The following is a 72,089-nucleotide window of genomic DNA, read 5'->3' as shown; positions in this document are numbered from 1 at the left end:
GATTTTCGGTAGTCACAAAACACTTTCATAAGATACCACACAATATATTTAAAATAAAGAAATGACAGAATATTAAAATGAAAAGTACAAACAGATTTATATAAGGGGATATCTTTTCTCTTATAACAGAAAAAAAAATTATCTCCAGGAGAGACAATTTTTAGCTGCGATCCATGGCTTAAAAAAAAATGAACACTGTTATCAATAGGTGTGCACGAGAATTGTTCTCTTCCTGTCATTGAAGACTAACATTTCTCTTTTTTTTTTTCTTTTTTTTTGTATAACAATATAAAGATCAACTTACACTAGTGTAAGAATAATAAATCTTACATTAAATCTTAACCGTTGATTTCCGTGCATCCAATGGTTGAGATTTATTGGGAATTAAAAATTAATTAATTAATGAGACCTAATAAATCTTAACCGTTAGATGTAGAAAATCAATGATTAAGATTTGATGTAAGATTTATTATTCTTACACCAGTGTAAGATGATCCTGCCACTTATATAATATACTAATGGAACATGCTAGCGTCTACAAACATTTGTTTTTGAAGTTTTAGTATATGCTTTAGTAACAAAAATAATCTGTAACGATAACTCCAATAAAGAACCAATACAAAAAAGCATAAAAATATAGAAAAATTGGAGGAAGACCCACTTTTTTTTTTTGGATAGAAGACCCACTTTTGTGAACCCAATACCTTTGATTCTTCTCATCAAATACAATAATCATAAAAGCAAAATCACATGGATACATTCAAACCCAACATTTGAATAACAACAGTACCTGTCGACGTGGGTACACTAAAAAGGAGACAAATGCACTCCAAACTTAATACTTTAAGTGTCAATTATATCATGTCTTTAGGGTAAAAAGTATGCTAAATAATGTTAAATATAGTCAAAGACATGGTAAATATTGTTAGATGCAAAAGACTTTTCTAATTTTCATGCTTGGTAAGATACTGACTGAAAAAAGGATATGTTTCATATTAAAATTGCTATATCAGCACATTGAAGGATCAAGGAAGCCAGAGGAAGACAAGATTCAAACCAAACGAAAGCCAAAGAAATCCTATTTCACGTTACATCTCGCTAAGTTGATCGCTATAACGAGCAAACTCAACGAGAAAACATAAAAGAAATGTAAACTTTAAAGCCTCCTTGCTGGCTTGCTCGCTACAGCGAGCAAGTCAGCAAGCATTGATATGTTTCCTTGCTAAGAGTGCTCGAAACTGCGAGCATATAAGCAAGCAGTATGTAAATTTCAGTTCTATTCTCGCTGATGCAACGAGTAGCTCGTAAAGAAGGCCCATGGATCTTTTTGTTTAAAGAGGAATGAAATGGGTCAAAGATATTCAGTTTTTCTGCGATCTTGGTAGAAAGAAATGACGATTCTTGGAGGAAAAGCTGAGGAAGGGTCAAAGTTTCACCTTGGAGACCGATTACCAAGTTCTTTTTGTGGATTTTTGTTTCCTTTCATCTTTTGTTTAAGTTTCTTTCACTACGTTAGGACAGGTTTCTTTGTAGTTAGGGTTAAAGGGAACCAATGGATTCTTGATGTTATTTACTCTTTTCTTTTAATTTAATTTTCAATTTTTAGTATTATGCAATTAATCTGTTCTTCAATCTTAGTTTAATTTATGATTTGGCCAATCTTAGATGAACATGTGAGTTTTGCATGACAATAGGGATGTTGGTATTAAACTCCGACTTGATTAATTGTTGGGTTTTGTTTAATCTAGGGATAGACTTATGGAACTTATAACTTTCTTAATTCTTCGTTCTTAATGTTTTCTCTAAGCGAGATCACTAAGGAATTATGATTTTTAATAAGGGAAAGAATTGAAACACTAAGGGATTGATTGAAGGAAAAGGTAGATTCCTTAGGATGAAATTGGGGGAAATCGAAATCCTAATTACGCTTTTGCATTATTAGTTTCATTCCAAATTTTATTGCTAGTTCTTGATAGTTATATGGTAGTTGTAGTTTTCATTTTTATATTTCAATCGTATTCACAAAAACTCTTTACAATCGATCTACTTTTGATTGCGTAGTGAAATTAGTACTTGGTAGTTCAATCCTCATGGGAACGATATCCTACTCTACACTTTATTACTTGTACGATCGATATAATTGCCATTTTCACAACACTTTGCTCCACAAAGAGCACGAACAAAGGAAATCTTTAATGTAGTTGGCAATGGTTTACGTTTTGGTAGAGATGGTCGCTAGCTTCCTCTCCTCTTCTTTGCATGTCCTTTTTGTTTTTGTTTTTTTGTTTTTGATGATTTTCTCCTCTCTTTTTGCTATCTCATTGTTAGATGTTCTCACTCTCTTTCACTGATATCTCTGAATCCTCCCATCTCACTTCAGATGCTTCCCTCTCTCTTCTGATGCTCTCCCATGGTTGGTATTGTTAGATCCCTTTTAATCCTTTGGGTCATTCCTCTTTCTTTCCAGCGAAGCATGCCTCCTTTTGCCCCTTTCCACCGTCCTTCCCAACGTGCTTGAGTATATAGGGTATTTGTCTTCTTGCCCTTTACACATGTAGAGATGGTGTGTTTTGTTATGTAGCTACTTGTCTTCAATGATTTCCATATGTTGTGTACCTCTTTATATATAGAGGGGATATTTGTTTCCTTCTTCCACTTAAAGGCTCTACTTTTGCAGGGTATAGGTCTCAATGTTCCATTATCTTGAGCAAATTATATTTTTTAAATAAAAAACTAACTATTTTTCATTATATTTTTTTATAATAATAAAGTTATTTTTTATTTAACCCGACCAAAAATATGGTGTTCACATATACATTATAAGTGTAAGAACTCACACCGTTAAAAAAATAATTTATGAAAATATTAGTAATTATCGAATTTCAGTCATTTTCGATGAAAAAATGCTGATACTGCGGGTACCGCAATAGAAACAGTGGGTATAGAAAAATACCTGAAACTAAAAATAAATTATAGATTTATGTGTCGTAAATTTATATGACACGATGATCCAAAATGATTAGAGATTTAAGTGAGTGATGTTTTTTGGAATAGTACCGATTAAGTTAGTGAGTCTACCCAAAAATAGGAAATGCTACTTATAAGATCCTGCACCGTTATATTAGGAATTTAATAAGTTTAATATGATTTTAATAAATAATTCCATAATTGATATAGGATAATTATGAGAAAATTATAATAATTAAGATTAAGTCCTTTTTCGGGAAAAAAAAGGGTGCAAATATCGAATATTTCACAGTATAAAATGCGTAATGGTGAAGTGTCTCAAAAAATTATAATAAAAATATGATAATTCCTGAAAAAATGTCTAGGTTAAGAATATAAAGTTTGGTAGAAAAATAATAAGTAGAACTATTATAACTAATATCGGTGATTAGTGAGTGCACTATTATAAATAAAAATGGGCAGTAAACCTTAAGTCATTTTACACACTCCCACATTGATCTTCCAAGATCCTTCATGGCTGCCACTTGCTTCTACCATAGCCTCCATAGCCTTCTTTTCAAGAAAAACACCAAATACTCCATTTATTTCTCTTGTTTCTTCCTCTCCAACCTTGTGAATACATGAGAGCAAGCTTTGTGAGGAAAAAAACTACTCATTGTGAGGTTGTGGTTTCTGTTTGAGTGAGTTGTGGGGCTATCTTCCTTGGTTAAGGGTGTGGGAGCCATTGTTGCACTCTTGTGAGCTTCAAGAACTAACCTTTATGGAGAAAGAACCTAGCTTTAGGAGTTGATTTCCGTGCACCTTCTTTTGTGTGGTTTGGGTGTGGTCAAAAGTCATCCAAGGATCCCTCTTTCTCTGATTTTAGAAGCCCTAAGGTAAACTCATATCATTCCTCTTGCATTTCATTGAAAATAGCTTGTTGTGGGTCATTAAAAAGAGGAACTTTGATGATTTATGTTGGGAGTTGTTAATCTAAGTGTAATAAAGTTAATTGAACTTCTGTAAGTGGGTAAGTCGAAGTTAGAACCCTTGGGAAGCCATGGAAATAGGGTCTATGCAGAAAAAACTTGATGTTTTCTGCATTCTATTGCTGGGGAATCAATTCTCGATTAGAAAAAAATGACAATAACGCACTAATTTAGTAAAATTGCGATATCTCGAGCTGCAGAGCTCCAAATTGAGTGAGGTTTGGACATATCTAAGGCTAACACATAGAGCTACATCCCTGCGAAATTTTTGATCCATTGGATAAGTTAACTGATCGCAGTCTGATTTTGAATATTTTGCCTTGCTGTGGAAAATTCAGTTTGTCACAGTCACTTTACGAAAAACATAACCGGAATTATGCAACTCCAATTGAGACATAAAATATGTCATTAGAAATCTTGTGATGTCTAGTTTAACATAGTAAAATATTATAATTTTTAGTAAAGAGTTGCAATTGCAGTTTTAAAAATGGTAAAGACGGTTTGTGCTTGGGGGCTTTAGGGGAAGCCTACAACAACAAAACGAAAAAGAAAACGCAGTCCACATGTCATGAAATTGTAGAATCTTATTATTAATCATATGTTTGACATAAAACATATTGTACTTGTCAGATTGTGTGACTGAGGGTGACCATATTGATACTGAGTTTATGTTGGAGGACTATACCGATACAATTAAGCTTTTGATCCTCGGTATTATCTATTGCTTGTTCCACCAAACCCCATGGAGGATTGATTTATGTGCATGGTATGTTTTCTGGAAATTATATCTGTTTATGTTATAAGTATTGGATATGTTGTTGAACTGGATTATGAAATTATATCTGTTTATGTTATAAGTATTGAGATGTTGTTGAGTTGTTTTGTGAGGGAAAATTCCATATGTTATGTATATGGGGTGCTCCACCGTAGATGGTAATCCCTGAGTATGTGGGCCACATACAAGATGGTAACTTCGAGGGTGAGGTACAGGAGAGGAGTCTTGTACTTTGGGTTGCAGACGTGAGTAATCCCTACCTTTTATTCTCTAGCCAGTACGATGCATACACACATGACATGGATATATGCGACATTGCACACTTATTTGATACATTGCATGGCAAACTCATTTTATATATTGCAATGTTTACGGCTATAAATGGCTCGGTATAGCCATTCCCTTTATCTTGTTATTAATCTGCTTCTTTATATACTACATGCACTGTTTTAGAACTTATATTATACCTGTAAGTGAGCTTGGGATGGAGGACCCCTTGTCTTACTGAGATTTCTGTTAGAAATCTCACCCTTTCTGGGGGCACATTTTTCAGGAGATGGCGCTCGTGAGACGAACACTAATAGAGGCAAGAGGCCGGCATAGAGATTTCATTATTGTTTTGAGCCATGCATATTATGATTATTTATTTTGCCATGATGAGACTTTATTGTGACTAGACTTGATGGATTATGTTGTTATTTGTGGTGAGCATAGAGGTTGTCTATGCCATTATTAAATAATCTGTTTATTTGTTGACTTGAGTAATTGTATTGTAGCACCAAGAGTTATTGATGCTTTGCAATTGTTTTTATGAGTACGAGGTATTTCAGGTTTTATTTTAGCACTACAATTACATAAGGATTGTTATTAAAAGGAAAAGTTAATCCACCATGAGGATTAGCCCTGTTTATTTATTTAGAAACAATATATTGCTTCCGCGATTAATTATTGCAAGCTGCACTTTAAATACCATTTGTATGTTGATACACTGGCTGCAGACGGGGTGTTATAATAAGTTTATTTGATAAATACCACAATCACTTTAAACACAAGAATAAATTATGATTCCTTCGAATCATGGTGGAACACAACTAGGGAAAAGCCATCAAAATTCTTAAGAATTACCTGGCATGTGAATTCCCTTAACACAAGACTCAAATGAAAATTATCATATCCAATCAATCTAAGAAATATATTGGCATATCCTTTGCTATTGGACCAAAGCTTGGAGAAGGCTAAAACCATGGCTTTGTTGCTTCAATATATAATACTCTAATGTTGCAATTACGCCAATTATACCCATCGTACAAGTAATAAAGTGAAAAAGTAAAGTATCATTCACACGAGAATTGACGTATTAAGTATTAAATTCACTATGCTATCAAAGTTGGATCAGTATGAGTGGTTTTTGAGAACGAAAATTAGATTATTAAAAATAGAAATTAAAAGCAAATTTTTTTTTTGGATTTTATTATCAAGACTAAGAACCAAATCAATAACGCTAACAAGAACAAGAACATAATATCAAACGGATTAAATTCAAATATACAAAGGCGTAGCTAGGGTTTGTATTTCCCCAATTTCTTCCTAATGATTTTGCCCTTTCCTATAACTGATACTTAATTCATGTTATTGACAATTCCTTAGTAATTTAACCCTATACTTAATTAAAAACCCTGATCCCTTAGTGATTTCTCCTAAATCAAGTATTAAGAATGAGAATTAACAAGCCATAGATTTGTAAGGCTATCCCTATATCATACAAAATCTAGAAATTAATCAATCAAAATCCTACTCCAACATCCCTATAATCATACAAGATTCTATTGTCCATTCACAATTGGCCATATCATAACAAATCATGAGTAAAAAATGGATTAATTGCATAACATAGAATCAAACATCAATTACAGAAAATGAATATAAAGCATTAAAAATCCATTGGTTCCATCTACCCTAACTACATAAAATAAACTAGCCTAGCATTGTCATAGAAATAATAGCATTACATGAAAAGTCATAGAGAAAACTTGGTGATCAAAGTGACTGATGAAATTTTGAGTCTTTCTTTCTTCTCCTCCTCCAAGAAAGTTGCTCCTCTGCCTCTCCAAGATGTCTCAGCCGCCCAAGAATGAATGGAACTGGCCTAATATGTGCCCTTTTAGTGAAAATATCTAGAGGCCTCCAATTGGGTCACTACTCTTTAAGTTGCTCGCTGAAGTGAGTAGCTTCGCCAGCTAACACGATTTGCTTGCTAGACCTTCTCACTGAAGCAAGAAGGTTAGCGAGGTACTGAAGTTACGCAAGCTCGCTGGACTTGCTCACTTAAGCGAGCAAGCCAACGAGCATAAAATAATGTTATCTTGTCTTCATTTGACTTGAACTTTGTCTCTTCTAACTTCCTTGATTCATCAATGTTGTGATTTAGTATTTTAAACTCGAAACCAATATAATTTGAAGTTAGAGTCATGTCCAAACATTAAAACCCTAAAGTCTTTTGCATTTGATCATATAAACTGTTCTTCACCAGTTTTAACAATATTTAACATATTTTCAGTCCTAGAAACATATTGCAGTAACAATGAATTCTTTGCCATGATTAACACCCACAAGCCAAAATGTACGACAATATATATTTATTTTGGCTGCAATTACTCCAATATTCAATCTCCTATGTTTCCTCATAATACTTCAAGAGTTAATCAATCCTTGTCTTGCTTCACCAAAGGTAGAAGCAAAATTCTATGATTGGAAAAAAGTAGGAGTGCACAAGAGAGGCGGCTATGGGAGGAGACAGAGGAAGAAGAAAAGTGATAAAGTTTTCCGATCTTTTTCCTTTTTTTCCTTTTCCTTTTGAAACACTAACTCTAAGAATGACAACATAGCCACAGATGATCTCATATCTCTTAATTTTTCTAATAAATCCATTTCTTTGATCATTCAATGTGACATATGAAGTGATTTCCTGCTTAAACATCAGCTACCACCTTTTTCCTTTCTTGGATGGTATTAAGTTCAAAATCATAATCTTTCAAAATTACTTGCTTTCTTTCTTTCGATTTCGTATCTGTTTCCCTTCCTCTTTTCTCTCGAGTTTTCTTTTTTCTCACTACACTTTCCTGAGTTTCTTTCTGTAAAAACCCACACCGTTAATTAAGGAAGTTAATTAATTAATTATGAGAATTAGGAAATAATTCCATAATTTACCATAATAAGTATGAGAAAGCTTAAATAATTATGGTAAGTGGTTTATAATGTTAAAAGTCGCTTTTCTGACGAAAAGTGCAGATATCGGTTCTGCTCCCCGGTATAGATGCGTACCGGTGAAGTATCCCGAAAAATTATAATCAGTGCATGAATATTCTTAAAATAATATGTAGGACTGTGATTTCAAGTTTCAAGTTAAAATAATGAGAACTGGAGTCAGAACTGATACTGGCTATGTAAAGCGCGTACCGAAAAGGTGCTGCAAAAAATAAAACAAAAATATGACAAATCCTAGAAAAATGAGTACGTCCAGATTCCAAAGTTTGGGATTTAAATGCTAAGCTTAGCTATTTTGTTAATACAGTGTGTTTAAGACTTAAATGTGCCTATAAATAGGCTTGGCTCTAAACCCTAGGCCATATTTTTGTATGCTACGTGAGTGTCTTTAGCAGCTGACCAGCCTTCCTCTGTTCTTTGGCTCCCTCCCTTGTAAACTCACCAAAGAAATCATCTTTCCTTCTTTTCTCTCTACCAAAACACTATAGCTTGTGAGAGTTGGTCTTGTGAGAGTGTGGAGTGTCTCATTTATGAGATTGTGGCCTCTGTGGTGAGGTGGAGTTGCTGTCTTGGAGCTGTTTACTTGGGGTTTGAGGTGGTGTGAGCCTTGTTCATACCATTGGAGGCTCCAAGAAGTCATTTTGTTGGTGAAAGGTCTAAGTTTTTGGTGTTAATTCGAGGCTCGGCAAAGTCAGTGTTGTTGTGCTGTGTAGAGGACCCCTAGTGTGCCTCATTTTTGGAGTTTTGGAGCCTTGGAGATTGTGATTATGCTGTTTGTGGGCTTTGAGCTAGTGTGGACTCTTGGCTTGGATAGTTATCTTGCAAGGTAAGCTTTCGTGTTCTCGGTTTAGCCATTGTGTGGTTCCACCATACCCCATGGGGGAATGATTTATATGCATGATGTGTTTACATGCTTTGATAATTGAAAATGTTGTTGAGATTTATGTGCAATTGCTTTTAATATGTATGTGTTGTTCCACTTAGACGGTAAGCCTGAGTATGTGGCGTCATACAAGACGGTGACACTGTGGGTGGGTGCAAGTGGCGTCTTGCACTAGTGTGGGTAATAGACATATTCCTACATTTCTCTGGCCAGTAGATTAGTTATAACACACATGACATGATTATCTGCTGCATTGCACTGTTTTATAACTTATACTGTTTAACTACTTTTGGAACTTATATTGCACATGTAAGTGAGCTTGGGGTGGAAGATCCTTGAGGACCCCTTGTCTTACTGAGATTTCTGTTTAGAGATCTCACCCCACTTTTGGGGCGCTTATTTCAGGTTCAGGTAACCCAGGGGTTGAGACCTCTAGCGGCAGGAGGCCAGAGCTTAGTTGATTGATGTTTATCTGCTTATGTTGACTGTGCTTGGATGCTGGTTTATGTCTGTTGATATCATGCTTATAGCTTCATTTGATGTTATTGTTGAGACTCTGTTGGCTGTGTCGTTTATTTGGTGAGCATGGGGATTGTCCATGCCACATTGACTTGACTTTCTGATTTTAGTTTTGTGTTGTATTAATGTATCAGGATATTATCCGGACTACGTGTTGTAGATCTGTGACTTAGATACTCACTCATTTATCTATTGAGGTATTTCAGTTAGCTGTCTTTTGCAATTTACATACAGGCAATGTTTTTATGAAATTGATTAAGTAATCAACTTGGCTAAGTTTAATGACGTCATAATTGAAAAGAAAAAGATTTTCCGCATATTTAATTAAGCGTGGCTTAATACGATGACATGTTAACAAATCGGGTATACACGGGGTGTTACACTTTCTTCTTTTCCTTTTACTCTTCACTTCTATTTCTTTTCTTTCGTTTTGTTTTTCGTCAAGTATATGTGTGTGTGTGTGTGTGTTTGTTACGTAACTCAAATTATGTAATCGTTACTTTTTCGAATAAAAATCTAACTAATTATTGATTACTTAGCCAAAAATCTTGTACATTTACAAGGTATCACCATGTGGCTATTGTTATACCATCTATATTATTAATTAATTATCTATATATATATATTATATAGTTATTTATTATATTATTATAATATTTTAATATTTATTATTATATTATAATATATACTTATTTATTTATATTTCACTGTGCTATATTGACGCTTCTATTTTTTTAATATTACACAATTGGGGTCTTAAGCACTTTTTTATAGACCAATTATAAATCAATTCGAAATTCTAAAAATAAAGAATATTTCCAAACATAAATATAATAATAGGTACCTCCTAAAAGTAAAGAAAATTTCTGAAAATAAAGATGATTAACTACAATTAAATCATTCAAAACAAATCTTAAAACTTAAAATCTTCCTTTGGGCCGATCATTATTCGCATGAATAACAATTATATGCATTTTTATATTTCACATTAAATTAATATCCGCAACAGATGTTCCTTTGGCAACATTATTGCTTTAATTAATCGATTATAAAATACAAGACAATTAATCATAGTTGTAAAACTCGGCCGGGTCGACCCGGAACCCGGTGAACCGGTCATCAGACCAGTTTGGGTCAATTTTTGGACCGGTCATGCATCGACCCAGTCAAAACCCGGTTAAACCCGGTCAAAATCAGTGACCCGGTGACCCAGCGACCCGGTCGGGTCATACATTTATAAAAAAAAATTAAAAAACCAAAATTGTTTTATCTTGTCAAAAAAATATGTATAACTCATTTTAAAAACTTTTTCTAATTTTATTTGCTAGTATACTCTTCTACATTGACCTCAAATTTCAGCTTCCAATACTGAAGCAATTTGAAGAATAATAAATTAAGAGAATGTGACATGTCATTTTTAATGTAGTTGAATTTGAAAAATATGAGTTCAATGTCATTGAGAGGTATGTTTATGGAGATTCTGAGTTGCAATTTAAATGTGACTCAGGGTCTCATCCTGAACACTAGGTGGAGGCGGCGGTGGTGGCGGTGGAGGTGGTGGCGGTGAGAACTGACCAACAGCTGGACCAGCTCTCATCTCCTCCAACATGGCCCTCATCAAGGTCATGTTCGTCAACCAATTTGCCTCAAGAGCATCCTCCGTGGCCTTCTGGTTCGCTTCTCTAGCAGCGTCCATCATTGCCACGTTGGCCAATCTAGTGGCCTCCTGCATCTCAGCCAATGCAGTCAGGATTGGATCGAGTTGAACCTCAGCAGTCTCACGTGTTCTCCTGGATCCTACCATGACTCTGCACAAGTTACACAAATTATGAGTTGATCAGGCCCACACAATGTGATCACATATGCATCATCATAATAACAACCAACAGAGCAAACACACAAGACAAACACAACCACACATCTTAATCATTGCAATACATACTGGCTTTTTCCTTGAACCGTTGCTCTGATACCATAAAATGTAACACCCCGTGTATGCCCGGTAATGTCATCATACTATCGTATTAAGCTACGCTTAATTAAAAATGCGGAAAATCTTTTTCTTTTCAATTATGACGTCATTATACTTAGCCAAGTTGATTACTTAATCAGTTTCATAAAATATCGCTTGTATGTAAATTGCAATAGGACATCTAACTGAAATACCTCAATATATAAATATAAAGTGAGTATCTAAGTACGGCATTACATCACGTAATCCGAACAATATCCTGATACATTAATACAACTTTAAATAAAACAAGACATAACCCAGTCTAAGTGGCATGGACAATCCCCATGCTCACCAAATCAATAGCATAAACAACCAAGTCTCAACATAATAATCCAAAATCATAAAGAAGCTAAAAGCATAAAAGCAGCATGCATAAACAGCATCCAACAAGTCAGCATATAATCACAACAATATCTACCTCAGCTCCGGCCTCCTGCCGCCTGAGGTCTCAACCCCAACATTACCTGAACCTGAAATAAGCATTCTCTAAACGTGGGGTGAGATCTCTAAACCAGAAATCTCAGTAAGTCAAGGGGTCCTCGAGGATCTTCCACCCCAAGCTCACTTACATGTGCAATATAAGTTCTAAAAGCATCTATATCAATATAAGTTCCAAAACTATGCAGTGCAACAGATATTCATGACATGTGTGTTTAAACTATTCTACTGGCCAGAGAAATGCAGGAATACGTCTATACCTACATGTAGTACAAGGAACACCGCTTGCACCTCACCCACAGCCTCACCATATTGTATGTACTACATACTCAGGCTTACCGTATAGGTGGAACACCACATGCATATCATAAAGGCACTAGCATATAACAACTCAATAGCATTTCCAAAACATCAAAAGCATGTAACACAGCATACATATAACCATACCCCCATGGGACATGGTGGAACCACAACATGGCTAAACCGAGGACACGAAAGCTTACCTTGCAAGCTAGCTATCCCAGCCAAGAGTCCACAATCTCAAAGCCCAAACACAGCAGTATCACAATCTGTTATGGACTAATAATACATTATTAATCAAACTCTACAAGCATACACTTAAAGACAACGTATTTCCTTTACGTTTTACGTCTTAAGGCTTCTAACAAAGCCACAAGCCCTTAATCACATGATTCCGACTTAGTTCATTAATTACAGAAGTTCAACTTCATCAATCTAGGGTCCATAAACCCCCAATAGCCTACTGTACACACAGCACAGCTAATATTCTACGAAATCCCAGAATATCCGGATATTCCTCGGGACATATCCGGATATCCAATATCCGGATATCTCACTGTACATATCCGGATATCAATATACGGATATCCAGATCCCCATATCCGGATATCAATATTCGGATATCCAGATCCCCATATCCGGATATCAATATCCGGATATTTCACGATCAGATATCTGGATATTTTACGACAGAATGCAGTTTCTGCATTTTGTGAAGATATCCTTCCAAGGTTGGGTTTTTACCGATTAAAGACACTAAAACATGCATTTCTAGGTGTGTTAGACATTACCCAACATTAGGTTATCATCTTTTAACCATTACATGCATCAAGGTTCCATTTTTAAGTATAAAAACTCAAGTTCAAGGGTGATGATCATACCACAAGCTCAAAACAGAGGATGAAGGTGCTCTTGGAGCTCACAAGCAGATGCAAAGGTGCTGCCTCTCAAGGTGCACGAAAATGAGATGAAAGGTTAATCCTTTGAACAACAAAATGGTTCCTTGAAGCTCAAAGTGCCAACCCAAAAGCTCCCACAACCAAACCAACCAAGTCAGCCCCAAAAACCCCTCACCAACAGTGGCTAAACACTCCCCCAAGCCCACTCTCCACACTCACAAGACACCACTCAAGTGTATACAAGAAGAAAGTGTGAAGAATCTAAGGTAGCAACTTGGTCTCAAAATGAAGAAAAGAACTCAAGGAGAGAGCACCAGCTGACCAGCCTCCAATGCCCTCACGTAGGAATCAGTTTTCTAGGGTTGTGTGCCCTTAATAGGAGTATATAAATGCCACATAAGCATTAAACACACAGTATTAACTTTAATTTCTACGCTTAGTATTTTAATCCCAAACTTTGGATTCTTAACCTACTCAATTTGACAAGAATTATCATATTTTTATTATATTTTTTGGAGCACATTTTCGGTACGCGCTTTTCATAGTCAGTATCAGTTTCTGGCATCAGTTCTCATTATTTTGACTTGAAACTCGTTTTACAAGTCCTATAAATTATTCTAGGAATTATCATGCACTTATTATAATTTTCCGGGATACTTTTTTGGTACGCATTTATACCGACTAGCAGAACCGGTATCTGCAATTTTCTTCCGAAAAGCGACTTTCAGCATTCTTAATCACTTATCATAATTATTAAAGCCTCTTAATAATTATTAGGGTCAATTATGGAATTATTTCCTATTTTCACATATATAATTAATTAATTCCTTAATTAACGGTGCAGGTTCTTACACCTAGAGATAGAAGGGTAAGTGTTGGAGGTTATGAGTTTGAGAGAGAAGGGTTTCGGGACAGTGTTGGTGCTTAAAGTATTACACCTAGAGATATCAAGTTTGGAATGCTCAACAATGTTACCTCTAGCTTAGGAAATCCTAGAGATAATGCAAATTATTGGGCTTCAGCCCATATGGACCCAAATAATCATGATTTCATCTATTGAGCTTGTATGTGAACATACTATTGGACTATATTATTAATATATCCAATATTGAATTATATTATTAATATATCCAATAGTAAGTATAACCCCTCTCATTAATAAAACAAAACATGAACCAAAGTTTTACATTATTTAATTAAACACCTAAGTTCCTTAATTTATTTCTCTCAAATTCTTAATGGGATCATAATAAAATTACTCAAACTTTATCCAAATGGATTGAATGTCATTCCAGAAAACAAACTATATTGCAAACAATGAAATTTCAACAGATACGAAAAATTTCAAAATTCCAAAGCCATTGAATTTCGCAAAAATTTAAATTATTTACAAATATATCCAAACATATATGAGACAGTTTGGACCCACATATAGTATCCTTACAAAAAAAAACATAGTATAATTCAATCTATTATCATTCTGAAAAAAAAAATTGACTAGACTTTTCCAAAACAAAAAAATCCAACAATATACAATATATACACATTTTGTCCTTTGTTCGAAAAAAATCCAAAAACAACACTAAATATATACAAGATTTCCATTGTCAAATATGTATATAAAATAAAAACAAAAACCTTTTCGAAGTGAAAAGTAAGCATTCACTAATAGAAAAACCAGTACACTACCAATTTTTAAATTTCCTAACAGTTCACCAAAAAAAAAAATTTCCTAACAAAACGTCCTATGAATAATGTATCAGAACTTTTATCTTAATAGATCACAAGATCTTAACTTGATAAAATCATAGATAAAATTATCTTTTCTACCTGCTTGATATAAAACAAACGTGAAAAGCTAACCAAATTCTTTATATTTATCCAAAAGTTTTTACTATTCTTCTACCTTCTCAATTAGTAATAGAAGGAAATAGAGATATATCACTTCTGATGCAAATCTTAAATAAAAATTAGTGCAAAAAAATTGAAGGAAGCAATCAATGTAGTAATTCAAGAAATCGACTCTCAAAAAATCTATGGCCCATTAATTAGCACGAACCATATTTTAGGGAAAAAATCAATTTAAAATTTAGTAAATTCCAACTGAAATCCAATTTAAATGGAGCAACAAATTTGATTGTAATTTATATGGGAAAAAAGTGGAAAACAATAAATTTGACTTATTTTAAGTATTAGAATTTGAAAAGTATTTTAGGCTTAGAATTGTCGAATAGTATTTCTTTTTAAATGTCATCAATTATCTTCATTCTTAGATACTTTTATTTTTAAAACTTAGGTTTATTCTTAAGAATTTTACTTATTTATAGAATTTTAAAATTTAAATTATTTTAGAATTGACCTATAAAAAGGCATTCAAAAGTTTATTATAAGAGTTGATTTTTTATTATTTTAATAATAATAGTCAGGAACAGAGAGTAATTATTTTATTATATCGCAGTTCTTGTATTTAGCTACTTTTGCTATGTTTCTTTAGTAGTAGAGAGTCATTGTTATAACCATTCATGGTTAGATCAACGATAATATATAATATAAGAACAGGGATGATAAAATCAACATCATTGATCTCACCATGAATAATTATGATCTTCTTACATGACATGATCATGTTAAATAACAGGATCACTCCCACTATTTATGTTTACATAACATACATTAACTCCTAGAATCCATGTACCTTCCTTGTAGTAGATTTTTTAACAAATTTATACCAGGGCAGCTGATTTCTACTTTGTAAACTTGCAATCTGTGCATTCAAATTAATATGAACAGACTTTTAGGAGTCAAGTTTAGTAATACTCTACTGAAAATAATGGGGCTTAATTCTTTTCTAAATGCTTATTCCTCTGAACCCTTGGGAGGGGAGGACCTTCTATAACTTGCATTTCCAGGTATGCTTTATATTCTTTTCTTTTCTTTTGTTGTTGTAGTTGGTTTTTTTTTGGGTAAAGGATCTCTCCAGTCAAAGGAGATAAGTTATCTCCAATGAGCCCAAAACGACGTTGTTTTGGGGCGAAAATCAAGATATTTTTATAATTCTAATATATTGCAGGGTTATATTAGTCTTTATCATTATAATTTTTTAATCTTATAACTCAAAACGATATCGTTTTGAACTCACTGAAGATAACTTTATATATATCCAGTGACTCGAGAAATACTTTCCCTTTTTTTTATGTCAATTCAGATAGAGAGACGGAGTGGTATCTTAAACTTTAGAAAACTAATTTTTTTTTTTTGGTAATCACTTTAGAAAACTAATTAATAGTGCCTACTGGTGGAAAAAAAACTCCTAGATTATAATCTGGGATTTCTAACTAATGTTTTGTCAATATATAAGAAGAAGCAAAGTGGCTCCAATTATTCCGTGATACAGACTTTAAAGTGTTAAGTTTAATATCAGAAAATCATTTGATGTTCATAATTAGAACAAATATTAATTTGATTAGAAAATCCTTGCTATTTCTTATATGGATTTTCAACTTCTACTGTTACCGTAGAAATTGCAAATGTGCAGCGGAGAGAAAAAATGTGAGGTCCACACCGTATATTTTTTAAAAAAAGAAAGAAAATTAAACAAAACATTTTTTTGTTGAGTCAGCTGCATGCAAAGGGAAAATTTATATATTGACAAAGCTCAGAATCTCATAATCTAATCTATGAGTTGTCTTTTTCACGTGCAGAAGCACCACTAGATACTATTAATTAGTCCTCACACTTTAACAAATACCACACTGTCTTTCAAATGGCGAAAAAAAACAACAACAACAAAACAAAACAAAAACAAATGTTATAGTTAAAGCATACCCGGAAATGCAAGTTAGTATTCTCAAATTATTTTGACTAATAAACATCCATTCTTAATTTCTTGAAGTTGTTGCTTACAAAAGATTTTACTACCAATTTAGAGAAGGATTTTTCTTGTATGAGCACAAAGTTGCTTTTTAAAGAGAAGAGGAAGGGAAGAGAGGACTTAAAGTACCGTTTGATCTTGAACTAGAAGAAGTGAACGAAGTGAAGAAATCAAGCAATTGATTTTCTTGCGACCATCATGTTCACTAGCCTTGTGGATAAGCTTCTTGATCATGGTAGGGTACGGGGATGGTGTAGACCTTTCAACCACAGCAAGTGGCAGTGGTGAAGAGAAATGATGGGGAAATGAGTGCACAATGGTTGAGAAGTAGTTCTTCTGGTTATGGCTTAAGGGCTCCTCCTCTAACAGCCATCCCATGGTTGAGAATACAGGAGCAGTGGACAATGTAATCATGCTATGGATTTGTTAAGAGTCAATAAAAAAGTTTCTTAGAAATGAGATGATCATGACTTGTATACATATATAATCATAGTCCTTTATGTAAGCACTCATGTTTATAAATTGACTAAAGTATTTTTTTTATTTTTTTTTCCATTATATTTTCTCAAAAATAAATTCTTCTTTCGGGTCAGACATTAAATAATTCAACAAGTTATTTTCGCAATAGAAAATTAGCTAGGCGCGCATGCAAGCGCACGTCTGCAATGTGGAAACTATGTATTTGTCTATGTTTAAAGGTCAACCTTATTTATTTGGGTTTTGTTTAGTTTCTAGAGAAATGAGAAGCTAGGTCCGCATCATGATTTTAAATTGCTAATTAAACAGCTTACAGTCAATAAACTATGTTTGTATTGTTAACTACTTAACTATATTTATATTCTTAACTACTTAATATCTACGTATTTATAATGATTTTAAATTGCATTCTATTTTGACTGTAATATTCAAATATTGATGATTCTCGTAACAGCAATTATGATTACATCACTTATATTCATAATTTTAGTGATCTCAACATGATTATAACTGTAATTTAAAATAATGTTATATATAAATATTTAAAGGTCAAATATGCATCAATTTAAATGAGAATTTCTTTTGGCCCTACCGAGTAAGTTTATAAATGTATCAATGCTTGTAAAACCTAATTGTAGCCATTGAATGATGCGTGGCACTCGACGACTGTAATATTGCCAAAAAAATTTAATTTAATAGTTTGTTAAAAAATATTGAATTACTGCTATTTTTTATCTCCATTCTATTTACTAATTACTCACATGTCTTCGTTCATTGGTTTCATTGTCCTAACTAGCTAAGGGCAACCATCTTCGTGATTGCGACATTTCATTACCAACTTAGTCATCATATTAATTCTCAATTGCTACTTCTTTGTGATGGACCTTCATGAAATAATGTTTGATTGCCATCTACATGGCTTTCTTGGACTCAAATTCTTGATTAACAAACAATTCATCTCTTCTTTTCCACGGACCCTACAACTTCCCCTCAATATACCTTTCTCATCATTGTGGTGATCCCAATCGATATACATATATAGTCTGGAATACTTATCCAAAATAGAGTAATAGTACTCCCTACATATACACATTCATATAAGTTACAGAAATGAAGTACGCATAAAAAATGCAATAAATTAACTTGGCGTTCATGAACTAACCTCTCACTTCATGTTCATAAACTTAAAGCTAACTGCGAACATAGGGTGTCATCTCTTGTGGAATTTAATTACCACCCAAATCATGTTCCCAAACATATCGATAAATGCATCAATTACCATATCCTGATCCTTAGAAACCCGCAAGCCAATGTATTCATGAGTTTGAGAGCAAGCTCCTATTGTCAACTAAGAGATAGATTGGTTATCTTAGAAACCCAATTTATGGTGACATTTCTACTATTATAGTAGATAACCACACAAAGTGATTATGAATTTAAACTCATTTTAATAGGAACGCAAAAAAAATTATTGCTTTTAGAAAATTGGAAGATAGAATAAGAGGTAAGGGGAAACTGGTTATTTACTCAGAGTATAAGGAATGAGGGGTTATATAAGGAAGGGGAATGGGTAGTTGGGATGAACGACCATGATTACTCCATGTAGCATCAACCAATTAGTTGCTCATGTATTGTTAGAGAAAAATAAAAATTATTAAAAAGACATTCACTTAATGTAACAGCCCCAAACCCTGTAGCAGGATATTGTCCGCTTTGCCCCGCGCACAAGCACCGTCGAGCTCACGGTTTTACGTTTCGGGTTACCCCCAAAAGGCCTCCTACAAGGAAAGGTATCCGCACCCTTATTTAAGGCATGCTTCGTTCCCCTCTCCAACCGATGTGGGACATTACATCCTCCCCACTGGGAATACAGCGTCCCCGTTGTACACACCGGTCCAGGGCCAGGCTCTGATACCAAATGTAACAGCCCCAAACCCTGTAGCAGGATATTGTCCGCTTTGCCCCGCGCACAAGCACCGTCGAGCTCACGGTTTTACGTTTCGGGTTACCCCAAAAAGCCTCCTACAAGGAAAGGTATCCACACCCTTATTTAAGGCATGCTTCGTTCCCCTCTCCAACCGATGTGGGACATTACACTTAACAACTTGAATTTTTAGGTGGGATGATTGTTTATCATGGTATCAGAATCTCTGTGATCACGATTTTGATCCTCATCGGCCCCCATTCAATTAATAAATAATTAATATTATGGAGTTCTTAAGCATAGGTACGGGCTTAATGTATTATCTACCCTCCAAGCTTAATGGGCTCTTGTGTAAGGGAAAGTGTTAGACAAATATAAAAGTTACTGAAAAGGCTTTCACTTAACAGCTTGAGCTTTTAGGTGAGATAGTTATTTATCATGTATTTTGTGCGCAACTAGTTAGTAGGTCTATGATGGTGTCACATGGCAAAATCTAGTTGGTTGCCCACATACTTGGTGTACAACTAGTAGGACATAGAGTACATACTACTAGAAAAATCCTGTATAGCAAGGGAATTGCTATGAAAATTCTGTCGCTAATTTCATCCTCGCTACTACTTTCCCTCGCAAATCGTCTGCGAGGGAATTTGTGAGGGAATTTGCGAGGGAAAGTAGTAGCGAGGATGAAATTAGCGACGAAAATTTCATAGCAATTTCCTCGCTATACAGGATTTTTCTAGTATATGCGCAACTCACGTGAGCTTGCCACGTTGCAATTGGCACGAAATTTGTGTGCAACTGACTATATTAATTAAGTAAAATATTTGAAAATAACATTAATTTGGTATATTTTTAAAATACAATTAAATGTTTTTTTCCTGATAATGCTAAATAGAGGTTAATCCCACGTCAACAAATGGGATGTCTTCGTCGTCTCTACTTCTTTTTATTTGAAGTTCAACCATGCATGTGATGACACTCTAAGTATATGATGATCAACAAAAATTTGTTATCTTAATTTAATTTAATTTAAACCTTGAGAAAAAACAAAAGATAGTAGGATGATGGAAAATCTAGTATGCACTTGACCAAGAGGCTAGTATCAATTCATTGTAAATACAATATTTACACCAATTTGGAGCTTTAATACGTATGACATATATGATCTAATGAAGAGAGAGAGTGCAAAATGAACATCGAAAATCAAGATAACATAATACGTGTTATTCAACCCATGTTGGGAATTGTAGTTTCACATTTATATTTATCTATTTCATTTAGGTTGATTGATGCTTTTACTCCTTTTTTATTTTATTTTTTCATTTTGTCCATCTTCCCAAATTAATATCAATTTTGTTTTTTATGTATGGGAATACGAATCTATCTTCCTTTTTCTACGTAATAAATCATCTCATTTACGATTAAAATCTTTTAGCGATAGGGCAAGGAGAGCCCATAGCGGGGGACGATCATAAATGAGCTAAGCTACACAAACCACATTAAGTAGATCTGACATCATGTCTCAACCTAAAACCTTAATGTAAGGGGCCATCACTAATGGGCTAAGTTAAACTAAACCACATCAAGTAGATCTGACATCACATCTCAACCCAAAACCTTAAGCCATTAGATGCATGGGTCATTCGACTTATGTAGTGCTCAGTTAGCCCATTACCAACCAATATAAAACTTCTCACACCTGAACATCACAATTCCTAACAATCCCCCCTTAACTGTGAAACTCAATATTAGTATGCTCGCCCTCAACCGAGTACCTTAGGCTCAAGTCCTCAACTCCGCTCTAACCAAACATCTAGTTAACTCGAGCCTAACCTGACTCTAATACCAATGTCAAGCGGGCCAGGGGAGCCCATGGTGGTGGACTACCACCAATGAGCTAAGCTATACCAACCACACTAATTGGATTTGATACCGTATTTCAACCAAAAACTTTAAGGCATTGGGTTCATTGGTCAACCTTTCCCTTATAACATCTTCACTTAATCCATTACCAACCAATATGTGACTCCATCAAATTTGAAAATTCCAACAAATATGTCTCTTTTCGTATTTTTCTTCAATATATCCTTGTTTGACCAAATCTAAATCCTTGATAAGTCATTTACTCTAGAGTAAATATCAACAAATTTTGGTTAAATAAGGGTATATTAATATGTAATTCAAAAACATGGGCAAATTAATATATAATTTGAGAAGAGCAATAAAATTATAAAATTTTTAAAACAAGAGCAAAATGGTAATCAATCGTTTTATTTAACTATTATAGTATGAAAATGGATCATCTCATGTGAAAAAAAAAATGAGATGGTCATATGATGAAAGGATCACAACTGTACAAATGTGAATCAATGGTTATGATTTTATAACTAACTATTTCAATATTTTTTTTCTCTCTCTTCCTTTATTATCAATGATCCACTTTTATATGGTTATGATTTTTCACATAATCATATTATATATTTTTTAACATAAGAGGATCCAGATCAATTATTGTATACATTAGCCGAGCTAAAATATTTGATGAAGAAATTCAAAAAGTAAACAATTAGTTGGTCAAAAGAAAAGGATAAATAGTATTTCAAATATTTTTAAACATATTAAATTTCAGGAAGGACGACAATTACCTGGTAAAAACAAAAAAAAAGGCAAAGCATATTATATATTTTTAAACATCTCAAATTTTAAAAAGCAATTATCCTCCCTATCCCCTTTATTTTTCCGCCACATGGTACAAACTATTTTCTGTGTAATATTGGATCCAATCAGACTCTTAACCAATTACCCCAAATAAGTCTCTTATCTTCCTTCCAACCAAATCTCTGATCAAACATCAAAGTAAAGAAACCCTTACCCCAACACCCATACAGTTTAATATAGTCTCCGGCGCTTTTCTAATTGGGCTACAATTCCAGAAATTAAAAATACCAAAATAGAAATAAAGTTTGATATTATTAAAAATATCCAAAAAAATATCATACTCATAAAGCAAAAACATAATCATACTCCTATAAAGATAATATATCAGATTGGGGTTGGGTAGAAAATATACTCCATCAACATATTGGCCAATGTGCAAAACTCCAACCCCACTTTTTAGGTTTTGAAGTGCAAATTCTGTATTGAACCCAATGATGACCTGAGTACTGATCACCAAATCATCGCAGACACCTTGCTGATTGCACAACCAATGGTCCACTCACTCGTCACCCATTAACATAACAGCTCTTCAAAGCCTTGTCATGGCCCAGTTGTAATTCTTGAAGATTTGGGCTTAGCTTGTTTAGAAGAATTGGCTCTTTTCGGTTTGGACTTTGGAGAAACGCTTATTGGACATTGGACCCCTGCATGTTGCTTCTACCTTGGGTACCTAATCCGCTTAGATTCATAAACTCTTAATTTTTTGGTTTGAATTATAAATTTTAGCTTATTAGTTAGATTTATTAAAAAAAAATGCAGTTGTTATAATTATAGTTATCTAGATAAATTGATGGACCAATATGATATTAATTGCAAACTTTTAATAGTATATGTCAGTATGGGTAAATTCTTTAAAAAAATAATTTTTTTTATTCAATTAAAGCAATAAAGAATTGACGTTCTACTTGGTCTACGTACTAAAATGTCATTGCTTCATCCAAATAATAGAGAAAACAAGTATTTGTGTATTGTACGGGTGCTTTTCAATTTAGATAAATTAAAACATATGTATAAATTAGAAAAGTTAAGAGAAAAATGTTTAAATTAAACATTTTTTAATCTCATTACAATGTCTGCAAAATTATTCTAATGAAACAAAAAAATTCATCCCTATCCCTTTTATTATCATTTTTCTTCGTCAAAATAAATAATATATTTTTCAGTCGATAAATAAATAATATACCAGGTTATGTAAGATTATTCCCACAACTACAACTAATATTTTCCATTTATACATGAACTTGCTTTCTCCTTTTAAAGGAGAAAAATTTTCTCATATTAGTAACTCATAGTATAAGTGGGTTCTATTTTAAAAAAAAAATTTCTCTCCACTATTTTATAGACCCCACTTATACTATGAGTCATTAATAGAAGAAAAAATTTCTCCGGAAAAATATTTTTCCATTTAACATTCTCTCCACAAACTTTTATTTATAATAATAATAATGAAAATGTTCAACAACCTTCTTATAATTTTTCTTTAAATCATTTATCTCCCTATATTTTTTAATCACTTATGACCCTATGATTTTTCAATCCAAACTCATCCTTAACACCATATAAACATAACTAATCTGTCTGTTTTACTTTTCTTAGAAAAAGTAAATAAACTAAGGACAAAAAAAAAGGAAAAAATAAGATCAAATATGTTGAAAACTTACAATATTTATCGAAAAAATAAAAATAAAAATAGAAGAAAAAATATATTAATTATGTTGCTGGAAACTTACAATGTAACATAAAAGACTAAAAAAAAAAACTACTGTAGAAAAAAAAGAAATATATAGAACCAAAAATAAAAACAAATATGTCTAAATAAGAAAAATAAAAATAAACCGAGAACAAAAAAATAGAAGAAAAAATATGATTAAATATATATATGTTGAAAATTTACAAAACTGATTTCATTTTGTCTTTTTCTTTTCTTTTCTTTTAATAGGGATAGAAAAGACTACAAGTGAAAAAATGAAAATAGAAGGAAAAAATCAAATATATTTAAATCAAAAAAAAAATAGACTAAGGATAAAACAAAAAAACAAAAACTTAAGATCAAATATATTGAAAACTTACAACATTGATTTTTTTTTCTTTTATTTCTTTTTTGGTCTTCAGCATATTTCTTTCCTTTTGATTAAAACTATTTTTACTTTTTTTTGTTTAGTCTTTTCTGTCAAAGTTGTAAGTTTTCAATATATTTGGTCTTGTTTTTTTTGTCATCGATCTATATTTGTTCTTCTAAAAAAGGTAAAATAAGAGGATTAGTTAAGTTTATAACGATATTAAGAATGAATTTGGGTGAAAATATCCATAAGAAAATAAGTGATTAAAAAAAGCGTAAACAAATAAGTGATTTCAAGCAAAGTCATATGAAAATTTGTGAACATTTCCGAGTAATAACAATAAAAATAAGGGTAATACTTCTCTTATGTTGCATAAGAGAAGTATTATCTCATGCTCAAACAATAGTTAGGAGAGAGAAAAAAGTTGAAGTGAGAGAAAAAAAAATTGTGGGACCCATTTGAAAAATGTGAGTGTAGGAGATAATAATTTTTTTATGTAACATAAGAAAAATAATTCCCTAAAAATAAAGAGCCTTTATAAAAAGGGAAATGTTTTCCTTATATTACTGGAAATGAGTTATCTCATGTTGCTAAAATAAAATTATAAGTGGGATCCACAAATAATTGGACAGAGAAAAAACATAGATGGGACCCAACTATGTTATGTGTCTATAGGAATTTGATTTATCTCATGTAGAATAAAAGAAGTATAACCCTTATAAAAATCATAATGTCCAGCATGTTGAAGCCATTATAGGTCCTACCTACATCGATCTCAATTTTCACGTGTCGAGAAAAATGGTTTTTTAACCCTTGTAGAAAAAAAAAAAGGAAACATACCACTATTTTAGTTTTTTTGGCCAACTAATGCAAATAAAGGCTGATAGGGTATGTGCGTGTTTAAGTCACGCATTATCCCTATGCACGACTTGTGTAAAACCCAAAAAGTGTCTGTTATGTGCCACACTCTCTAAAACGCGCATCAAGGATGTGTGTGGCTTGAATGCGCATGAACAGAATGTGTGTTTTGCACTGCTTAAGACATGCATCAAGGGCGTACATGACTTGAATGCACATGTGCAGTGGCGAACCCACTTGCGGGCAAATGCCCGCAAGTGCGATCATAAAAAATTTTATTTCAAATTTTTTTTTGGTTTCTGGTCCTTATTTTTCTCTTAGTTCAATATATATATTAGAAGTAAATATCCTTTTAAGTCCCTAGAAAAAACATGATCCCCATTTTAATCCCTTACAAAAAAAATTAGTTTCGAAGTCCCTACAAAATTTAAAGTAAATCAATTTAGTTAAAATCGTGGTCCCTCACAAATTCAAAAAGACCTACATTAGTTCCTCAAAAAGACCAAAATTGATCCACTTTGAATTTCATAGGGACCAGGTGACTAATTTTTTTTTATAATGGACTAAAGTGGGGAGCGAATTTTTTGTTAGGGACGAAAAAAGATATTTATTCTTATATTAGTTAGCAACGTACGGAGATGATTAAAATAATGTAGCAGCGCAAATTGATTAGAGAGAAAACTTATTCCTCCTCCCCTGTCACGTACCCATTCTCACGCTCTCTTCATCCTTTGTTTGTTTTTTCATTTTTATAAAAAGAGAGGATTGATTGCAGGTCTGACATTCTCAAATAAGTTAATATCAAGAGATGAGGCCTTCACTGTGATTTTGCTTGCCTTATGTACTAGTAGTGTTGACTTTTTTATTCACCACTATAAAATAGAATGATGATGTATGGTCTAACACCTCGTGTATACCCGGTTTGTTAACATGTCATCGTATTAAGCCATGCTTAATTAAAAATGCAGAATATCTTTTTCTTCTCAATTATGACGTCATTATACTTAACCAAGTTGATTACTTAATCATTTTCATAAAACATCGCCAATATGTAAATTGCAAAAGACAGCTAACTGAAATACCTCATAAATAAATAAGTGAGTATCCAAGTCACGGATCTACATATTGTAGATCCGTGACTTAGATCCTGATACAATTATACAACTCGAAACAACTAGAACAAAGTCAAACAATGTGGCATGGATAATCCTCATGCTCAGCAAATAAGGCAACAAAGCCCAATATTGTCTCAACAGCAGCAACAATAATCATAACAAGCTAAAAACATAAAGGAGCAGGCATAATCCAGCACTCAGACATATCATCATATAAACAGCAATATCAGCTAAGCTCCGACTTCCTGCCACTAGAGGTCTCAGCCCCTGGGTTACCTGAACCTGAAATAAGCGCCCCAAACATGGGGTGAGATCTCTAAACAGAAATCTCAGTAAGGCAAGGGGTCCTCAAGGATTTTTCACCCCAAGCTCACTTACATAAGCAATATAAGTTCAAAAACAGTTTAATAATATAAGTTCCAAAATCAGTGCACTGCAGCATATAATCATGTCATGTGTGTTGTAACTATTCTACTGGCCAGAGAAATGTAAGAATACGTTTATTACCCACATTAGTACACGCTCATGCCGTACCTGCCCACATGATCATATTCTCGTCTAGGCGACACACCACATACATATCATAAGGCATTTACACTTAACGGCGATCAATAGCATTTCAATAAATCAACACATGAAAACACATCATGCATATAAATCATTCCCCCATGGGGTATGGTGGAACCAACAATGGCTAAACCGAGGACACAAAAGCTTACCTCGCAAGCTAAACCCTCCCTCACGACTCGGTGTCCAAAGGGTCACAAGTAATAACCGTGTCCAGCAAGGTCAAAGATCTGTTTTCATAACATTCATACTATCAATAAATATATCATAGCTTTTCTGATTTAAAACAAACATTATTTCTTTTTCGTTTCGCTTACTACGGGCTCTTTCCAAAGCCACAAACACTACACTATCTTTACCATTTTCAAGACTTCAATTTCATCTCTTTATGAAATATTCTAAAATTTTACTATGTTAAACTAGACATCTTAAGGTTTACAACGATATATTTCATGTTCCAATCGGAGTTGTATAACTCCAGTTATATTTTTCGCAAAGTGACTACAACAAACTGAATTTTCAGCAATCAAGTCGCAATTTCAAACCAACATTATGACAAAACCAATTATCGAATGGCTATGAAATTTTACAGAATTGTATCCCTATGTGTTAGCTTTACATAGGTCCAAACCGCACACAATTTGGAGCTTTGTAGCTTGAGATATCGCAATTTTACTAAACTAGGTCGTTGTTATCACAGGTAGGAATCGATTCCCAAACATGGGGAATCCATTCCTGCACTTGGAAATCGATTCCCAACAGAAAGGAATCGACTCCCACGCATGCAAACCAGAATTCTGCAGCAGATTTTTGCATAATCCGAGGTGGGAAAGGTCCATATTGATCCAAGGTCCGGTTTTTCACAAAAACAGAAGTTCCAAAGCATTAAACATGCATAAATTAACCACTTTTAACTTGATTAATCAAAGTTCCCTCATTTAGTGACTTAAACAAGCTAAAATCATGGATTTCAAGAGGAATGATCAAGGTATACCTATGGAGGTCTTAAAACAGTAGAAAGGTATGCTCTTGGAGCTCTCCACAAGGCTCAAATGTTCTGACTTTGCAAGAGTACGAAAATGTACTACAAGGTTGGACCTTTCTCCATCAAAATGGCATGGAGATGGCTCCCACACCTCACAACCTCAAAGTCAGTAGCTCTCTCACCCACCACAACACCCACAACTCAGAAATGACTGGACTTTTACCCACCCATGGCTAGAGCACACTCATATAAGCAACTTTGGTGAAGGAACTAAGTGGAAAGGTGCTCTCTTGGAGCTTCAACGGAGGAGAGAAAATGGGAGAAGGGTGGCTGCCTCAAGAACCTCAAAAAACCCACGCAAGTTTATGATTTTTCTGACCTAGGATCATGCACCCCTTGTATTTATAGGCGCGTTTAAGTTTAATCGCGCAGTATTAGTGTTAATAGTTACGCTTATCATTTTAATCTCAAACTTCATATTCTGAACCTATGCATTTTTCTAAGATTTTTCATATTTTAATTTTAATTTTTCGCAACACTTTTTCGGTACGCGTTTTCATGTTGACAATATTAGTTCTGACACCAGTTCTCATTATTTTGACTCCAAACTTGTTATGCTAGTCCTATATAATATTCTAGGAATATTCTCACTCTTATTATAATTTTCTGGGATACTTCATCGGTACGCATTTATACCGAGGAGCAAAACCGGTATTTGCACTTTTCGTCAGAAAAGCGACTTTCAGCATTCTTAATCACTTACCATATTTATTTAAGCCTTCTTATAATTATTAGGGTCAATCATGGAATTATTTTTTAATTCTCATATTGATTTAGTTAATTTCCTAATTTAACGGTGCGGGTACTTACATATGGTAAGATTTAGGAGGGAATAATTGGTCAAACTATTGCTACAGCTTGTTATGGAAGCAACTAGATTATGAGCGGGTTTAAGCGTTGATTTAAACTTTCTTAACAAAAATTTTTTTTGAGGGCATACAGATATAAAAAAAAATTCTGGGTCTGCCACTGCACATGCGCATCTTGCAGAGCATGACACATGGATTTCTGTATGGGTTTTACATAAGTCGCGCATTAGGGTAATGAGCGACTTAAACGCGCACATACCCCATGTGCATTTGACTGCATTAGTTGGGTAAATATTTTGCCAAAAGAACTAATGTGGCAGTACGTTTCCTTTTTTGCACTATAAGGGTCAAAAATTCGAGAAAAACTCCCTTGCTTCTCGTACAAGGTGTGATCTTAGTTGAGATTTTCGATTTTCCTTTCAAAAGAAGAGTATTATGACCATTCCATATATTCTTTTAGCATGAAAGGGGGAAAGTGTTACTTTGTTATATTGCACTCATGTCTTCAATGATCTATTAGTTCACGTAAACGTATGATTTCGGTCACTAAATGCATTAGTAATATGAAAAAAAAATTATACGTCAAGATTTAGGCATCTTAATTTGCTAAAATGTTAGACTTGCCATTATAGTTGTCGAAATGGGCCGGAACAGCCCATACAATTCTATTTTCAACTCTGTATATTTTTTGGCCCAGTTATTTTAGGGCTGAAAACAGCCCTAACCCCATATGGCCCTCTTATCCCTTGGGTTGTTGGATAAGACTGGCCTGTCTAAGATAACAGAAAAAGCTAGAAACAACTGACGGATCACGCATACATAGTAAACTTAGGCAGATGGCTGCAACCATCATCGGAAGCAAACACATAGCCAACACCAGAGTCAGTGTGAGAAAGTTGCTGAAATAGACATAAGGAAAAAGAAAAGGAAATCACATAGCTTATGTTCCACTGCGTTGGAGCGTATCATGAAGGAAGGTGGTCTCGCTACGAAGACATGCCACATCATTATAATAAAATCTTCTTCGGCTTGGTGGGAGTATTGCTAACGGTGTAGAGAAAGCGAGAATATAGACTAAAAGGAATGTGACGGTGTTGGGGGATTTAATAATGGGAAATAATTATTTTATGTTGCACGAGATAATTATCTCATGCAACAGCATAGACAAAATAATGGAGTTCACTATTTTTTCTTTTTTTTGAAAAAGTAGTGGACCCCACTATCTTATCTATGTTGCATGAGATAATTATCTATGCAACATGAGATAAATAGATCCTTTTAATAATATATGTATTTGGAGATGCAAAATACTTTGTAAATATGAGAATAAATTATGTGTTGCTGCAAAACACTTATGCTGTTTTTTTTTTTAATTTGAAAGTAAATTAATTATATTAGAAAATATTCAGTATATAAAAAAAAAGCTTGATTTTATTGTTTGTGTGAATAAAAGTGTAACATTAATCTTCTCCACATTGATTTCATAATACTTACTAGAACTATATTGTTATTTTATTTTATTTTTAAAAAGTGGATATTAAATTTTTGAAAAGTCCGGGAGTTGGCTCTAACCCATAAGACTTTTGGCTCGTGCATGCCTTTGTCATAACGGACCATTTGGCCCTGGCTTGCGTGGGCTAAGGCCCAACGGGCCAGACTGGCATGTTTTGACATCTTTACTTGCCATGCATGAGGGTATTTAGTATACCTCCTTGTTTTTTTTAATACTAGTTAGAATTGAACACATAATCTAATACAACTTATCTAAATCATCAATCACCACTAGATCAATCCTAGTTGCTTTCCTTTTCTACTTTCAATATTTTGTTTCTCAACTGTCACTTTTTACAATAAATTGAAATTCTTTCGAAATAAAGAGCGGTGATACTTACGAATTACGATACATAAAAATTAATAAAAACAAAAATTTATCGAGAGAAAAAATAGATACAACTTTAAATTAGAACTCAAGATATATATATAGCTTCACTCCAAATTTACAGATTATTGATGAGGACATATTTTTCACCATACAGAAGGACGCACAATATATTTCCATATAAATAAGATATCTCAACTTTTATGAAGAAAAGATCTTAATCTAAGAATTTTATAGCTGACATAAGACACATTTAACTAGTAAAATCAATGCACCTTCCTCGTAGTAGCTTTCTGTACAAGCCATATATTGGGGGCATTTGATTGCTCCTTTGCAAACTTGCATTGCGTGCTTTCAAAATACGTACAGAATTCTGGATGTCAAATTTAATATCAGAGAACTAAAGATCTTTTGATTTTCATAACCATAGAACTAACGTTAATTTGATTAGAAAATCCTTTCCTTCTTCTCATATATTGAGAAAAGCTTCTCAGTTAGAATATCGGAATCTAATCTCTGAGTTTTTTCCACCTGCACAAGCACGAGTTAGGCACAATTGATTAGTTCTCAAACTTTAATGGATACCACACCCTCTCTAAATTGTCCTGAATAAACAAACAACAACTACAACAACAAAAGAAAAAGAAAGGTTATAAAGCATACCTGGAAATGCAAGTTATAGAAGACCCTCTCTCCAAAGGTTTCAGAGGAAGAAACATTTAGCAGAAAAAGCCCATAATTTTCTAAAAACATCAAGATCTCAGATAGTGGAGTCATGTGGACTTCATTAGAGGAAATCTGAATAGCAACCTCATTATCATTGAGTCTACTTGTTGAAACTACAAAATTAGAATTGTAATGGGGAATCTTCCTTTGAAACTCTTTGTTCACTGAATCTCCTTGGGGAGAATTAATTCTCCATTGAAGCTCCTCTTTCTTCTTAGTTAGCCCTTCCAGCTTCTGTTTTAACTCGGGTATGTAATTTACTACTCGCGAAATTGTTGTCGGAATGCTCATTTTTTTCTGCAACAATAACATGGAATGATTAGCTTCTAACTGAAGAGTAAACCTGCAGGGTACCACTAAAACTTGCACATGTATAAAGGATTTATGTGAAACAAGCTAGTAATAACATGCCCTTATTTGAAGTAGTTGTATCATCCCGTTTGCATTACTACTTGAAATAAGGATTTATTACCCAAAGAGTTGTTGGTTTAGCTGTCATTCAACGAAACCTCAGGATTTGACATGCTCAAAAGATAATGGGTTCGAATCTTAAGAGTAACAATTTTTGGGATGATAGAGAGACACAAATCCGAAACCGAATTTTATTAGGACTTCACACATTCGTATGGTATCTAACAAATAAAGAAAGTCGCTTTATACAACTTTGTGGAAGTAATGATCTCTTGAAATTTAATTTTTTATGGACAAATTAGTTTTTATATCAGTCCAAGAATCAGCCTAAATGCATAGGAAGTAAAAAGGGTATATATTTTGTACCAATAAAAAAAAGAAGAAAATGGTATATATTTTGATAAATAAACATCCCGGATGATGATAATCTGTCTTAGAAGAGATCGTTTTCTGTACATTCGTAATAGGTACATTTGTCATTCAATAAGTGACACTTAAATAAAATAAAATAAAAAATTTCTTCTTTCCGTACACACGTAATAGTTATTTCTCAATTTTTATTGGCTAGATGCACTAAAAAAATGATACAACAGTAGTACCGTAAATATTTCCGTGTTAAAAACAGTCACGACAGCGATGGATAGACATTCTTAATTTCTTGAAGTTGTTGCTTACAAAAGATTTTAGCTACCAATTTAAGGAAGGATTTTTCTTGCATGAGCACAGTTGCTCTTTAAAGAAAAGGGTAAGAGAAAGAGAGTACTTAAAGTACCGTTTGATTTGCAACTGGAAGAAGTGAACGAAGTGAAGAAATCAAGCTATTGATTTTCTTCCGACGATCACGTTCACTAGCATTGTGGTTAAGCTTCTTGACCATGGTAGGGTGCGGTGATGGTGTAGACCTATCAACCTCAACCTGTGGCTGTGGTGAAGAGAATTTATGGGGAAATGAGTACTCTAAAGGTATGGTATCTATATAGAGGTAGTTCTGGTTGTGGCTTAAGGGCTCCATGGTTGAGAATATTACACGAGAAAGCAGAATGCAAGCACGATATGAATTTGTTAGCAGCAGTTATGAAGTTGCTTAGATAATGAGACGATCATGACTTGTATATATATGTGTATTCAAGCTATGTAAGCATATATATAAAGTAGTTGTTAAAAATTGAATAAAAGTTTTTTTTTTTCTTCTTCTCGTCCATTATATTATTTAAAAATAAATTCTTCTTTCAGGTGAGATATTAAATTATTCAACAAGTTACATAGGATCACTACGCAAGATCATAAAATTATTTTCGCACTAGAGAATTAGCTAACTGCGCATGCAAACACACGTCTACATCTATGATGTCCAAGTCTTATTGTTCCTAGGACAATGTCTTTTGCATCATTCATGACGAGTATGCATTTGATTCTTTTCCCATTATGAACAGTAAAATCGTGAAATATATCGAAAATATAACCCTAGCTCTTATATATCCAAATAACATTACAAAATAAAATTTATGCCAACATTAAAAATCGCAAATTGTAGTTTCAAACCTCAAACCAAAAATTAACCAATGAATAAACGACCCAAGATTCATATAACATAGAGCCATTCTGATACAAATTGAAAGGATTCATTTATAAAATCAAATGGATACAAATTCATACCTATATAAATTCATATATCATCGTAATTAAGTATGAATGTCATCTGATTTAGTTTAGAATATTAGCTAGAATAGCAGTGAACCTTTGATTAATCGTAGGTATAAGATTAATGAGATAATAATTACGCTACTTAGCCAGATAGAAAATAATAATACCTAGCTTATATTCTTATCAGGCCCATTAAAGATAACATAGATAAAACACAAATAACGGTAATGGTAACGTAAACCAAACTTTTTCTATTGACTTATATTGATATGTAAGTTTTATTAAAATTTTATTAATAATTATATAATTTAATTAGTTGATAAAGAATTGACACATCTATATATTTGTATCTGGAGGAGGGAGGGTGAGAACTGAGAAGGTGGAAGAGCGTGGATGAAGACTGAAATACATTATACATGATATACTTATTTATTTGGGTTTTGTTTACTTTCTTAAAAGCTAACATTTTTATAATATATTATTGTTTGGTTTATAATGCCGTATGTTCTCTTTGTGGTACTGGCAATTAAGAGTAAGAAAATATTAGGTACTTCTGAAAAGACTAAGAGTAAGAAAATATTAGGTACTTCTGAAAAGACTCCATAAAATTTCTTTACCATGCTTGCTGATGTTCTGAATTTACGGTTATTAGTTTCTTGCAGAGAAGGAATGAAATATATTTACTGGCATTATTAAACTTGACTCGAATCAATCGGATTGAACCGAGAAGCCAATGAAATACATTTACTGGCGTTATTAAACTCGACTCAGACCAATCGGATTGAACCGAAAATTGGTGAATCAATGATACAATCAATCTATGTGAATCAAAAAATCGGTCATTCAATAGATTCAGTCAGAACCGGTTCGACTCGACCGATTTTTAGCAAAACCAGTGATTTGACTGATTTTCTTTAAACAAGTGGGTCATACAATTTTCATTTAAAAAAAACTGTTAAATGTTGTAATTTTACACTAGTACTATTAACTCAAATCCCTAAATTGCAATATATATATATATATATATATATATATATATATATATATATGGGCTTATCGTTTCTCAAGCTGCTTGAGATAATTTTATCTCCGGCTAGTGAATCATAACCATACAAAGATGGATCAATGATGATAAAGGAAGAGAGAGAAAAAGAAAATCATAACCATTCAAAGGTGAATCAATTAATATAAATAAATAAATAAATAAAACGACGTAATTTTGGAATAGTCGGAGATAAACTTATCTCAAACTGCTTGAGAAATATTTTTCTCATATTATATATATATATATATTTAAGTATTTAAATATTTTTATGAAAATTTGAATATAAAATATATAAATTTGCTTATATTTATCTGAATTAACCGGTTTAACTAGTGATTCACCAGTTGAATCAGTTACCCAATAAACTACTATCCCGAACTAATAACATTGCTTGCCCAAAACGAAGAGTCTGATAGAAAAAAAGAACAAACAATAATAAATAAATAAAATTATGGCCTTCAATTAAGATCACAAAGACATGTTAGTCCGCCGTACGCAGGCAACCCATTCTAACCTTTCACTTAACTTGGTCAAATTATTTGAGATGTATATTAAGAAAAATGATGAGCCTTCCGTTAATGGTTTAAGCTTTTAAGAGAGATAATTGTTTACATGGTATTAAAGCTATTTTGATCACAGTTATGAGTTTGATTCTCATCACCCTTCACTTTCTAACGAAATTAATTTCACGCTTCAAATACAAAAAATTCTTGCATGAAAAAAATATTAGAAAAATATAATATAAAAATCATTGATAAATCTTTCCCTGTAGCTTTAGTTTTTAACTGGCGTTTACAAAGAAAAGTCCGAAAAAAGTTATATATATCTCATGTCAAGTCTTTTGGATTTAAACTTTTCTAAACTAAGACCCCACCTGACCTATATAACTCGGTTTATCTTCGAGTCAGTCGAATTGATTTTATTTTACTTCAGATCAAGTTGACCAGATTTATTAACCTACTTGACTCATAAAATGGAACTATGATTTTACGAGAAATGGGTGCTAGCTACATATATGAAAAACAAAAGAATTAATTAATTAAACTACTTACATTCAATAAACTATATTTATATTCTTATAAAACTTCATGATACCTGTGTATCATGATTTTAAACTGCAGTCTACAACCGTAATTATGACTGTAATATTACAATTTTGGTGATTTTTCTAATAGCAATTATGATTATACCACTTGTATTTTCTTGTAATTATTCATAATTTTAGTTATAGCGTGATTATAACCGTAATTTTTATTTTTTGGAGAATTATTATAATTAACCGTAATTTAAAATCATGTTATACATAATTATACATAGGTCAAATATGCACTAGAAATTTTTTTTTTTAATAAACCACATGCAGGTAATATTGTTCGGGAAGAATCCAGGGTTAAGGTGTTAAATCTTTTTTAAAAATTGTAGTGGGAGGATTGAACTCAAGATTTTACCCCCATTTACTTAATTTTTATGTACCAACTGAACTACAATCATTTGATCCACGGGTAATTATATATAAATGCGAAGATGCGAATTATCAAAAGTGGGGGCTCGTAAAACCTAATTGTAGCCATTGTATTGCACGTGCCGATTCATGGCGTGCACAAGCCTTTAGCTTCCTTGCCTATGGTTTGCACGGGTTTATTAATTAAGGCTGCCTTCCAAACTTCGCGGACAAGAATTGCGAAATAATATGATGCTTGACACTGTACATTAGCATGCGTTAGTTATTTTAGGTACTACATAATGGATTTTATAATTCTCATTTAATATGAGAATTAAAGTCTTACTATACACCATTCGATTTCTGTGCTGACGTGAGTTTTACATATATTTTTTTTTAACATATAGATCTCACATGTTTTTTGTCTCTACAACATAAGATTTCAATTCTAATATAACTTAAAAATTGTAAAATCCCTACATATAACAATAATTAAAGATGATATAATAATAATTAATGAAGACAAGACACTTCTAGAAACAATGAGTAGTTTGCCCAGGATGCGGAATACTAAATATTCCCAAGTCAATATCTGCATGTGTTCATCATCTCTCTTATTTTGTTTCTAGTTCAAGAAACCATGTAATAAGCAACAAATAATATATGTTGATCAACAAAATATGTTAATCATATTTATTATTGGTTCTTGCATGATGATTTATATTTTATTACACGGTAAGGGGAGCTCGTGATGGGAAAATGGTTAATAATGGCCTAAAAGACAATTTGCCAAAATAAATGAGTTCAATGTCATGTCTCAATTTAAAATTTTAAGGGATTGATTTCATGGGTCATATAATTCTCACCTAATTCATTTTCAACCAATATAGAACTTCATCATTCACAATTGAATTCCCTAACACCTCTCACTTGTCACCCCTTCATAGTTCTTCAAATGCTTTTCTTGGCCCAGTTTTCGTAAGGATGTTGACTTAGCTTGTTTAGAAGAAACCCGAGCCTTCTCTGTTCAATTTGGAGAATTTGTGCATTGGACCGCTGTATGTTGCTACTTTGTCTACAAGATCTGCTTGGCTTCATAATTGGATGAAAGGTCACATAAGTATGGGAAGAGTATTTTTGTAAAAATGTAAGGTTCCTTGCAAAGTCCGAGAACTTTGTGCGTAGTGTTTGTCCTTAAATTCCATATCAGTAAGAAGCATGTCAAAAATTCCATACACTACGGGATTGTTTGGTAGAGAAGAAATTTTTTTTATCTAGAAATCACGATTTTCAGGAATATGATGAGAAGACGAGTTTTCTGAAAATGTTACCAACAAGTTGTTTGGTAGACCAAAATATTTCCAAAAATATTAGATTAATTTTCTTGATGCTATGTTTAATTGTATTAAATTTTTTCTTGTTACAGAAATCTTAGAATACCACCCCTGGATGGTATTTTCAAAAAAAATTACACATAAAATAAAATCCCAAAAAAATCAGATTCTTGTGAAAATTTTGAAAATCTTGTACCAAACTTGGATAAATACTATTACCATTTTCAGTTTCTCGAGAATCGTAAAAAAAATCCTATAACAAACACCCAAGAAAAAAGACACAAGATGTTGGTTACAGGGTAATCATCGCAAAATTATATTTTTGCGTCAGTTAAGACGTCGTTTGTGTGGAACGACGATTTTTGGTATCTCCCGTCATTTTAGTAAATCAAAGCTATATCCATCATTTTAGTAATATATATAGAGAAAAGTGTGTATAATTTTGAAGGATGTAAAGTTGTGTCATTTTAAGAGAGAGAAAGAGATAGATAAAGAAGGAGAGAGAGTTGACAAAAAAAAAATAAAGTTGTGGGTCCCACCTCTTTGTGAGAGTGAAAGGATGTAAGTTGTGTAATTTAAAAGTATAGACACTTTTCCCATATATATATATATGAGATTATATTTTCTTATGCAATAGGAGATATTTATCTCATGCTGCACTCACAATTTTATGTGGATCTCATTGCACGGAAAAAGAAAAAAAAAATTGAAATGCGACCCATGTCTTTTTGAGTGTGTAGAAGAGACTTGTTGTCTCATATTACATGAGGTTAATATTTTCATATATATATATATATATATATATATATATATATATATATATATATATATATATATATATATATATATATATATAGGGTTTAGCGGATGTACAGTGACTGCACCTAAGGATTGCTGTAGTCATACAAAACTACGTCGTTTTATAGTATGAAAGAATTAAATTTGAGAAATCATAACCATACAAAAGTAGAAATAAATATAAAGCATTAAATATAGAGAATTATAACCATACAAAAATGGAAATAAATATAATGTTTCCTTTTTCTATAATTAATTTTGAACGCAAACTTCTTTTTTCTCACCCAAAACGACGTAGTTTTTAGGTGGTCGCACAAATGCTTATATGCAGTCACATTACAAATCATTTTGCCATATAAATATAAATATATATATATATATATATATATGAGTTCGCTTTTTTTGCAGTTACTACAGATAAGTTATCTGCAGTAAGCCCAATACGACATCATTTTGGGGCAAAAATCATGATATTTTTGTAATTTTAATTTATTTCAGGGTTATAATAGTCTTTATATTTAAATTTTTAAGATTTCAATACCAAAATGACGTCGTTTTGAGAATAAATGCAGATAACTTATCTGCATTAACTGCAGAAATATTTTTCCCTATATATATATAAAGGCTTTAATAGCTCTTTTGTCGTTGTATATGGAAAAATTTGCAGCAACACTTATTTTCACCAGGATACGGTTCTGTATCCTGGTGTATTTTTTATTCCAGGACACGGCTCCGTATCCTAATTTAAATAAGTTTACTGCAACTTTTTTCATCTGCAGCAACAGCAGAAACGAGGAACCCATATAAAAAAATAACTTTTGATATTACAACTATCTACTTCTCGGAGTATACAATTTTTGCAGATTCCTGTAATAAAGGTCATAAGTACCCTTTTATAGACTAATTATAAATTGATCTAAAATTCAAATCCTAAAATCCTAAAAAAATTGAATTTTAGTAAAGTATTGCCGACGAAGGACCGTGTACTACTTTACTAAAATTTTAAAACTATTAAGGTTTAATCTAGTGAAATTCGATGGGCTTCAGCGATAATCGTTTCATTAATAAACTCACAAATGGAGCCCACGAGTTTTAAAATTAATTAATGAATTTTAAAATCATCATTCATTCAATATTTTATTTGAGAATTTTCATAAGCTTTTCCGAATTCATTGTTTAATTTCAAAATTGTTTTTAATAACTTACTATTGCTGAGCGACAGGCTGTATAATACTTATTAAAATTTTAAAATTATTAAGGCTCTAATAAAATTCAATCATGCTTATCCAACGGGACTTCACATGATTATTTATTAATATGCCTACAATGCGTTTAGAGGTTAAATTAATTTTTTAATTTAAATCTCCTCTCATGATTATTTAGGTACAATCTAAAAAAATCCAATCATGCTTATTTGATGAGACTTCACATGATTATTTTATTAATGACCCTATAGTGCGCCTGGAGGTTAATTAATTTCTTAATTTAAATCTCCCCTCATTCGACATAAGTAATTTTCTAATAATAATAATAGAAAGAAATTGGATTATATTTTGATTTATTTTATCAATTCTTTCTGTATTTTATTTATTATTGTAAATGGATTTATTTAGAATTATTGTTTTTGTTGATTCAAAAAAAAGTTTTTTTTTTTTTTTTTTGGAGATTATCCCTACGTAATCTCATAGGTTCCTTTTGGACTAATTCGAAGTTCGGGGAGGATCTCAGGTATTAATACTTTAAATCTCTTCCAAATATTATATTGGAGAGAATTAAACACATATTCTCACCTCACCTACTCAATTGCGATTACCGAAAAAAAAAAAGTTGTACATTGATATAAGGAAGCTTATATTTTGCATACGGTGGACCAATCATGTCCTATCTTAGTGACACTCCTGAGACTTGTGTAGGATACGGTCCGGTAGACTTCTTTTATTCAGTTGTACAGGGCACTAAACAAGTTTCCTTTCTCATACTATAACATTATATATCCGTAGGGATGAAAGCACTAGACATGTGTTCCGAAGTGTTCGGAGCAAAGCTTCTCTTTAAATTCCTTTGTCATTGTGTTTGATATTCCTCTGAACACGTTCCATCATCTCACCATTGTTCCTGAACATGTTCAAAATGTTTCTCCTGATTCACCAATTAGTAATTTATATCTGTTAATTAACATGTTTACATGTGTTATTGTTTTAATAATCACACAACGTTAATTAAAATGAAAGTTTATTAAAAATGGAGTTAATAATTTTTTATTATTAATTGATAAATAGTTTAGTTATTATAACGAAAGTTTTTAAGTTATAAAATTTTAAAATATTTTTTAATTAATTAATTACACTCTTAATTAATAACAAAGTCTAAATTAAAAAATATTTCAAAAGAAATAGTTTAAAGAAATGGTTATGATTTCTAAACCGTTTAATCTTGCAACCTTGATATTTCATCACACATGCATTCCTAAATACAATATGCCAATAGAATTCTCCAAATGTCTGTACTACTATAAAACATTACTGTTATATATTCTTGAGTAAATATCTTTTTTGGTTCCTATTAAAAAATACAGTCTTCACTTTAGTTCTTTATAAAAAAAAATTAATCTCGAGGTCTCTAACAAATTCAAAATAAGCTCATTTAGTTGAAATCGTAGTCCCTTATAAATTCAAAAAGACTCATATTAGCCCCTCAAAAAAAACTAAAATAAGTCCATTTTAAATTTTATAGGGATTGACTAATTTTTTTGTAAAAAACTAAAGTAAGGACCGTATTTTTTGTTAGGAACTCAAAAAGATATTTATTCTGTATTCTTCAATTTGCAAAGAAGCAACGACTTCAAGTTGTCTTATCAATACTATTATTAAACACGTCTTGATACTCAAACCTGAAGTCTTCCTTCTCAGGCCCAGTTCAACATACAAGCTTGCAAACCGACCCTTTGAATGGACTAATATATTTTTCATCAATCTTTAGCATCGTTCCGAGTTCCGACCCTAACAGGCAATGAATTTAAAGCTCTATCAATCTTCCTCACCGCCTCACAAGTCACAGACAGACCTTCATACAAAGCATGATTATAATCTGCATCGTTCATAAATCGAACCAAGAAAAATCTTCATTTAGATCCGAAACCCAGATATCATCTTTATGGGACCGAATAGACTCCAATTTAGAGGCAATGTATGTGTGTACTACCCGTTCTATTCGAATAGACTCCAAGAAGATCAAATTAATGTCTAATTTTGTTAGTCACTACACTCAAATGTAACCACATTATGATCACTTTTTTATATTCTCTTTTTCTCTAAATTTAAAAAGAGAACAAAATCTTTCTTTATTGAGTTCTACAAGATATCATGTTACGGAAATATGTACTCCCTTATGAAAAGATAGGACTGTCAATAGTCATAAAAGGGTGGATAAAATAAAAAAAAAGTGTAAATACCATTTTTAGTCTCTAACAAAAAATAGGGTCTCCACTTTAGTCATTTACAAAAATAAATTAGTCAGTTAGTTCCTAACAAATTCAAAGTGAGCCCAATTAGTTGAAATCGTGATCCCTCACAAATTCAAAAAAGACCCATATTAATCCCTCAAAAGGACTAAAATGGGTCCACCTTGAATTTGTTAGGGACTAACTGACTAATTTATTTTTGTAAGGGACTAAAATGGGGACTGTATTTTTTGTTAGGGATCTAAAATGGTATTTACTCTTAAAAAAATTAGAGTAAATACCCCTTTTCGTCCCTGGCAATTTTCACGAGACACATTTTAGTCCCGAACAATAAAAAGGCTCATTTTAGTCCCTAATATTTGAAAAAAAAGGGCCACGTTCGTCCTTCTGTTAGTTGGCATCTGACGGCCCAACTAACGGAGCACACGTGGACCGTTACTTTGCTGAGTCACCGTTAAGTATGCCAGTGTGAAAGTAATACGACGTCGTTTTATGTCTTCTTGGAGTTTTGGACAACTGACCCTAGCATCGAAGGCCCTATTTGGTCCCTGGCAAATTTATCGAGGCCACATTTAGACAAACCTTTCTCTATGACAAACATTACCTGACTGAGGCTCTATTTATATCAGCACTTTTGTGCTTAATGCTATATTTTTATATTGAATCTACACCCCTAAATAGGGCCTTCGATAAACTTGGAGCTACCAAAGCCTAATCTGATGAGGAAACAACAGCAACAAACTCAGCAATCAGAGTTTTTGAATTGCCCAAGATGTGACTCTACAAACACCAAATTTTGTTACTACAACAACTGCAACAAGTCTCAGCCTCGCCATTTCTGCAGAGCTTGTAAGAGGCACTGGATTAAAGGCGGAACTTTACGCAATGTTCCTATTGGTGGTGGCAGGAAGAATAAGAGGGTAAAAAAATCAACCACCCAACATCTTCCTCCCCCACCAAAGCCACCACCTCCTCTACTTGCACCACCACTGTCTCAACCTTAATTGGCAACACGGGTGGCGGGTCATGTAGCCACATGACAATGAATCCAACTCCTCTTGCAGTGAGTAATCAGAAAAGCATCCCTTCCTCTTTTTATCAAGTTCAAGCTTTGATTCGTCAACAGAATCTGATGAATACTGGAGACTTAGAAAGCAAAGATTTTGGTATTGGTAATAGCATCTTTCTGAGTTCAACTTTGCCTCTTCCTCAAAACCAAAGCCTACACTTTCCCTTCTCGACCTCAAGCTCTTTTGACACAAACCCTTGTGCAGTATCAACTTCTCTGCGATCCTCCAATGTTTATAACTATGGGGAGGAGTTTAAAACAATGGAGGAACCAACCATCAACTACATAATGCCCAGCACAAGTGGCAGTAACACACAACCATGGGAGATACCAGCAACAAGTGCTGGCATGGAAACTTCAAACTATTGGAATTGGGAGGACATTGATTCTTTGGTCTCAACTGATCTGAAAGATCCCTGGGATGATTCTGATATCAAACCATGAGACGGAAAAAACAAAAAAACATGTGATAGTGTCTAAAGATTAGAAAGGTTTGTGGTGTTAAGGACTAAATAGGGCCTCGATAAATTTGTCAGGCACCAAATAGGGTCTTCGATGCTAGGGTCAGTTGTCCAAAACTTCAAGAAGACATAAAACGACGTAGTATTACTTCCACGCTGGCATACTTAACGGTGACTCAGAAAAGTAACGGTCCACATGTGCTCCGTTAGTTGGGCCGTCAGATGCCAACTAACGGAAGGACGAACATGGCCCTTTTTTTCAAATATTAAGGACTAAAATGAGCCTTTTTTATTGTTCGGGACTAAAATGTGCCTCGTGAAAATTGCTAGGAACGAAAAGAGGTATTTACTTAATAAATTAATTCTATTACTTTTTACCAAATTTAATAAAAGATATAACCATGGTCTTCAATACTCCAAGAGTACTAAAAGAGGGAGTTGAATTAGGTTAAAACTACCTTTTTTGTTTCAATCTTTTTAGAATCAGTTTGGTAGTACCCTTATTTGTAGAACGTAAAATTAGGGATGAGTTTTTCACCCTATGCTTACTTTTGTTTTATTCTACCTTCTTCTTCTTTTTTATTTATTACCTTCTAATTATAAAAAATGGAGAATAAAACTCTGATTAAGGGAAGATAAAAGGTCCTACCTACACCTTCCATTTCTGGTTTTCACGAGTTACAGGCTAACATCTCTTTGATACATACATACATTGCCAAAGAGAGCGGAACATGTTTACACCTTTATAACTAAAGCCTAAAGGGATTCTACATATGCATAACATTATTCAAGTTATTGCAAAGAGATAATCTTTCAGATCTGGACCCCAATCCTCTGCGCTACCTGTATCAGCAAAATATTCAACTCATTTATGTATGCCTAGAGATCTTATTAAAGCTCATTAAATAAAATTTTATTCAAGATAGCATTCATAATTTCAAAACCAAAAACGAACCAATAATAATAATAATAGTGATAAAAACAGCAGAAGATTTCTCCATATAAAGTATTCATTTTTGGATCATGCTAATTACATTAACTTTCAAACTGCCATATGTATATGCCTATCTTAAGCAGTTTCTGCAAATATGACTAATATTCATATCTTTCCCATTACCTCTCCCCTGGTTTAGTGCCCTTCTCATTAAAGAACTCTGATGTTTGGTTAACTATTTCCATTTATAATTCTCATTTTATCATAGAAGTAGTTATATTTAGAAGAGTGCCAATAATAATAGGACATAGCATAACAGCAAAAAATATGCAAGAGATGGTATCTCTTTTCCCCTAGTTTGTTTTGGGGAGCATTGTACTTACTGTTTCTCTCTGATTTTCTTGTGGCTGACTTCAGGGAGTTTCGCTCTCCCGTGGACAGCCTTTCTGTTTTACCTTTACTATTTGTGAGGATTTTTCATTTTTTATTTTCAGGTAACTAGGGAGACTTCTATTAGGATTAGAGGACGAGTCTGGAACAATGGTAAAGCTTTTCTTTTGTGACTGAAGGGTCGCAAGTTTGAATCCGGAAAATAGTCTTTTTGTAAATGTGTAAGAGTAAAGCTGCGTACAAGGATTGCCGTCACTTTACCCTCACTAGTCGGGGTTTAATGGGGAGTAATTTTAAGGAGACCTCTATTGGGAATTTGGGATCTAAGGGGAAGGATACAATGGTATGTTTAATATTGAGACCTCTTTGATTCTGTCCTAGCTGTATTTGCCCTCTATTCTCTCCAATAAAATTTCTTATATATTAAAAAGAGAGGAAGATATTAAATACCTCCTTAAAGGAGTGAACATCGCTTCCCCAAAGCCAAGCATCACAGCCTGCATCTCTGGCACCCCATATATCATTTCTGCGATCATCCCCGACATGAACAGCATCCTCAGGTTTTACGCCCAATAGTTCACATGCTTTAAGAAATATAGTTGGATTTGGCTTCTCTGCTGCAACCTATTTGAAAAAGGCATGTGAGAGAAGTTCATAGATCAATTATGGTATAAAAAAGGAAAATTATGATTATGAAACAATTGATTAAAAGCATGCATGATGTAACTGGTATTCCACCGCATGGATGCTCAAATGTATTTGAGATATAATTAAGAACTAGACAATCTAAATAATTGTCAAGAGGATCTCGGATGACAACTGCTAATTCCTGATAGTTGATATAGGAAACAATAATACAGGCCGCAAAATCTATTATATAATGCTATAGCATTTATAAATACAAGTATTTATTTTAGCCATCAAATTGCCATTTGATTTTTCACCAAATTTACTTATCTTTGCCACATTTGCATGCAATACTTGATAACATCTCCAATGCTAAAAGTCACCAATTATTATGTAAATTCCTTTTTCAAATGTAAGCATGTTTAGCTCAATGGGGGGAGGGCTCTACAACACAATTCTAGAGACCAAAATCGTGTTGAGCTGCTTCCTCCTCCAATGCACTTATGAGAATTGCATTGGGTGAGCCCCTTGCTAAAAAAGGCATGCTACAATGTTAACTTGACAATTGAATATTTGTAGTTCTAGTGGAAAGATAAATTTTAGTAATGATACATGTATGATATAAACAAAGATTTTTGTGCTTTCGATATCTTTGATACTTTTTTTTTTAACATTTGTCCTTTTAATTCCTAACATGTTCCGACAAAATGTGACTCAGTAAGACAATGAATGATTAAGATTTATTTCCACTATTTCCTTTCGATTTTTCACATTGCATGCATAAATGGATGCGAGAGGGCGGAGGAGAAGAGCAGAACCTGAAGTAACACAAACTGATAAAACAAAAGGCAGAAAAAGAAAAGAGTAATTTGCTTACCTCAGCTGATACTGCTACTGCATCAAACCAATTATCACATTTTAATGCCCGCAGGAGAGGTCTTAATCGAGTGTCAAAATTTGACACAACAGCCAATTTTACACCTGATTTTCTAAGAGCTCTGAATACTTCTTCTGCCTCGGGATCACAGAGGTGCCATGCCTATGGATGATAGCCAGCCAAAAATATCAAAACCTACCCAAATCTAGAAAAGAAAAAAGAAAAAGAGGGAATTGTACATTGTAGAAAAATGTAACTACAAGTGGTCTTACCTTCTCTGTCATATAGTAGTTATAAAGTTCTTCAAAGTATTGAGAATCTGAACAGCCCGTAGAATAACTAACTATGTATTGCCAGAAGGGCCTACCGTCATTTACATATCTGCAATGTAGAACACAACAAAGCATTTTAATTATGCAAAAAGTGAAAGCAGTGAAGTGTCTCTACAGCAATGCTAAAGGGGTTACTATTTTTAATTGAGTTGCAACTAACACAATAACACAGAGGGAGGAGAAACATTTCATTCCAAATTTTACTGACATAAACCAGTGTCTTGACATAAAGGCCAGTCACATACTATTCGGGTATTCTTAAGAGAGGAATAACATAGAATATACATATAGAAAGGGCAACTTTGCTAAGTATAGCTGCATGCAAACCACATGGAGCTTGTTGTGTTCCACTGTTAAATCATAATCTTTGTTTCCAGAACACTTGAGTTTGATAATATGGCTCATATGATTTGTTATCAAAATTTGCTCATTAATTAAAATGCTTACATCTTAGTCCTTTAGAAGTAGGTAATGGAGAAAGATCATTCATTATGTGCTATACATCGTTACTATCGAGAGCGCACAAGGTCTCATGCTATCAAAGAATTATTCTTGTCAGTTTATAAAAAAAAATGTAAAAACACTTGTCAATGTCTATACTCGAATGAATCGTGCCTGACTCTGAGACGTTTTAACTAATTAGACATATCATGAAGTAGTAACTGCTCGGTTTGAAGAAATTAACCACTTAACTACACCCATAAAGAAAGTCTACTGCAGTTGCTCTTTGAAGTTAGCAAGGGTCAAAATCAGCTGTTATGAGCACGGAGACGGCTCTTTTTTTAGTAGAAATGTGAAAATATCTAAACTATGAATTTTCAATCACATGAAAGTCATTCATGGTTGATATATAGCTACAGAAAAAAGCAAAATCCAATATTAATACCAATTAAATATATAAACCAGGAGATTTACAACCAATTGATTGTGCCATATGAAATACCAAATCCCCTTGAATTGAAAGGGAATAGATCTCTGTTGTGTAAATTTCACATGATCTTGCCAGACGTAGATTATTCAGAGTTTCATGCTGGTAAGGATAAAGATAACACAAAATTTACACACCAAAATTCCATAAAATTTACACATGAGAGAATCCCCTCAAATTTCAGATAGTGCTAATTAATATGAGTATATGAATGATTAAAAGCAAAAGGAAATAAATGAGAACTTAAAATTTTAAAGAAGAAACCCACCTGAGACGAGATTTACCCCAAGGCTGACCATAAGCTCTTCTATATCTGTGCAATATTTCATCCTCTGAGTACTCCACTCCATACTTCTCCCCAATATTCCTATATATCTACAACATAATAATTTCACCCAAAAAAAAAATCAAAATCAAATTCAAATCAGCACAAAAGGATAAATGATGGCATTAAAATAACAAAATTAGTTTCATAAATACAAAATTAAAAAAAAAAAAAAAAAAAAAACAATACATCCATGTATATAAGCAATAACCAGAGAGACCCAGATAATTAAATGAGACATGCATTGACCCAGAACCCAGAAAAAAAAAAAAAAAAAAAAGGTCATTGCAATGATTAGTTGATCTCCATGAGAGAGAGAGAGAGAGAGAGAGAGAGAGAGAGAACCTGGGCCATGGGTTGAGAAGGAAGGACAAGAGTTCCAACAGCATCAACAAAGAGTGCCTTGTGAGTGATCTTGCCATAGAGGGATCTCCTGTATTCTGCATAATCCTTGAGACCCAACACTTCCAACCCTCCCATGTTGCCTTGTTCCGCCGCCGCCGCCGCAGAGGAGTACGAGGAGCAACCCCATTTGCGGAGCGCAACCACTGGTCTCAATTTCGAACCCAGAATCCTCGAAGCCATTAGAGTCATCTTCATTGCTCTCTCTCTCTCTTCACATTGGAAATGGAAGAAAGTTTGGTTGCTCTTCTCTCGGTGTTGCTGATGCAAACAAACAAAAGAAGAAACCAAAGGAAACGGAAGCCTTGTGATTTGTAACTTGCAATCGTTAAAGCGTTATTGTATTTGTAACGATTGCTTAGTGTGATAGAGCAAAACAGTGTTTATGGAAAATGCCCCTGGACTTGGCTCATATTACATTCTTTCTTTCTTTTTTTGGTACTAACACATTAACAATTTATTATCAGCTGGTTGGAACTTGGAACTGGTCCATAGTTATCTTGTCTGCAATTTTGCATCATCACTTATTCATAATTTCTGATAAAATATGGACTTTATAAAAAAAAAATAGTTTTAATATGTATTAGAGAAAGAAAGAAAAAAATATTAATCAAGTAGTAAGCAACTTTTTCTTCTTTGACTAAAGGTCTCCATTTTGAGACTTGGAAATGAACAAAAAAATATATATGATGGAAGAGTAGTAATATAATTTTGGAAAGTACTTGAACTTAATTAGTTGAAATCCAATTATAAATTGATTAGAAAAAAATAATTAAACTATTTTTTTATTAAATGATACTCTTTTGAATATTTTCTATTTTTGGATCATTTAAAGAATTTAATTTTGAGAAGCAAAATCATTTTATACTTGTATAAATCACGCTCTCAATTTTTATTATTTATTTTAATCATATCTAATTATTCTAATTTATTATACATGTGAGTCGGTGGATGCAAATTTTAATGTATATAACACATTTTATACTTGTATATATGATATGTTATTATGTAATTTAATGAATTTAAGATGCTATTTATATTAGATGTATTTAAATTTAGTAATAGATGAGTAAACATAAAATTAAATAGTAACATAAATTACCAAAAAAAAAACAATAATAATAACATAAACAGATTTTATACTAATTCTATATAAAAATTAAATTCTAAGTCAAAGTTTACACCTTTTTCAAACCTTAACAAGCGAAATTGAAATAAAATTCTTTTAAAATGTCTCTTTAACTTATTTCTAATTGAATTTTAAGAAACATTTTTTTTCTATTCTAAAGTTAAGACATTATGTATAAAAATATAAATACCAATACTAAAATATGTTGGAAGTTTTGGAATTTGACGTAAGATCAAATCCAAATACTCTTAAGACCCTCATGTATATCTCTTTATCATATTGATCATTGTTTTGCTTAAATCTCGTTCACTGATATAACACTTTTTCTTTTTGTTCTTTTGAAATGATTGTACATTATTTTGCAACTAAAAGTTTTGAGTACGAATGCAATCCTCGATAAAAATCAGCAACAGCGGATGAGAACGTGGACCTAATCATTTAACAAGCATGAATAAACTCTATTAATAATGCAATTTTCGTATCCATTGGTATGATTGTGGACGTAATTGAATATAATGACTTTTGGATAAGGAACGATATTAAGCATAAAACTTGAATGTAATTTCAAGGAAGTCCTTGTGCTTTTTGTGAGTGTGGACTTTGAACAGTTTCATAATTTGAGCAACCGTTAAAGTTGATGTAAGAATAGTGCATCAGCGTGAGATTAATTTCAAGGAAGTCCATGTGCGTCTTGTGAGTGGGAACTGTGAATAGTTTCATTCCATCTTGATCTTCTAATTTGGGCTACCGCTAAAGTTAAAGTAAGAATATTGCACGTTCAGCAAAATAAAAATAAAAAAATCTACCAATGGCACATTTAATAAATAACTGGGTTCTTTAAATATATTGATAGGGATTCAATTCATAGCCGTGCGTATAAGAAAAATGATTTCTATATCTCGAGAAGATTAATCTTTGACTATCGATCACAGAATACCTTAAAGCGTTTGGTAGAGGAGAAATTTTTTTTTATCCGGGAATCTCGATTTTCAGAAATATGATTTTTACATTCAGTTTACGATAATATTCGAAAATTAAAAATTTTAAAAAAATTCAATTTTCCAAAATTCCTGAAGAATACTGCGTACCAAACGCTCCCTAAGAGAGTGTTTGATAGGATGCAAAAAAAAAATTGCCCTGAAAAGTGGGGTTGGGAAGAAAGATTAACTATGTTTGGTAGTAAGGTTTGTTAAAACAGATTGAAAACTTTTCAATCCATCAAAAAATTTTCCACATAGTTTGCAACCAGAAGATGACCTTTGAGAACATGTAAAAAAAACTACCCATGATGGGAGAAACTGATAACAATTTTTAAAGATCAAAACACCCTTATTTATGAGCTCTACTTCATGATGTTTGAGAGAGAGAGAAAAATAAAGACAATACATAAGTTACCGTTTAACATAACAACTTCAATTCTAATCATCGATAGTTTCTTAACTTTGTTACATCACTTTTTTACTATTAATCCAACATAACATCAATAAATTTAACTCAATTTTTTTGAAAAAATTATATCTTACCAAACATATTTTCTTAACTTATCAGGCAACAAATTTTTCTCGTCATCTTCCCGACAAATTTGTGTTTCTGGTAAAAAAATATATATCTCTTATACCAAACACTCTCTTAAGTTCTACCCTAAGAAGAAAAAAAATCTAACAATGAGTGCATCCACCCAAAATAATAATTATGATGATGAATGCAGATGCACCAAGAAAAGATTTGAGCGCAGGAATTTTTTTGTTGCTACTTTTTTTTTTTAAATTTCTTTGTATAATTATGTTATTACAAGAAAAAATCTTATTAGTGTCTCAAATTTTGTTATTACATATGAAATTTTGTCACAAATTCCTAAGTCACAAGTTTATTTGTGACGAAATTTGATTGTTTATGTCGAAAATTGTTATTTGTGACAAAGTTTGTGACGAAATTTTTTGTCACAAATAAACTTTTTTCTTTCTATAAATCAAAAATTGTTGGTTGTTAGTATCATGTAAGACCAAAATTAAGTGTTGCAAGTGAAGTTGAGATGCACACATCACCACAATAATGGAAGCAAGCAAAGCTACGGAAACAAGACGCAAGAAAAACAGAAACATAGCATGAGAACACACATGAAGTCCAAATGTCGTTATCAAATCCTCGTCACCAGAATTCAAGGACTCATCAAATTCATCGAAAGGTATGCATGTGGGGTCCCCCGGTTGGACCAATTCCACATGGCATAGCGATCTCGTTCCTCAAACCCTCCAATAGACGAAACCCTTTTGGCTCTGCCTGACCAAATTCTAGCGCAAGGACACGTTAGAGCGTGAGGGTCTCTTTCCAGGACACTTCATGTTCATTATTTTTATCTCAAATCTTGAATTTGTTTGCGTGTTTTATCTCTGTCAGAAATACATTTATTGAAAATTGTCTTGGTTTGATTGCACTCTTCTTCATTTCATTATTTATGGTAATGACTGATTGTAGAGTGAGAACAACGCTTCATGAAGACATGGGTGAGAAATTTCAAATGAGTGCTTGAATTTATGGGAGTATGTATGACCAAGATATATAATAAGGTAACAAAAGCGCTATACGGATTGTCATGTTTGATTGAGTGTCCACCAAAGCCTTAATCAATTTATATATCACCCCAAAAAAAAAAAAGCCTTAGTGTGTATAATTTTTAATGGCAATTCATTTAATTCTAAAAAAAACAAGGCTTAAAAGAATTTGTAGACTTTCTAATAAATAAGGTGTTTTTATTTAAAAATGTTGTGTACGATATAAAAAATGTCAAGAAATAATAACATTAAAAATGACACATGTTTTTAAGGATGTGTATGACAACCTTCCCAGAATCAATTCTTTTTTAATTTCTGTTTCCGGGAACAGAAATGAATAGGAATTTCGTTTGGTAAAATCGATTTATTTTTTTGTTCCCAGGATGAACCGGTTTAATTTTTGTGCTAGGGAACAGAAAAAAGAATCAGAAAATTTCTGTTTTTTTTTGTTCCCGGACACAAAATAAGAAACACTTATTTCTCTCAATCACTCTCCACCCCTACCATCATCACCACCACCACCATCATCCCGACACAACTGCCGCCGCCACTATTACCACCACCTCCACTCATCACTTCCACCATGCCACCGTCACCACCATCATCACCACCACCGCTATCACCGTCACCACCACCATCACCACTACCGCTATCAACCACCACCATCATCACAATCACTGTCGTCACCGCCACCATCGCCATCACACGCCACTGCCACCACCCCCTTCGCCACCACTACCACCACCCTCATCACCACCACTGTCACCAATCACCACTACCATTGTTGTAGCCACTACCGTCACCACCACCGCCGTCGCTGCCGCTACCAACCATCACCACCATCGTCACAGGCATTACCGTCACCATCGCCACCATTACACCACTCCCGCCACTACTATCACCACCACCACTGCCACCACCACCACCACTATGATGCCTTCACAACCACCACCACCATGCTACTGCTACCATTGTTTCTGCCACCAACCACCATACCCATCGTCATTGTCGCAGCCACTGCTGTCACCTCCACCACCACCTTCCCCACCACTACCACCATCGCCGCCACTATTACCATCGCCATCGTCGCAGCCACTGCTGTCACAACCGCCACCACTATCTTCACCACGTCACTGCCACCACCACTACCGTATTGTCGCCGCCGCCACCACCACCACAACCACACCATAGGGAAAGAAAAGTGATGATCCGAATTTTTTTTATATTTAATAGGAATTATTTTTTATTATATTATATGTTGTGTAATCAAACACAATTCTCATTCTCGGAATAAAAGTAGAACATGTTATCAAACACATTTTTTTTCTCAGAAACTGTTGCAAGGCATAAAAATAGAAAAGAATTGTTTCTTTTCAAAAACAGTGCTAGGAAATAAAATGATTGTTATGCACACCCTAAAACTAATATTTATAAGTCCATATGCATAGGCAATAGCTGAAAGTACCAGGTATTTTCAATTAATACGAAAGAATACAATTAATTCCAAATATTAATTTGTAAAAGTGTCGAGGTCTCATCCATCTAGGTGGCTAGAGACACTGAATTGAAAATCGAAGAACAAGTGGTGCACAATGGGATAAAGATAATGAGAGTATGCACGACACAGCTTGCAGGCGTGGGATTGCGAAATGTTGAGGTTATTATGTTTCTGTCCACAAGAATTGAGTGGCGGGCCCATTGAAGCAGACCCCAGACCTCTCATAGAAAAGAGGGCCCAATTATCTGAATCATGGCTACTCTTTATTACAGAATCAATTTCACTTTTTAAAAAAATTTCTATCAATTCATAGATTATTATTTGACTAATTTAATTCGATTTCTAACTCGAACTCGAAATTATACTTTAAATTAGAACAAATTTTTGTATCAGTTGATATACATATTAAGTGAATAATTATTTTAATTCTCAAACACAAATTTTAATTTTGCCGCCATAAATATTCCCCGTCACTTTATTTTTTTATTTCTTAATGCAAAAAAAAATAAAATAAAATCAGGGATCAGAAAGGTTATGTTATTTTATTTTTTGGTAGACAAAGGTTATGTTATTTCAATATCAAGGCATTATGCAGTATTAGGTCTGTAAAGGAATTAATTCTTCTCATTTTATAGAAAATAATTTTATCTGATATATAATATAAAAGTATGTGAAGCTCATATAGACTCAGATTAAAAGAAGAGAAAAAAATGAGTTCACACACTTTAATATATATATATATATATATATATATATATAAGATTATTTTTTATAATATGAGAAATATTAATTTTTTTGTAAAAATCTGTCCTTAAATGGAGAAATATTGAAAATTTTGCATTTTTAAGAGAAAATAAAGTTTTTGTCCTTAAATGGATTAGTCTTTCCCTAAAATGATGTTGAGATATTTAAAACATAAAGAAAAATGGTTACAATTGTATTTATAAAAGGGAAATAATTTTTTCAGTTGTGACAGAAATTATTTGTCAGCCTCAAATACAAATATTTGATAAAGAGAAACCAATATTTGAGAGAGAGAGAAAGATTATGAGAGAGAAACCAACATTTATGTCTGAGACATAAAAATGATTTTTGTCACGACTGCATGAATTATTTTCCCTTCTATAAATTATTTATTTAAAATATATTAATATCACAAGAATTGAATAACAAAAGTTTTTTTTATTTGCTGTTAAGTAGTATTTAGGCTAACTTATACATAATTTGACTAATTTACTTCTCTAGTCCAATCAAAGGAAAGTCATCCATGCAGAGACTAAGAAATTCATAAAGATGCCAGCAAGGTCTGGCAGAGGTGGCTAAGGAGTCAGTCTATACTCTAAAAGGACATGGGTTCGATTCTCTCTGGCCGCTTTGAGATCTTTGTTGGTGGCTAAACTGTAAAGCGAGTTTAGTTGTCGCTGTCCCTGGCGTAAATCCTCATGGAGGTTGAACAGGTCTGCCTTGGTCCTGGTGGGTTACATACCGATGTCTCCCCCGCCAGATTTTTTGAATACTAAAAAAAAATAAAAAAATTCATAAAGATATTGTTTTGGAACTTACTCCTAGTAATTGGCATTGTTAGGATTCAAATATATATATATGTAAACTCATTTGGACTTAAAAGTTTCATGTTAATCCCTTAAATCATCTCATTTTCTTTTTTTAATATTTTTATCGGTTCATCATTTCATGACTAGTTCGATTCAGGGCAGGTCCTGTGATTAAAGCTTTAAATTCCTTCTAAAAACAGTACAGGAGAGGATCGAAAAATGCATACTTTTATCCCTATCATTTGGTATCTCATTTTACTTTATTACATTATATATCGCTCATTTCAATTTATTTTTATCTATTTAATTAGAGTATGCGTACATGAGAGTAACTTAATTTCTTATTAATGTACCTTTCTCATATTTCGGATTCTAATTATCTTTTATTTAATCATGTATATCCACTTTTTTATTTTTAAATATATTATTTCTTTTAATTTATAATTTGTAAAATTTTAAATGAACTAAAAAAAACCATGCAAATTCATAAGATACTCGTTGGGTGTTAACGGACTGAGCGCCAAATTTTGGTCTTAAAAGACTAAGTCTGTGTTTAAATGTCTTAGCCTGACATAGCTTGTTACCTGTTATGAATATAATTATCGGCATGTGGCCTAATTTGTTTACGAAAAATAAAAGCCTGATTTAGCCTGATTAAAAAAATAAAACAACAAAAATTTATTCAAACAAAATATATGATCCACAACACTAATAATTTCACAAAGATTCATAAATTCAATGTATATCCAAAAAGCATAATATAGAACAAAATCTTTCAAAAAGTCTGTTTAACCAATAAAATGTGATAAAATGAGTTCAGGAGAGAGATCGCTATTATGAATATTATAAAATATATAAAAAATAAAAATTAATATATCAGGCAAGCCTGAGAGGCTCTAAGGCCGAGCTTTAATTTGAATTGAAGTCTGAGGCCTTTTTATTAAATGAGCTTTTATATAAGCTCAAGCCTGATTCCAACAATCAATTTTAGACATGTAAGTCTAGGCCTTCACGAGTTGTGCCAAAGACTACTGAAAGACTCCTGATTTATTTAGCACCCCTACTCATCAGTTATCATTTATTTATAAAAACCCAAAAAAGAAAACAAACTATCATTTATTTATAAGAGAAGATTTAATTCTTTCGTTTGTGTCTCCTTTTTTCTAACCAAAAAATAAAATAAATAAACATATCTTTCCGCTTCAATTTTGTCCTAAAATCATTAGTGTTTGGGGACTTGAATTAACCATTAACTTCGAGGGCAAAAATGTGTGGTGGAGCGGTACTTCTTGCCGCGCCAATAGAAACTAATGGGGCGTTTGGTACAGGAGAAATTTTTATTTGTCCGGGAATCTCAATTTTCAAAAATATGATTTTTACATTCAGTTTACCATAATATCCGGAAATTTAAAATTTAGAAAAATTCAGTTTCCCGGGAATCCGGCCAAATGCCGTGTACCAAACGCCCCCTAAGGTAGAAAATATTTAAAGAAGGGATTCACTGATCTCATGTAAAGAGAGTACTTTCTCTCTCACACACACACACATATATATATATATATTTTCCTTTGATATTAGTATCAAATTAAAAAGTTTGACATAAAATTTTAATCGTTGATTTTCGTCGCCAATGTGACGATTATAATTTATTGAGAAGTAATAATTATTTAATATGTGTGACCTAATAAATTATAACAGTTAGATTTATGAAAATCAACGATTAAGATTTGGTACCAAAATTCTTAGTTTGACACTGATGTCAAAAGATCATGCCCCTACATGTTCCTGCCCATACATATAGGATCAGGATCCTTTGACACCAGTGTCAAACTTTAAAATTTGACATCAAATCCTAATTATTGATTTCCGTCAATTAACGGTTATCATTTATTGATAATCAAACTTATTAATTTATTATTAATTTCCAAGAAATGATAAGCGTCAAACTTTGAAACTTCATACCAATTCTAACCGTTAATTTTTGTCAATCAACGGTTATCATTTCCACAAATCAAATTATCAACGGTTATTATTTTCGCTAATCAAATTTATTAATTAATCATTAATTTCTAATAAATGATAACCGTTGATGTCCGCCAATCAACGGTTATCATTTATTCGGAATCAAACTTATTAATTAATATTAATTTCCAATAAATAATAATCGTTGATTAGCAGAAATCAATGATTAAGATTTAGTGTTAAATTTCAAAATTTAACACATTGTCAAAAGATACTACATGTAATATATATATATATATATATATATATATATATATATATATATATATATATATATATAGGGACAAGATATTCTTACACTGGTGTAAGAGTTAGAAGTCTTACACTCAATCTTGACCATTGATCCACTTGTATCAAATGGCTCACATTACTAAAAAAATTGAGCCCTTAGATATAAATGAGATCAGTGGACAAGATTAAGAGTGTAACTTACACTGGTGTAAAATGATCCTAACCCATATATATATATATATATATATATATATATATAGGATCCTTTGAACCAGTGTCAAATTTGAAGTTTGACACCTCATCTGAGAGTTGTTAGATCAAAAAGATCAATTGTGTCACATGCTTACAAATCAGAGTAGTTGATCTTTTTTTATCTAATGGTTCTCAGATGAGGTGTCAAATTTCAAATTTGACACTGGTATCAAAGGATCATATCTCATATATATATGAGATTTACATTTCTGCAGCTGTTGTACGTGCAGCAATCAAATACTTGCCACATATATACTTGAAAGCATTAAATGTGGGGAATCATAACTATACAAATGATGAAAGCATTAAATGTGGAGAATCATAATCATACACCTGTCGTTGTTATACGTAAAGCGGCTGCAGAAATAATTTTACCTATATATATGGGTTTTATAAGAGTTATGTTGTAGGAAAAGTGATTGTGTAATGTTATAGAGATTCGTTTTGCGTGCCATAATTTTCTTTTTCTTTTTTCTTCAAAAAGTGTGGGCCCCACAAAATGTTTTGTGTGTAGAAAAGTTTGTTGTGTCATGTTAAATGACAAATGCAAACCCCTATATATATATGTGTGTGTGTGTGTGGGTTTTATAATTCTTATGTAACATGAGAATTAAAATTTTCTTACACACCCTTCGATTTTCGTGTCGATATGAATTTCACACAAGATTTTTTTTAATATATGGGTCTCACATACTTTTTATCTTTGTGACATAAGAATTCTCTTCTTATGTAACATGAAAATTATAAAGCACTATATATATGGTGCAATCAGTGAGTTCATGTTATGTATAATCCGGTGCTTTAGATTTCAACCATTTTTACAAGCATTTATGGTGTTTTATATAGATGGTGATGTATATGATGAATCTTATATTGTTGAACGATACTAATGTCATGGCGTGATTGGTGGTGATTTTGAATTTTAGAGAATTGGACGTTATGCATTTAATATTACGTAAAAGTTGAATTATTATTCTGTCTTACATTAGGATGAGTAAGGTCAAGACTCAAGAGACAAATCCGTAACAGTTATATTATTAGGTTATGGCAAAATTAAATTTCCTGTCGGAGCAAGTTGCTCATCTCCTATCACTTTCAGTTAATAAAACGTCCTTAACTTTTCTTTTCTTTTTCAAAAATCTGATGGGACCCAATTTGCTTCTCTTTGCAGGAAAAGTTGCTAATCTGAAGAAATACAAAGCCCTTAGTTTATTAGTGAGTAAAATTGTTAGTTGTTAATTTGATCCGTGCAGCCTTTTTTCACAATTTTTGGTAATCTAATATGGGGTTGCTATACTTTCTCCAAAGCAGAATAGAATACAGAATTAACAAATAGCCAAAATATAGAAAACAAACACTCGATTATAGTTCTCTACTTATTAACATAGAAACTACATATTCGGCCGCATTAAGAATAACCCAGCAACTAATTAAAATGATCACTTAAGTCCAACCAAACGGATAGAAACATCCTCCTGTTAAATCTAAAATTATGAATCATGCAATGATTATAAAATACCAAACGTTAATAAATCAGAGTTGTAATTATGTGTACCTTGTTGGGCCATCACAAAGTCGGAGAAGAACGGTTGGAAATATGGGAACAGGATGCTAGAGTCTTCCTCTCTATTGCCTATTCAGAAATTGGCAGCCTTCAGCACATGGGAGCATGATGGCTAATGGAGCTTAGCTCCAATATAAATAGGCTAGAGAGGGGACCTAGCCAATAACCCAGAAAAGAGTCTGTGTCCACTGGGTCCACCCATCATGGAAAACCAGGGTCACACTAAAGCCTACACTGCTGCCCAACTAGGCCCAATAACAACAGATGTCAGAAGCTCAATTCAATGTGATCACAATGGGCTAGTTATAATAATAATATTGGAATATCCATTAACCCGATTAATTTTAAAAGACAAAACTTATTAATTAATATTGCCCATAAAATAATATTTCTAACATTCTCCCACTTGGGCTATATTAATTAATTTAATATTATTTTGAAAATCATTTTATTTCGAAAACGACTCTATCGGGTTAATAACTAGAAAATAATTTTACGTGGCCACAATTTCGAAAAGTAATATTCCAATTCCAGCATCTCAACACAATTCAATCCAACATAACCTCATCATAGGAATATGACGATCAATATACCGAAAATATCATGGCATACGACCTTCCGTACTCACATACAATGAGTATTACATCTTCATGAATCAGGGCCTAGTAGTGTAGTAAGAATTAGTGCCAAAATGTGATCAACAGTGTAACACACTAATTCTTATCGGTCCTCAATGTAACTTCTCAACAACATGAAATTACATTAGTGCAATTTCCAAGCAACATGAAATTACACTCTGTAATGCAACTTCTCAACAACATGAAATTGCATTACCACAATTTCTAAACAACATGAAATTGCTTTGCTTAAATAAGCCAGTATGTCACAGTACAACATGAGATCTCAACAGTGACAATTATATATCTTTAAACTTTACAACATGTTTAAAGACAATTATACTTCTCAGTCGACAATAGAATAATAATAACAAAATCATGATGATCATCAATAATTCTCAAGAAATATCAGTCTACAAGCAAAATAACTGAAAGCAAGGAAAAAAATAAACATGACTCCCACTAATCAAGGGAATGAAAAGAGTCAAAGATACCCATATTCTTCACATGTTCCTTGAACAATACGGGTCGCAAACCCTTTGTCAATGGATCTGCCAACATGAAATCGGTTCTGATATTTTGAATAGCAATGTCACCTTTTTTAACCAAGTCCTTCACTGTGTAGTATTTGATTTCCATATGTTTAGATGCATTGTTAACCTTGTCATTCTTGGAATAGAACACAGCTGCAGTATTATCACAATAGATCACCATAGGTTTGGATATAGAGTTCACTATGCGCAAATCAGAGATCAAATTTCTCAGCCAGACTGCCTGAATAGAAGCACCATAACAAGCTACAAACTCAGCATACATTGTAGAACTCGTGATAAGAGTTTGCTTTGTGCTTTTCCATGAGATAGCACCACCAGCCAACATAAAAATGTATCCAGAAGTCGATTTTCTATCATCTGAGCAACCAGTAAAATCAGCATCCGAATAACCAATTACCTTGAGATCTTCTACTCTTTTATATACAAGCATGAAATCCTTTGTGCGCTGCAGATATCTCATTACTTTCTTGGCGGCAACCCAGTGATCATGACCTGCATTTGACAAATATCTCCCGAGAGTATTTACAGCAAAAGCAATATCAGGTCTGGTGCATACTTGTGCGTACATAAGGCTTCCAACTGCACTATCATAGGGAATATTTTTCATCGCTTCCTTTTCAACATCATTTTAGGACACTGCTCTTTACTTAATTTGTCTCCCTTTACAACTGGAGCATCACCAGGTCTGCAAGATTGCATATTAAATCTCTTTAGCACACGATCAATATAGCTTTTTTGTGATAACCCCAGAACTTTTTTAGATCTGTCACGGTGAATCTCAATGCCCATAACAAAAGAAGCATCACCAAGGTCTTTCATCTCAAAATTTCTGGAGAGAATAGCTTTCGTCTCATTCAATAAATCAACATTATTATTAGCAAGCAAAATGTCATCTACATAAAGTACTAAGAAGATATATCTACTCCCACTTACTTTCATGTAGATGCATTGGTCAAATTTATTATCCTCAAAACCGTGTGATCTTACAACCTTGTCAAATTTCAAGTACCACTGACGTGACGCTTGTTTAAGACCATAGATGGACCGCTGAAGTTTACACACCATGCCTTCCTTGCCAGCTTCTTTAAAACCTTCGGGCTGCAACATATATACTTCCTCTTCAAGGATTCCATTAAGAAAAGTTGTTTTCACATCCATTTGATGAAGCTCTAGATCAAAATGAGCCACTAATGCCATGATTATCCTGAAGGAATCTTTAGTAGATACCGGAGAAAAAGTTTCAGTGAAGTCAATGCCCTCTCTCTGTGTGTAGCCTTTTGCAACTAATCTTGCCTTGAATCTTTCTATCTGACCCTTATTATCTTTCTTTGTTTTGAATACTCATTTACAGCCAATAGATCTGTGCCCGTCAGGTAAATCAACAAGTTCCCATACCTGATTTGCAGAAAAGGAATTCATCTCATCTTTCATAGCTTTCAACCATTCATCTGCTTGGTCACTTTCAAGAGCCTCTTCATAGGTCACATGATCAAATATCTCCTCAATCATAGAATCATTTTCACCAAGATAGACTATGAAATCATTAGTGATAGTAGGTCTTCTTTCTCTTTGCGACCTTCTCAATGGTACAATTGGAACCTCTTCAGGTAACTGAGTAGTTTCAAGTTCTACAGAGGGAGCTGGTTCATTAACAACAGGAGCTGCCATTCTCTGAGTTTCCCAAGTCAAAGCATCATTTGAAGAAAGCACAGGTATAAATATAGTTTCAGATGATTCTCCACTTTCATAAGAGTGAGAAGAAGTCATTTCAGCAACATCAAACTCTAGAAATTTTGCAACTTGTGATTCAACAATTCTGGTGCCACGGGAAGGACAATAAAATTTATACCCTTTAGAGTGATTAGGGTATCCAATAAAGTAACATCTGGTGGTTCTTGGTTCCGACTTCTTTTGAAAAGGATCATAAATCTTCACTTCTGATGGACAACCCCAAACTCGAAGATGATTTAAGCTGGGCTTTCTACCAGTCCATAACTCAAAAGGTGTCTTTGGGACAGACTTACTAGGCACACGATTCAGAATATACGCCGCTGTTTTAATTGCTTCACCCCATAAAAACTCAGGTAAATTAGATCTGCTCATCATACTTCTTTTCATCTCAATAAGGGTACGATTTCGTCTTTCAGATACACCATTCTGTTCAGGACTACCAGGCATCGTATATTGAGCGATAATACCACAATCTTGCAAGTATTTAGCAAAAGGCCCCATGTGCTGCCCAGTTTCAGTATATCTCCCATAGTACTCACCACCACGATCAGATCTAACAACTTTGATGACTTTTCCCAATTGTTTTTCAACTTCAGTGCGGAATACTTTAAACACATCAAGAGCCTCAGTCTTCTCCTTAATTAAAAACACATAACCATAGCGAGAGAAATCATCAATGAAGGTGATGAAAAATTTCTGGCCATACAAAGTGGTGGCATAAGGCCCACTAATATCTGTGTGAATAATCTCCAGTAATTCTTGACTACGAGTAGCACCTTTTTTCTTAGTTTTAGTTAATTTTCCTCTCACGCAATCAACACAAATCTCAACATCGTCTAATTCAAGAGGAGGAAGGATTTCAGATGTGATGAGTCTATTAACCCTTTCTTTAGAGATATGCCCTAGACGCTTATGCCAAAGCAAAGAAGATTTTTCTTTGATTAAACACCTTTTACTCACACCAGATTCAACATTCAACGAGCAATATGGGTCATCAGAAGACAAAGACAATTTATATAAACCATCATCCATAACACAATTTCCAATAATCTTAGAATCAAAAAACACATCCACTTTTTTATTAGCAAAATGAAAACAATATCCAACATTGTCCAAGGATGAAAGGGAAACTAAGTTCCTTCTAAAGTCTGGAACATAGAAAACATTATTTAAAACTAGTCTATAGCCAGAATCTAGTTGCAGAAAAATAGTGCCAACAAGCTGCACGTCTACGCCCACATCATTTCCAACTTTAAGCTTTGACTCCCTCAGACTTGGTTTCCTCAGGTTTGTTAGACCCTGCAAAGTAGATGTTACATGGACAGAAGCACCAGAATCCATCCACCAAGAGTTTAAAGGGACATCAATTATATTTGATTCAAAACATACCAATAACTCACCTTGGCCCTTTTGTTTCTTAGCTAACCAAGCCTTAAACTTGTAGCAATTGGTCCTCTTGTGACCCTTTACCTTGCAATGAAAACATTTTATAACCGCTCCTCCATATTTATCATCATTGCCCTTCCTTTTGAAATTCTGAGATTGCTTAGGAGCAAGAGAATTGTGCCTTTTAAACTTTCCTTTATTCTTGTTGAAGAATTTTGTTTTATCCTTGATGGATAAAAGAGCAAAAGCAGACTCATCCTTTTCTTTCTTTAACTTGTCTTCTTCAGCAACACATTTCCCAATGAGATCGTTAACACCCCAAGTTTCATTCTGCGCAGTATAAGCAGTTTTAATCTGGCTAAAATCAGCAGGCAAAACATTCAGAACATGATGCACAATAAAATCATCCTGAAAAACGATATTATGGCCCTTCAACTTGGTTTGAATGTGGACCATCCTCAGAATAAATTCTCGTATCCCGATTGAAGCGTTATATTTCATATTAGTCAGTTCATTCACCAGATACCCAGCCTCAGCTTTGTTTGAAATTTTAAATCTCTCACCAACAGCATCAAGAAAGGCTTTAGCAGTCAAATTTTCAGGCAAACCACTGAGCAGATGCTCAGCAATCGACCTCTTCATAGCAATAAGGCTCAAACGATTGGATTTCTCCCATCTCGCATAATGGGCTCTCTGACTGTCAGTGCTCTCATCAGTGGGTCTACGCGGTTCATTTTGACGTAAGGCAAAGTCTAAATCAACAATTCCCAGCGCAAATTCAATGTCTTGTTTCCACTTCTTGTAATTCGATCCAGTCAGCATTTCGACAGTGGCATTATTATTGTTAAGAGCGAAGTTAACTGATTGACACATATAATGCAATAAATTAGTCATGAGCAATAACAAAAATAATTAAATATCATAGACTCCCCTTTGGGCAGAGTATATAATACATAATTATTTTTCATCACATGAAGATTTAACAATGGAGAGAATTATACATAATTGTCTAAAACTTATCCCCTTTGGGCAGATAAATTTTATAAATTATATATCTCCTTAATTCCAAAAATCGTCATATGTAATTTTCAAAAAATTTACCCCCTTTGGGCAGATAAATAATTTTCAATTACATATTCCCATCAATAACATTTATCTTCATGTAATTTATTATTATATATTAAAAACCCCCTTTGGGAAGGTAATTAACATATAATAATTATTAAACAACAATAATAACTCATGAATCAAACATGCTCAAACAACACGAAACACTTTTCCAACATGTGTTTCTTGAAAAAAAAATATTGCATTTGTCAACCAAAAGAATTCACTCATTGTCAATCACAATTATTATAATTGTGTATCAAAATAATATTTAAGTTATATCATTACGGGGTGTATTAAGCTATTCTGAAATATATATAAAATTCGAATAAAGGCAGCATGTACAGCGAAATAATAAAAAGCACAAACTGATAATGCATCCACAAGGATAAGACTTCAGATTTAATGGAAACAAGGATAAGACTTTTATTTTGAATAAATATTCAAAATTCAATGAGTTATTATACATGCTGTGCAACCAGGATAATTATCTAATATCTTATAAAACTCGATGAGTCATAAAACTGACAATGATTTTGAATAAATACTGGAGAATATTTACGTGTTGTTTTGCAAATATAGATTATCGCCAACGATATATATATATATATAGTTACGTGTTGTTTTGAAAATATATATATATTTATATATATATATATATATATATATATATATATATATATATATAAACGATATATCCAGTCAACAAGGTAAAAAGAATAACAATATATATATATCCAACTTTATCCTAGAATATAATAACAATATATATCGAGTTGTTACTGGTTTATCGCAAACGGTAAAAAAAATTTCTTTTGTTTATAATTGATAACAAGTAAAATATTTAAAGCTCCCTTTAAAATCGGAACCGAAAAACAAGTACACAGAAAATCATGCCCACGATATATCTCACTTGAATAGTTGTTATATGTTACTTGAATAATAAATCTTACGTGGGATATATCTTGATAAAACGGTAAAAAAAAAATAAAAAATTACGTGGGACCTAATAAAGTTGTCAAGGTCATTGTGGGGTGGGGTTTTAGAAATTCAGAAACCCATTCAACGAATCAGTCTTCTCTGCTAACAATGGCGAATTGTTGAACAAAAGTAAAAAAAATTCTAATGATCTTCCCGTTCATGATTCACCTTACAATTATTGAAAAAAAAAAATAATACAGACTAGTATTGTCCTCAACACGTAAACATTCAAAACATATAATACTGTACATTCAAAACATCTATGTACGCTAGCTAGAAATCATAAAAAAAATGCAAGATAGAATTGCACAGAAAACAATGATAAATAAAGATAACGCTACACGTGAATTCTCAACCGAACAAATAAAGTTATATTGGATTCTATAATCATATACATGTGGCTCTGATACCAAATGTTAAATCTCAAATTATGAATCATGCAATGATTATAAAATACCAAATGTTAATAAATCAGAGTTGTAATTATGTGTACCTTGTTGGGCCATCACAAAGTCGGAGAAGAACGGTTGGAAATATGGGAACAAGATGCTAGAGTCTTCCTCTCTATTGCCTATTCAGAAATTGGCAGCCTTCAGCAGATGGGAGCATGATGGCTAATGGAGCTTAGCTCCAATATAAATAGGCTAGAGAGGGGACCTAGCCAATAACCCAGAAAAGAGTCTGTGTCCACTGGGTCCACCCATCATGGAAAACCAGGGTCACACTAAAGCCTACACTGCTGCCCAACTAGGCCCAATAACAACAGATGCCAGAAGCCCAATTCAATGTGATCACAATGGGCTAGTTATAATAATAATATTGGAATATCCATTAACCCGATTAATTTTAAAAGACAAAACTTATTAATTAATATTGCCCATAAAATAATAATTCTAACAACGGGGTGTTGGGTGATTCATGTCTCTGTTTCTCTTAATTTTCTCCTTGTTTTGCAACTCTCTTTTTTTCTCCTGTAAAATATGTGCCCTCTCATAACAAAATTGTTTAATTATTTTTTACTCTATATTATTTATTATTATTAAGGGCTTGAAAATCCTTTTACTTGGTTCTTTTGCTAAAAATTGTGCTTATACCAACTAACAAAATTTGAATGCTACTTTCCTTTCAATAAAAGGCTTGGTGTCACAAGGCTTGATTGTAGTTGTTCCCATCATATGTGCTTCATTTTAATGACAATTACATGATGATTTCAACAGCTTTTGCTCTTGGTTTTGGAGAAGAAGTTGGGGATTCAGAAACTTTCGAATGAGGTTTGTTAAATATTTATTTTTCCTTCCATGAAGATGATCTTCTCTGATATTTTTGTTCCTTTTTTTTCTTTTTTATTCAAGTCATATTTATTGTTTTTAATGTTTTCTTAAGATTTTAATGCTTGATTTCAGGAAGTTAAAGATTTGGCTCAACCTCAATGTATAGTTGATGATAATGACAATGATATGATAGATGAACCTAGTGAAGAGTCAGAAGCAGAGGAGGATTGGTTGGATTCTGTTTGTGCGCTTTGTGACAATGGTGGTAAACTTTTGTGGTATGAATTCTTTTTCATATGGGTTAATTTATTATAATGTTTTATTTCTGTCTTGTGTATCTGTGACTATAGATAATTTTGTTAAGAATTATAGGAATAGTAACTCTGAATAGTAATATATTATATTCACATGGTGTGTAATAATGATATATGAAATGCTATTAAAATGGTTCTATTTATACTAATCTTTAAGTCAAGTACTAGTACCATATGACCAAGGTTATCAAATCGTGATTGTGTGTGTAAGATTTAAAGACGCGCGCACACACACGCTCGCGCACGCACGTGTGTGTGTGGGGTGCTAAATGTGTGAATAAAAGAAAAAATCATTAGTCATAAGGTCATATAGTTGATTCTTGTCATCAACACATATCTAAGCTCATAAATAAAAAAATCATAATACATAACTGCATATGTAACCTAGTCTAAAAGTAGTTATCCTCCTACTTATCAGTCATCAAGTCTAGCATTATTACTATAACGATGAGTTGAGTCATCATCTAACATAATTAATCCTTCATCTTCTTCCTCTTCAGTCTTACTATCATCATCTCCTATACCTTATTCATCAGTATGAATGCCTTTTCCTTTATCATTCTTGTGGGAATTCCCTTACTCCTACCCTAACAAGTTGAGGTTTGATGGGGAGTGGTTTTATTTATTTATTTATTTTGGATGACTAATTGAGTATATAATATATTCTAAAGAAATTCTAAATGAGTCTAAACTTATTCTAAATAAATTCTAACAAATTTCTTATAATGAATTATATGATTTTCTCATTTGCTTCCTTGTTGTAGAATAGTATTTGTTTATATTCATAATTTTAACTTATTGAATGATAATGCAGTTGCGATGGAGCGTGCATGAGGTCATTTCATGCTACTGAGGAGGATGGTAGAGACTCTAATTGTGATTCTCTTGGTTTTACCCGAAAGGAAGTCAATGTATGATAATGTTATTTTCTTTTTATATGTATTTTAGCTGTCCTTTTCCACTTCATATAATCATGTAGAAATTTATTTTCTTGTGGCAAAAATTTGCAGTTGATCCAGAGCTTTTATTGTAAGAATTGTAAATATAATCAGCACCAATGTTTTGCATGTGGCAAGCTGGGATCTTCTGATAAAGTTAAGGGTGCTGAGGTATGGCTATGGCAAATAAAATCGCTTGCTCTTTACTTGTTGATTAGTTCATTTATATATTTTTCCATAGCTGGATGATGTGCCACCTAATCCTTGTTAGTCTTTTTAATACAAATTATTCTTTGTTACAATTTTAATCGAGGAGAAAGAGCTTTTAGCATATTCGGCTTTGCTTCTACTTTTAATGAAAGTTTTGGTGATGTATGTGGTGGCACCTTGTTGTAAACGCAAACATCAATGAAGGTCCTAATGGCCACTGAAGATCTCTTGTGCAATTCATTATCTCTATTGCTTTATATTTTGGTTTCTTTGGGGTTTATTGAGTCATGGATCATTCAGTAAATGAGTTGTTTCCTGGCTGGAATGGCTAACCAGAGATCTTAAAAGTTTTGGACGAAGTAGCTATACCTCATTTGAAAGACATGTTTCTGTATTTATACTATTTTTTATTTAATTTTATATTATAGATGCAATTTTTTATTTTCTTTATAAGCCTTCCAGTTCAGATGAGCTGGATGTCAAACGATTTGCACAGAATCCCTGAAAATGATTGGAGCTGATTTTTTTATTTTTTTTGCTACACACATTCTGTAGCCAGCCCAAGCTTGCCTATTGAACAAATTTTGGGGGGAAATACCTTGTATGTTGTAGACCTTATGACCTGAAATGTGAGAAGGGGAAGGGCAATTCCCATATATTTTCCACAACATGCGCTTTGAATCTCTCACTTGCTTTTTGTATTTTTCTCTTCGACAAATATTGACATCCACAAAAATAACCTTCTTCATGGATGCTTTAAATCTGTATTTCAAGAGTTCATGCTGCCTTTATCAGGGTTGAGTTGCCATGATGTTGGTGTTTGACTTTGCAGTACATTGTTTGATTCCTTTGAATTATGATGATTTAAGCCCTATCCAAAAGTACGAGGCAACCTGTTTAAATGGAAAACGCCTAGTTTATAAAAGATAAATTAAATTTTTGCTCAACAGTTTCTTTTACTTATTTTCCGTACAACCTTGATAAGTTAGGAAAACATTGAGGTTTTGGTGAACCTTGTAATATTGGCTGTGCTTCCAAGCTTACCTTCCACATGCCAAGTTAAGTTGTTTATGTATCCTTGTTCTCCTATCATGCATTCCTGTGAAATATTGATTTGAAGACTTAGTTCTCCTGCTTCAAAGTCTGTAATATCTGGTCTTGATTTCGATTGATTTGTTAAGATAGTGGCTTTTGGAAACAAGAGGCTTTTTTCAGGAGCCTCCTTCTATTGTACGGAACTAAGTTATTTTGGGAATTCCTCTTTCAGGTCACTAAATGTTCTTCTGCAACCTGTGGCCGTTTTTATCATCCACGTTGTGTTGCGAAGTTACTTCCCATGGTAGTTAAGTTTAAGCATGTTGGAGAGGAACTTGAGAAAAATATCGCGGATGGTCATCCTTTTATTTGTCCCGTTCATTATTGTTGTGTCTGTAAAGAATTGGAAAATAAGATGGAACCTGAGTTGCAACTGGCTGTTTGTAGGCGTTGTCCAAAGTCCTATCATCGCAAATGTTTGCCAAGGTTATTTCTCTCCTTTTCTGTGTTTCTTGTCTTCATTTTAATATTTTAATTGATATTGTCCAAACAACTGACTCTCAAGTTGCTTTTATCAGACAGATCTCTTTTGATGATGAAGATAATTTACCAAGGGCTTGGGAAGGTCTTCTATCAAACAATCGCATTCTTATATATTGTTTGTAAGTGTTATATGGGTGTTTTTGTTTTTTCAATTAGCCCTTTTAGACCGCTACTTAAGTTTTTTTACTGTTACTTGGAACAGAAATCATGAGATTGATGATGAACTTGGGACTCCCAAAAGAGATCATTTAAAATTCCCCAATGTTAAAGGCACTTATCCAGAAATTAATGCTGCTGATGAGAGGACAAAACCTGCGGACAAAGGGAGAGTTATATTGAAGAAGAACAATGTTGGCAAAGATAAGGGACCTAATTTGATTGGAAGACTGTCATCTGGGGAACTTAGTAAGAAGAAAAAACCAAAGTCAAATGAAATGAATAAGGGTTATGAGCGAATCAAGCCTGTCAATCAGGTTGATAATGAGACCCCGTTGGTTGAGCCTATTAGAAAGTTGAGTTGTTCACTGCCTTTATCAGATGCTGATTCAGAGAAGAGGTGTCTAATCTGACTTCTGAGTTGCTTATTTTCTTGCTATTGATTCTTTTTGTTCTTTCAGAGTATTTCTTTAATGGTTGGCATTATGATGTAATTCCTTTGATTCTTGTCTGAAACTTGAATGCTGACATTATTTCCTCCCATGTAGTTTGTTGGCCTTGTTTAAAGAAGCTAGATCATCAGTTACGTTGGAGAGTGTAAAGCGCAAGCTTGCTTTTACTCATACTCACGCATTCAGAAATGTTCTGGAGGAGACAATTACAAAGGGGAAGCTGGAAGGATCAGTCGATGTATGTACCTATTTTTATTAATGTGTGTCTCTTTGTGGATTTTCTTGTACGATTATGTGTTCTGTCGTGTGTATATACAGGCTGCTCAAACAGCTCTAAGGAAGCTAGAGAGTGAGTGCAGCATTCAGGATGTAGAAGCTGTTTGTGACCCTGATGTTCTGAAACAGATATTTATGTGCAAGGTACATACCTATTTTCGGATTACTTCTGAGAATTTTAATTATTGCTGCTTAAATAATCAAAATACCAATTTAACTCAAAAACTTAAGTTGTTGGGCTATAAAGCACCGACAGTTTAAAAAACCTGAAGAGTCGGTGTCGTCGACACGTATCCGACATGTTGTCAACATTTCCGACACGTTGACCAATCCGATACACGAATTTGACCAATCCAATTCGTGAATTTGATCGTGTCCGACATAGTCAAATGACATTTTTGCAATAAAATTATAATTTTTAAAAATAAAAAATACATTAATAAAATTATAATTTTAAAAAAATTAAAATACATTTAATAAAATGTATATTCTTTCTTTCTTCTCTTTTTCTTCTTTGTTTTCGATTTCCACTATTTTGTTTTCTTCTTCTTACTTTTTTTTCTCTCTCTTCTTTCTTCTCTTCCTCTTCGTTTTCAATTTTCACTGTTTTTTTTTTCTTACCTTTTTATTTTATTTTATTTCTTTGCCTTCTTTCTTCTTTTATCTGTTATTTTTCCCTTTGTTTTTTTTCTCTTTCTTCTTTCGATTTCCACTGCGTATTATGTGTCATAATAAGATTGTCTGTTACGTTATTTTGAATAATAAGAATTTCATAATAATATGGCCTCTGCTCCGTCTCTCTCGTCTGTTGTTTCAATTTGACACACATCAACTGCTCTTTGGTGGTTTTCTGGCCAAGCCTCACCTCTGCAGTTTGCATTCTTCACCCTGTTGAGTACTTTAGTTTTGTGTCTGTCTGCCTCTGTTCAGTTCAGTTTTTTCCTGTATAATTATATCCCTTGGTATGTAGGTTTTTTGGGTTTGATTAAACCGGGCATGTGATAAAAGCAAAAGGGTACTGGAGGAATATGCTTCAGATATGACCATACTTTTTATTGTGTTCAAATGAATTTCTTTTTTGGCCATCACATACATAGTATTCATACCAATTATATTTAGTTTGCATGTTACCTATGTATCCATATTAATATTCATAATTGCATCCATCTAGCATTGCTTAAAGAATGATTTTTTACATTTGCAGATTATTGATAAACTACATTGGTATGTTCAGAATGGTGATACAGTAAGTACTACTATTCTTGTGCACATATTTGGTCCTTTACCTCCATTTGCATGAATTTTGTCATTAAACTCGTTTATATTCACCTGAAACTGAGTGACAATAATAACAGAATTGTCATTCTATCAAATCTTCAGTTTCTAGTTTCTTCTTGGAATATTTGCTGTAAAATGATTTGAGGGAACTTAATATTGTCGGCTTTTGGCAGTTCTCTGTTGCTCTGACTTTTGTCCTCAATTTGCTTTAAATCTTTGCTTTTATATTTCTTCAGTTTTTCCCTTTAGATTTCACACTTGTCTACTTGAATTTTCTTTATCTGGCATTTATGTACAACAAAGTATCTGATTTTCCTGGTCAAATTATTATTTTCTGTCTGTTTGATTACCATTCTGGACATTGTTAATATATTTCTGATACTTGATGTTGAATACCTGATTGGCATGGTTACTTCTGGTCAGATTGTGGACTTTTGTTGTGGTGCTAATGATTTTAGCATCCTTATGAAGAAAAAGCTTGAGGAGACCGGAAAGAAATGCTCATACAGAAACTATGATTTACTTCCAACAAAGGTGAATATACATTTAGAAGTTGTATCGCTCTAATTGTTGTAATTCAATTTTTGCTTCCTGTCAGTTGCATAATGTGATGATTGGTTATAAATTGACAGTTATATATGTTGAAATATTGAAAAAGTGTGTGTGTGTTCGTATTACATGTATTGTGACTATTTTTTAAGAAGTTGGCCGAGTTTTTGAATATTCACCCATTTCTAATATTCCAGTTTATCAATGATCTCTTCTCTGTACTTTTTGCTGCTGCCCCATTGTATTCGAAGATAACACAATCTTTAAATCTTTATTGGTTTGGGAACGTACTTAACTCTAGTGCTTGTGGATCTTTGTTTATAGTCATATTTGCTT

At 33.1% G+C, this 72,089-nt stretch overlaps 5 protein-coding genes across 5 annotated transcripts; 2 read left to right on the top strand and 3 right to left on the bottom strand.

Moving 5' to 3' along the window:
* Positions 1-30,797: 30,797 nt before the first annotated feature.
* On the bottom strand, positions 30,798-32,499 carry LOC133291947 (transcription factor ORG2-like). The gene is made up of 3 exons (XM_061490305.1): positions 32,260-32,499; positions 31,014-31,373; positions 30,798-30,881 (listed from the first exon to the last, which is right to left on the bottom strand). Exons 1-3 carry the CDS (start codon positions 32,497-32,499, stop codon positions 30,798-30,800), a joined length of 684 nt encoding a protein of 227 aa, XP_061346289.1.
* A 9,429-nt stretch (positions 32,500-41,928) lies between these two features.
* On the top strand, positions 41,929-42,722 carry LOC133291948 (dof zinc finger protein DOF1.4-like). The gene is made up of 2 exons (XM_061490306.1): positions 41,929-42,148; positions 42,181-42,722. The coding sequence occupies exons 1-2, from the start codon at positions 41,929-41,931 to the stop codon at positions 42,720-42,722; spliced, it is 762 nt and encodes a 253-aa protein (XP_061346290.1).
* Positions 42,723-43,346: 624 nt separating this feature from the next.
* On the bottom strand, positions 43,347-47,924 carry LOC133291945 (uncharacterized). The gene is made up of 6 exons (XM_061490303.1): positions 47,498-47,924; positions 47,096-47,202; positions 45,840-45,948; positions 45,568-45,729; positions 44,514-44,687; positions 43,347-43,582 (listed from the first exon to the last, which is right to left on the bottom strand). The coding sequence occupies exons 1-6, from the start codon at positions 47,750-47,752 to the stop codon at positions 43,553-43,555; spliced, it is 837 nt and encodes a 278-aa protein (XP_061346287.1). The 5' UTR covers positions 47,753-47,924; the 3' UTR covers positions 43,347-43,552.
* Positions 47,925-59,434: 11,510 nt separating this feature from the next.
* Positions 59,435-60,133, bottom strand: LOC133291946 (secreted RxLR effector protein 161-like). The gene has a single exon (XM_061490304.1). It carries the CDS (start codon positions 60,131-60,133, stop codon positions 59,435-59,437), a length of 699 nt encoding a protein of 232 aa, XP_061346288.1.
* A 5,303-nt stretch (positions 60,134-65,436) lies between these two features.
* On the top strand, positions 65,437-71,738 carry LOC133291944 (protein ENHANCED DOWNY MILDEW 2-like; the record flags this gene model as incomplete). Its single annotated transcript, XM_061490302.1, has 12 exons — positions 65,437-65,535; positions 65,949-66,002; positions 66,135-66,280; positions 67,131-67,227; positions 67,327-67,425; positions 68,732-68,985; positions 69,078-69,161; positions 69,245-69,598; positions 69,747-69,888; positions 69,969-70,070; positions 71,131-71,172; positions 71,628-71,738. Coding segments are annotated over exons 1-12 (1,584 nt in total), but the record flags the coding sequence as incomplete, so codon positions are not given.
* Between the last annotated feature and the right edge of the window lie 351 nt (positions 71,739-72,089).

Source organism: Gastrolobium bilobum, unplaced genomic scaffold (assembly GCF_033153095.1).
Source record: "Gastrolobium bilobum isolate Gb01-03AN ecotype WA unplaced genomic scaffold, APGP_CSIRO_Gbil_v1 utg16513, whole genome shotgun sequence".
In the NCBI taxonomy this organism is placed as follows: Eukaryota; Viridiplantae; Streptophyta; class Magnoliopsida; order Fabales; family Fabaceae; genus Gastrolobium; species Gastrolobium bilobum.
The sequence above is the reverse complement of the archived record's forward strand: the minus strand, read 5'-3'. Positions and strand labels throughout refer to the sequence as shown.

Coding starts and splice junctions, on each gene's coding strand:
- LOC133291948 (XM_061490306.1), top strand. CDS start 41,929: ATGAGGAAACAACAGCAACAAACTCAGCAATCAGAGTTTTTGAATTGC. Junction 42,149..42,180: donor GGTAAAAAAATCAACCACCC/AACATCTTCCTC, acceptor AAGCCACCACCT/CCTCTACTTGCACCACCACT.
- LOC133291945 (XM_061490303.1), bottom strand. CDS start 47,752: ATGAAGATGACTCTAATGGCTTCGAGGATTCTGGGTTCGAAATTGAGA. Junction 47,203..47,497: donor CTTCTCAACCCATGGCCCAG/GTTCTCTCTCTC, acceptor ATTATGTTGTAG/ATATATAGGAATATTGGGGA. Junction 44,688..45,567: donor CAGTAGCAGTATCAGCTGAG/GTAAGCAAATTA, acceptor TTTTTCAAATAG/GTTGCAGCAGAGAAGCCAAA.
- LOC133291947 (XM_061490305.1), bottom strand. CDS start 32,499: ATGGAGCCCTTAAGCCACAACCAGAACTACCTCTATATAGATACCATA. Junction 31,374..32,259: donor TTCCAGTTGCAAATCAAACG/GTACTTTAAGTA, acceptor TTATTGTTGCAG/AAAAAAATGAGCATTCCGAC. Junction 30,882..31,013: donor TCTATAACTTGCATTTCCAG/GTATGCTTTATA, acceptor GTGCTTGTGCAG/GTGGAAAAAACTCAGAGATT.
- LOC133291946 (XM_061490304.1), bottom strand. CDS start 60,133: ATGAAAAATATTCCCTATGATAGTGCAGTTGGAAGCCTTATGTACGCA.